Genomic DNA, 72,089 nt, shown 5'->3' on the forward strand with positions numbered 1-72,089 from the left:
CCACAATGATTAATTGTGCTAGAGACGTAGGGGAAAGCCACACGCCCTCTCATGACATTTAATAAACAGTTTTCAGTTGCAATGGAAAGAATTTTGTATTTACTTACAGCTGGGGAGGAGAAAGCAGCCCAGCCCAAGGTCTCTGTGTCTCCCAGACCGTAGGATATTCATGGGTGATTTCTAGTGGCTTTGAGAAAGTGTCTTTAAACCACAGCGAAGTGCCGTGGGGCAAAGAGCATTTCTGCTCTTGTGAACTCTCGTGTGTGCAGCCTGAACGTGCTGATAGCTCTCTGCAGAACTCAAATTGCCATTTTTTAATCAGAAGAGTTTGGTGAGGAGACCGTGAGCCAGTAAACCATAGTTCATTTGACGTGGTGTTTATCTACCTTTTTTGAGTACAACTTACAGCCATAAAGTATGTTTTCCTGGTAACTCTTCTGACTGCAGCACTTTGGTTATCTCAGCTTCCCACTGAAGGCCAAGGGCCACGTAGGCTTTGCAGGACAATGTGATTCAGCGCTGGCACCGTGTTGCAGTGCCCTCATGATATAAAATGACAAACATCCTTATTCCTTTGTGCATGGGACATAGTCCTACAAAGACTCTCTTAGGCAAACAAGTCAAATCCCACATACTTCTAAGCAGGAATTTTTTCTACTACCCTAGGCCCTTGCTGGAAGGGCCCCAGTATTGCTGGATTCCAGAAACTTTCACAGCTTGCATTGCAAGCATGGCATTGAGATGCTAAGGAATTTGAGGGGAAATAGTGATTCAATATCATTAGAGGGGCAGGTCCCCCAGGAGCCCTGAGTGCACAGGGTAATCCTGTCACTAAAAGAGCAGCACCAAACAATGATAGGAGCAACCAAACGTCAAGGAACAGTTCTGCTTAGAGGAAGCAGGGGATATGAAAGAAATATGTAAAATAATGGACGCTGCACAGAAAGCAGATGGAGAGTTTATGTTCTCCTTGTCTTCAGTGATGTGAAAGGATTTTAAGGCTGAATTTTTCATAGCAATAGCAGGGAAAACATTTCCATGCCTTGTGTAAGTGGAGCATGGTGTGCACTGCCACAAGAAACAAGGCAGGGGCTTAACAAGATTCAGAATGGTACAGCAGTTCTATAGGGCAACTTCAGTGGCTTTCAAAAATCCCACCTATGGTGATTTTGCAGATGATTTTTATCATGTCAGCCAAATGCTAACTACTGTAGCTGAGGATCACGTCCATGTAGAGAGGTCATGATGGCCCATCTCATATGCTATAGCATGTTGCATCCTTGTTTGAATCAAGATGCTGGTCTAACCTTGGTGGACAATATCCATATTTTCTCACAGGGATGGGGATGATCTGCATGGCAGAGTGCACAGAGTGTGACAAGAAGTGGTTGCTCTTATAGCCTGCCCCAAGAAAAAGTGGCTGGATGAAGGTAGTTTCTCCTCCATCTAGGACAGGAAAGGTGTTCTTAATAGTCTCAAGATGCTCTTACAACATAAAGACAGCTAATAACAGGGATGTAAAATCAATCTCATTCCCCCTAAATGATACAGCATTTATTCCTCCACATCTACAATGGTATCAGAGATCCTCCTGGCTTCAAGGCATTCCTTGGCATACTAGACATGCTGCAAACATATCCACGTTCAACCCAGTTTCTTCTTTGTACTGTCAGCCTCTGGTACTGAGGCTGTATAAAATTAAAAGCTTGTGCTTTTGTATCACATTTTATCAGATATCAGCTTATTCTGGTGGAGTACATGAATACCAAAATAAGCAGTGGCTGTAGTATGTTGTTCTGTTGGCTTTTTTTTGTGCATGTCAGATTTCCAGGCTAGTTTGTTATGCACAACACTCCCTTTGAAATGGGTCACCACCACCCCTCCATTACAAATAGAGGGATTCTAGCAGGATGCTTTCAGGGAAGTATAATGGAAAACTGTGTGGTCTGAGTGGTACCTCTGATATCATCAGCCTGAGTTCAAATGGGGCTTTGCTTCTGAATTAAATAGCAACATGGAAGTTACTGAAAAATACAACAGGAGATTCTCATGTTTGGGAACAAGGCATCATGGTGTAAAGGCCATGCATGCCTGATATATGGAATTCATGGGAATTAAGGTGCCTTATCAGGGCCCTCCAGCTTTGCCAGGTGTAAATAAGACTTCTGTAGGCAGAAGACTCTTTTTCAATTCTCCTGCTCTTTGAGATGCTCCTACAGAATCATACATACAATACTCTGACTTGGAAGGAGCCCACAGGGATCACTGAGTCCACACTGCACTTATTCTCATGCCATCTTGCTTATTTGGTACAATTCCTTCTGGCCTCATAGTCTTTCTTTGCCCAAGCAAACTAAAGCTGTTTGTTTGCGAGAACACCCGTGAGCCAAAGCATGCGGTTTTGAAGAAGCAAGCAAGCTGGCACCAAGCAAGCAGGGCTGGAATGGTTCAGAGATACTCATTTTATTTTAGTTTTATCACAGGTTTCAGCACAGAAGTTTGTTTGTTTGTTTTAATAAGAACAAAGATAAGGGCCCTGAGTTGTAGATGCCTTTAGACTTCGGTCCTTTCCAAGCTGCAAGGTCCACAGGTAGATGGTACAACCACGGTTCCTAACAGAGTCATGCAGAAGTGGCTATCCTAGTGATCACACACACCACTGCAAGGAGAAACACGTGCTGTTATGCATTTTAGGAGCTGGGAAGCTGTGCAAGCCCCATTGGCACCTAGATTAAATTGAGGACAGCTAGGGAAGCAGCACACTGCCTGTCTCCCAGCAGCAGCTTCATGAGAAGTGCTATAGGCTTTGATGCCTCAAGACTCCTCTACTTATCTCCAAACTCAACTGGAAATATCATGGGCTAGAGCAGGTAGGAACAACAAGGATAACTCTTGCACTGAGGGCATGATTTTGTAGGAACAGGTAATAGCTGTTATTAGGAGAGTGATTTGTTTGGAAAACACCAAGGCATCTTTAAATGTGCATTTTACCTTTGGTTATCATACCTTGCCTGAGCTCTGCACAGCTTCAACAGGACTTACGATTTGATTTAGGTCAGTTCTATTTCTAGCAAACACTTTCTATTACAGCAGATGGCAGCCTTTCCCCACTTATCAAAAAAAAAAAAAAAAAAGTAGCAGGATTCCAGACAATAATTGTCTTTTGTTGTTTCCTGATGCTTGCTTGCTACCAGCAGAAGCCTCCACAGCAATGGGATCAAGAAGCTAGAGGTAGAAACGAGACAGAAACAATCTCCTTGCATTTGCAGGGCCTGCATCCTCACCTGATGTCCGATCAGCCACTGTACCACCCCAATTTGTCTAGGGTGACACTTTCCTTCCAACTGACATCACAGTTCAAGATCAAAGGAAAAAATCCACCAATTCATTTTTTCACCTTGACAACACCACCAAAGGGAAAACATCGTATTTTATGGGTAGTATGTCAAAACCAAAGCGACACTTTTCACTGCTTGATTTAATAAGGTGCTAGTGCCATATTAAAAAGCACCTCTGCTAAAAGACCTACGGCAGCTGGCTCAATCAACTGCCGTATGGGCAAGGCCTCAAATCACTTCATCTGTTGGTGACTGTTCAAAAGAGCCTCAGATATGCTCTGTAGATTTTCCCAGCCCTGAAAAGCAGTGAAAGAACTGATCTGCACTTTTGTCTCCGGCCTCCTTTTGATCCTTGCTCTAAGAGCCTGAGAAGGAATGCTTATTGGGACAGGTGCGTTTTCCAGACAAGACCGCCAGCAGTTTTCCACCACAAGCTCTTTCTGATATCCTGTGGAAGCATTTCTTGTTACTGAGTGGAAGCTCCCCCATCCCCACTGTTTCACAAGGAGAAGAAAGAGGTGCAGAGAGGTCTTGTTCTGAGGTAGCTCCTAACTCAAACATGAGAGAACATTAGATTCACTTCTACTTACACTCTGCCTTCAGTTTCTACCATTATTCTGCTTCTGTCCTCACAAAATATGTTAATGGCATCCAGATGCTTATTAACACATTTCATGCTAACAACCAGAGACAGGAAATACAGGCCAGATGAGGAAAAGAACTGCTCAAACAATAGTTAAGAGAGATTAGAGGAATTCCGAGTCAGCAGGGCCAAGTAAAATGTATTCTGGAGCCTTCAAGAAACTACTCCAATGGCAGCTTTATATAAATGTAAATGACTTTATAAACACAGAGGGACAGGAGAGGTCCCACAGGATCAGAGAAGCTACTATCAAAATCTAGGAGGACATCCAGACTGCAGCAGCCACCTTGGGCTTACAAAAACCAGCTGTGTCTAACCGACCCCATTTGTCTCTTTGATAAGACAACTGGCCTGGCAGCTAGGAAAGTGAAGTCACACATGTGCCATATCTTCACTTGAATAATGCTGGCTCATGCAGCCACCAAAGGAAATGGTCTAGACATCATCACTGCAAGGCAAACGGATGGGTGAGTTGCTTATGCTTAAGGTGTAGCATCACGTCATCCTGTCCTGGCTCTGTATTCCCCTGACGGCCACCACAGTGGGAGCACTGTAGCCCAAAGAGGCAGAAGGCTGTGCTTCTGCATGTGTGTTGTGAGAGCTGGGAGATGCAGCGGGAAAGAGTTAATTTCACACAGGAAATCTCTGTCAGTGAGGAAATGACCCCAATTCCATGTTGTACTCAAGGTCTCTGTGTTCACAATCATTTTTTCCTCAGAAGACCCGCACGCTAACCCCCTCAGCTCAGCTTTCAATGAAAGAAACACTTAAAATACTCTTCCACCAACCTACCCAGGCTGCAGAGACTGTTTCAGGCTGCTTCTAATACCTGTCCCTCAGAGGAGTCTTTTCATCCCTTTGAAAGCTGCCCTCTTCTTTTGTAGCTCTGTAGAGAAATCTGACTAAATAGAAATCTTGAGGCCATTATACTGCAGTTCTCCCATCTTCCGGCCAGCATTCATTATTAATGGCTTATCATTAATTTTTAATAAATTGAGTACCAGAAGTTTAAGGCTGGTTTGGTACCTTTCCTTCCCTCCTTCTTCCAGGTGCATTTGCGGATGAGTTCATTCAGCATCATGTAGGGGAAGCTGTCCATTAATGACAGGCATACATCACACAGAAAGCTGTAACGTCCTTGTTTTCAGACTCTTCACAAGTGCTTACAGTACAAAAGGCATTGCTTTGGATTGCTTTTCTTCTAATAACAAAATACAAGAAAAACCCCAAACAGCAAGTAATTTTTGGTCTCAACTTGCTCTTCACTCTACCTTATTAGAGCAGGAGCTGTCCTGACAAGTCCTAGCTTCCTTCTGTAATGGGTTGGTTTCACAGGAAACAGAAAGACTGAAGCAGCCTGGCTATGTAAGACTGCTGATCTGCAGATCCTAATGCAGGACCACCTCCTGAAACATGGTGAATTGTGCATGCTCCAGGAGCAGCACAGGCAACAAATACAGTAGAAGCCCACATCGGGAGAAAGCTTCTCCAGTGTTCTTCAGGATAGAAGCTGTTCTGCCCCCATCCTTAGCACTGCCTTAGTTTCACGTGCAGCACAAACGTGGAAGAAAATGGCACTGATATTTGTTACACAGAGTTGTTTTGGCACGCGTAATCCTGTCACCTTGTCATAAAAACCCAGGAGGAGGATGCTGTAACAGATTCAAATTGCTCAGCATTTGGGGCTCAGGCAAGCAAAACCGAAATGCTTCTCAGTGGTCAGAAACATACTGAAACAGAATTGGGATCTTCTTCCCCACAGGAGAAGGTGGGTAAGTTTTTGGAAGGACGTGCAGTGTGCAGGACATGGGGAGGGCCCTTCTCATTACACTCAGCACATCAAGGGCCTCAGGGAGGACGTGATGAAGCTGAAGACAGAGATCAGGAAACAGAAACGAGAACCAGGGCAGTTTGGCAAGCATAACCTACTAGTGAAGATCAAAAGGACTCCTTTAGTAGAGAAGAAAAGGCTGAGAAGAGACATGCTAACAGCTTCCAACTGCGTAAAAGGCTGCCAGAAGCAGGGAGAACAGAATGATTGCTTCCGCATCCTCTGGGGAGGGAGCAAGCATAATGTGCTAAATCTTTCCTTCTGGGGAGATTTAGGTTCAAGATGAGGAGCAATTTCTCTCTGCAAGGATAGCTGAACTGAGGAACAGACCGCCTGCAGAGGTCACTGAGACTGAATGCTGGTGAGCAGCATGTGAGTAGAGCTGACCCTGCCCCAGGGCTGATTAATACAGAGAGGATTTCCACAGATCCATGATTACACTGTGAACAAAACTTTAAAATCAGCTGATGCAAAGAAGCTTGCATCTGAAATTCTAGAAAGTGGTGGTTGATGCAATTTGGGAACCCGTGCTGGTTTTCTTTTCTTTTTTTTTTTCTTCCCCTTTCTGCTTGAAGTCTTAGGGAAATTCCAGAGATTGTAAGAGCTAGCACCCAGGAGAGAGGCAGAACCATCACTGCTCATCTGACATCCATACCGAGCAAAATGAAGCTGATAAGAGCTTCATGTCCTGTAAAGGACATCAACTGAATAACTGAATGTCAGTCAGCTTTTTGTTTTCCTTTTTTTTCTTTACCAAAAACACGCGTTTATCAAACCTGCTTCCCTTCTTTGAATTTGGCAGCTGTGGTGGAATTCTGTAAGACGTTTGACTCAGTACAGGCGACGTTACGATTAAAAGATTAGCACTCTCCCTTCTCAGCAAAGCCCACATTAAATGGATCAGCTGGCAGCTCCTCGCCGGGGCTCTGCCAGGATCAGGATGGAATCACCTCAGAGGCACTGGGGCCTGACACAGCTTTGTGCTGCCATGCAGGACCTGGGAGCAAACACAGTGATTGCTGACAGTGTCTGTACAGGACGTAAGGTAGCAAGCTGAACTGAGGGCAAGAAAATCATTTAGAAGCCACCACCACACAGCATGTACTGTGCGTGTTGCCATTTATTAGGCTATCAAAAGCTAAAGTGAGTTAAATACCCCCAGCATGGGGACTCCCACAGTTACTCACCTCTTCACACAAGCTTGCCCTGCTCCACCTGCATCCTGGGGAAGCGAATTTCTGACATCCCATATGTATATGTCTGCAATCTGAATCAGATTACAGTCTGAAAGATCGTTGAGGGTCAGCAAAACCAAAGCCTATTGCGTGATTCTGTTCAACACACTTTCAGCGTAGAAACATACATACAGCCTGGCTTTATTAACCGTGAGCTTAATAAGATGAAAACATAGCAAAATACAAATATATTTATGGGCTGTATGTGCCTGTAAGACTTTTGTCACAAGCCCTGTGGTATGAAAAACACTACTGTCTAAAGACGGTGCATTTGGCAATATAGTGTTAGGGACAGAGATGTGGTGGTTTGCTGCCTGATGCTGGCATAGTCTCTTGTCAAGCCTTTTTACAGAGTGCTTTGCCCCAGCGATGGCTTTCCCAGGCAGGCAGATGCCAGGAGCTGTGACAGGAGCACTGAGTCAGAGGTGCCTGAAGGCACTGTGCACACCTTCTGCTCCTCCTGCTTGAGAACAGGCGGAGTGAGATTTCCAAGTGATAAAGAGTGACGCTGGCAGAAGTGCTGAGTAACACTGAAAGCACAAGGAGCGATGGTGGAGCTGAGGACTTCGGTCACCCTGCTCCTCTCAGGAAAGCTGCTCTGAACCCACTTTTAACACCAATAAGTCAAAAAGCATTATATACACATACTTGGTGCTGTTATTCAGCATTTAGGTGATCTGCTTGATTTTGCTCCTCCTTAGAAACAAAACTTCATTAAAAGAATGCGGGGCCTGGGCAGCTTTGCTCTGCAGAACCCACAGCTACCCTGTGGTGGGATCCCCAGACACAGCTCCCTGCAGAAAGGCTGGACAGGTGAGACTCTCAGCTGTCCACCCCTTTAAAACCTGTTTGAAGTGATTGCCCAGGCACGATGGAAGGAGGCATGTCTTCATCTCCATCCTACGAAGGCTTTTGAAAATGTCAGCCACCATGCCAACTGGAAGCGTGGACCAGAAAAAAAAAGAAGCCAATTAAAAGCCAGGTTGTGTCTGTGTTGCTCAGGGCTAACAGAACAGATGATGGCATCACTGGAAGCTGCGTTTGCTTTTAATTGTCCTTGTTCCACTGAATAACTAATTCTCTCCTCCTCCCACACAACAGAAAAAAAAAAAAGCCTGTTTTTTGGAAAAGATGAGTTGACTCGATTCCTCCTCTACCACGCATGACAGCAAGCTGCAGTTTTTAGCTTTGCATCTAGGCAAGTTTATAATATTGCTGCATGCATTTGTTTTGTTCCAAATCTTCTGGGATCAGCTAAAAATATTATTCTGGAGAGATGAGAGAATGCAAGAACTACATGCTTCGTGTGCATTCAGCTCCTCAGTTGCAGCCAAGCAAATGGAATAGCACAGGTGGATCCCAGTTGTGAGGTAGTCATACAAAGAGCTATTTTTGCAAGTGTCAGAAGACTGCGATGTGGGAGGTGCTGGGACAGACTTGGTGAGATCTGAGCATTACCCAGGGAAAGCAGCAAACCCCTCAGCCCTAGATGAAGCAAGGGCTACCAACAAGATGTCCCTCAGATGGCTTTGTCCCAGCAGCACAGGGAAGCAATTGCACTTACCTTATTCTTTGCCAGCTCGTATTTTCAGCATTAATCCAGGAGAGACTGAAGGGAAACCCTATCTAGACTGAAGAATAGATAGAAAAAGTAAACAAACAAACAAACAAACAAAACAAAAAACAAAAACATTTTGCAGAACCCAAGCCTGGGCATCATGGTTTGGTGCATAAAAAAATAATCACATATTTCAATAGAAACACTTAAAACAGAAGTCATTATCATAGTAACTGAGAAACCATCTGAAAAAACAGCTACAGAAAAATGTTGAACATTTTTGCTGTTGAAGCAGAAACAAATGAAAGGATAAGGACAATGAGCTGTAAATAAAAGCAGAGAAGATGATCCTTGGGAATGATTAGTAAAGAATATAAGGAAGCTTTTCCCAAGTGATTTAACTTGGTTCTCTACTTTCATCTACTGTCTGAATAAGTGAATTATCATTTCCTGTCTACCCTCCCCATGCTGCTCATGCTTAATGCAAGCATTCTCACAGGGAGTCCCTAGGAGCGAGCTGTGTGCTATGAGAGCGATTTGCAGGGGAAGTCTTTTAATGAGACTTTTCCATGAGGAAGAGGGAAAACAGAAAGCTTGGTATGCGTACCAGCTATAACTCCAAAGGATTCTACTCTTCTACTCTACATTTCAGAAGGCAGCAGCTTTCCAGGTGTGATCTCTGTGAAGAACTGTTATATACATAGACATGGTAGAGGAAGGGAATCAGAGCAGATTAATAATTTACTCCCACCTCAGAGCTGTTTAGTTTCCACAGAAGTGACACTATATCAGCAAAAGCATTCAAAATAAGAACACTGCAATCTTGCAGGTGTTGCCACATACAAAGGAGCTGCCTCTCCCAGCAGCAAAGTGCCTCACTGCTCTATCTGTAAGGTATATACATCTGTAATGTGTATCTTTCACACCCACACAGAGGCTGTGAGATTCCTCACCTCTGCCTTCCCCTCTGTGTGGCTGCATGGGCCCCTCAGCAGCAATGGCAGGAGGCTCTACAGGTGCTTCTGCTCACAGCTCAGCATCTTGCCAGCAGTCAGGCAAATAGGCCAGGCCAGAAATGTGGGTGACTGCAGTGCTGGTATTCATTCATTCACTGTAGGACAGGCAAGGAGAGGTGGGCACGCTTGCAGCAAAATTAAGAGTGGCATATAAAAGGTAAAGAAGAAATGGTTATTTGCTGCCTCCTGTGATACAATAGATTGGATTTTCAGCAAAGTTATCAGGCGACAAGGCTCAAAGCAAATAGAAGGAACTTCATGATGTGCAGCTGAGCCGTGGGACTCATTGCCAAATGTTTTTGCGGGCACTGGAAGCCTCTTTGAACTGAAATGCGTTTGTGTTAAAGGAAGAAGAATCCAAGAATGCCACCTTTTATTCTAAAAACCTCTGAGCCACAGTTTGTACAAGACTCAGGCAGCTCTGCATCTCTTTGCCCTGCTCATATTCCTCCCATACACACACATACACTTGCCCCTGGAAACCAAATTGCGGGCTGGCTGGAGCTTGCTTCTCCGAGTGGCTATTTTGGATCCAGATGGCGTTCATTCAGGAGACTCAGAGAACCACTGACAGGTACTGAGGCCTTCTGAGGCAAAGGATCACTGCCTATGTTTCCAAGCACTGAAGCCCTTCTCTGACTGCTCGCTTGTGGATATTTCTGCCCTGTTATTCCTTCCCCTACGTGCTGCTACCGTTCCCCTGTTGTGGCCAAGATGCACTGTGCTCACAGGTGCGGCTTGGAGCCAGGGAGTGGGCAGGGAGCTCCTGGCTGCCAGAGCTGGCACTTTGCCTCCGGTTACTCATCTTCCCCACAGCTCAGCTTCAGGTGATGCAGCCTGAGCTGGTGCCTATGCTGATCCCACACAAGCCAGCATGAACAGGGCCAGCTGCAGGCTTTGCAGTCACCTGCTTGCTGAGGCCACAAAAGGACTGCATCTACCGAGGCTGAAAGGGGAAAGGAGAGTGGGCAGCTGCTCCTGAGAGACCAAGGGAGGGCCACAAAGATTCACACACAGGGACTTCTGGTACCAATGCCGCACTGATGCATGGCCCCAGCCACCCCTCATGTGGCAGCTTTGCAGGCACAGTGCTGAGGCAGCTCTGTCAGAGGTAGCCTAGGCTTGAGGAACAAAACCATGGGTCTCTGCTCCCTGCAGCTGCCATCTTATTGCTTTCAGAAAGCAGAGACTTGCAACCAGCAGCACCCAGCTCAGCTGAAGCTCCAGGTTGTTTCACGTGCAACAGCACAGGCAGTATTTCTCTGACTTAAAGTACATTTCCATGCGATACGACATCAAAAGTATGACACGCTGCCACTATTCATGGCCAGTCAATAAGGTCCTGAGCTGTTGCTGCTGCATGGGAGCAGCACCTGGGAAGGGACAGGTGCAGTACTGCCTGGCTTCAGCAGCAGCAGCTTGCCAAAAGGCCCCAGCAGAAGTTACAGGAGCCCAAGCAGCTCCTGTTTTGCCATATCTCTTTCATAGGATGCAGGACAGCATGTATAAGTGATCTCCTACAGCCATAAGAAGAGCCTTAGAAGTTGCATTTCTAGGATGATCACAGCCCTTATGTTGAAGCCAAATACTACACTTAAAAGCAGAGCAGCTTTGTCAGTGTTTTCAGAGAATGAAGCAAGTCTTGCACAAGCTGAGACAAAGAGCAAAAAATCTCCACTAATTCAACAGCAGCCAGGCTTAATCCATTTTGAAATACGGTGTGCAGGCAGTAATTGTAGCCGTCCCAGTAACTTTACATTGCAGAACTATTCCTAGAATCAGACCTGGAAGTTGCCTCTGTTCAGACAGGGGTAACACGTGCTACAGCAGGGTCATTATGCGATTCCACACAGTGCAGAGCAGGAGGACACCAGGGCCATGCCATCACAATCATGTCATTAAACCCTTCTGGAGACAGGCCTCATTTTTGCAGATGTAACAAAGCCTAGCACAGATGGGATTAGAAAACCTCATCCCCAGCCTACATCTCAGATACACTCCATGTGCCCGGTGTGCTGCTTGAAACCAATGGCTGAGTCAGCCCAGGGAATGGTGCTCTGTTGGTGCCAGCTACCCACTGCCTCCCCAGGGAAAGTCCCAGCAACATCCTAGCCTCCAATTCTTCTGCTGTGAGTCAATGCATCAAGAGCTGCCCTGCTTCTGCTCTGGAAACAAAAGGGCTTCATTAGCCAGCTGCTTTATCAACCTGCTCCCTTTTACCGGTATTAAATCCTTGCAATTTCCTACAGTTGAAGAGTAAATTAGCTCATTAGACAACCTGCATTACACAGCACACAAAGAACTGCACAGAGCACAGCCGTGATGCACAAACCAAGTGCAAAAAGCTACATGCTGATTTCCAGTTGCATTTTTGCAGATGATCACAAAAAGGCTAGAAAAAGGCCTATGTTTACTTTACATCCATGAGCATTCCTCCATCAGTTCCACACACCTGTGGTGATCTCCCCACAGGGAATAGTCACATCTCATTTGCCAGTTGCATAAATGCCTCCTTCCTTTTGAATAAACCTTTGAAAGTGGGCCAGAGATTTCATTTGGGGCTGGTTTTGGCTAAGCAAGCTGTCATCTCACCGCCAGCAGGGCGCTTCCTCCTGCACTTCTCCCAACTCCCACATCTGTACAGAAGCAAAGGCCTTGAAGTTCAGGGAGTTTTAGTCAGCTGTTTGTGTTAAAGGGATGATTTTACTTTTAATCTCCCGTTTGTTTTACAGTTTATAGAGTACGAGACCTTCTGTTTAAATTGTTTATTGAAGAAAAGAAGCCTGGGGGAACTCAAATAGGGAACCACAGTCAAAGCCACTGCTTTCAGTTAGCTTGAACGGCTTATGGAAATTGCTCCTCAGCCTTCTTAACCACTGCTATCCTACTTTTGACAGTGGGATTTCCACGTCTCAGACTTTTGAAGGCCCATTTGAAAAACAAGATTAAATATACTACAGGCAGCGTGCAGCAGAGTGCGGGGCAATAAAGATTATCTTAACATAATGCTACCCAGAGAAATAGCCAGTTCCTCAGCAACTACACATTAGTCTGTAACATTTCTGTTTTAGAGGGGGAGGAGGCTAGAACTGTAACAGAAGCATAAAGAATCATCTCAATAAGGTAGAGGTTCAGCAATGGTTGTGCACTGGGCCCCTCTTCTGCTCTGCAGTCAGACGGTTGCATACCCAGTTGCAACAGCACTGCTGGCTCCATGCTGTACCACCAACGTGGGGTGAGTATGCTGCGTGCAGTTACTTGCACTCCAATTCTCAATCTGTTTTCACAATTTGCCTCTGTATTACTCATCCTGCTTTAGTAGCTTCTGTTATTTCCTTTTCTGATTTTTCTGAATCCCGCATTCAACAAGATCATGACCAGAGAAGATGTGTCGATCCAATCTGTGGACAATGAAATCAAGAGCTCCTGAAGTTTTCCGAGAGTCCAGCCACTTGCTTGGCATTTTTGCTTGCATTTTGTTAATTTCAAGTCACTCAGAGTAAGAGATCATTTACCTGCCTTTTGAACAATGACCTTGCCTTTGTTAATGTAGGGTTAAATATAAAGCTGAAAGGTGAGATCTGAAGGGAGCCTTTCCAAACCGTGACGAACATTTAAACTCTTCAGTTGTTTTTTTTCAGTCTTAACCTACACGTGCAGAACACAATAGAAGTCATCTCTAGACACCCTCCCCATTTCTTGGAAGCAAAGCAACAGATAATCCCAAAATCTCTATTTTTGAAAAGAGTTTACTCACATAGTTTGAATAAATTAATTTGCAAATAAAAATTAAACTACAGTATAACATAGTTTGAATAAGATGATTAGAACAACTACAATACAGGGGGTTTCTTGCTGCATAAGTTTCATTACTTAATGCATATAATCTGGAGAATGTCAAAATCAGTTATATTTCTATGAAAAGGGAGTAACAGCAGTTACATGTACATGACAACTAACTGAACTTATAATACAAGTTTCCTGACACATGCATTTCCTGAGTGAACCAAACAATATATATAATTTCTTTTTTTAAAAAATGAAGAAACAATTGACAGTCGAAAGCAAATATTTCATGACATCTAAGCAACATACACCTCTTTTTAAACCAAAAAGTTTAGAACAGCTTTGAAAGGGAAAATTAAAGCAAGGTATAAAGTATGGAGATTTGCTACCGTCAATTATACAGTACATATGAAAAAAAACAACAAAAGGTTGGCCTAAAAAAAAAAGTCAGTTTGTGTATTTGCCATTAAACATGGTGGGTTAGCAGCAAAGCTGGATGTAGTGCACTGGCCTTTCCTGGCGAATACAGAATGGAAATGAGGGTTAGGGTAAGGAGAGCACAGAGACCACGACCTAGAGCCCACCACAGTGTGAACAGATCTTATGCAGATCCACAGCAAAGCCTATGAGGCCAGTCCCAGTGCAAGCTCTTCCCTAACAGATTGCCAACTGGGTCAAATGCACGAAGACGCCAGGATGCAGCACACATCCAGCAGGTACCAGGCTTCTCTTTTGTTCCACGTGTGGCCTAGATGAGTACCTGCACCCAGCTCCTCAGAGCAGCATATAGGCAAGCACACGATACCGGTGGCTCCCACATGCACAGCTGCAAGGAGCCAGACAAAAGGCAGAATGTGTGACTGACAGACCCTTTCTCGAGCAAAGACTGTGGCCCACTCACAAACTGCTCCCCACATCACACGTGGCATGGGCACATGCACTTTTCACCTCCCCAAACAGCAAGAAACAAAATGAGCCTGATCTTTCAGGTTTGTTAAAGTTCAACATTGGAAAAACCCCTCAGAAATGTCACTAATGCTAAATAAAGACATGTTAGCATGAAGGGAGGAAAAATCCTTAATCTAGACTAAGTTGCATATTCAAAGAGTCTGGTAAATATCTTTCTCATAACCAGATCTTAAGTACAGTCCTACCAAAAAGACGCTTTAAGAAGTCCTTCTTAGCTACCTTTCACGTGGTTAAAGCACATCTTGACGCCATCATAAATTGCATTAGCTTTGTTCGAAAAGTATTTTAACTATTCTAAGAACTCAGTACTGCAGATTAAAAAAGATTTTTCTACCATTTCCATCTCACCTCCTTCTCCATCCAGAACTATTCTACACATCCAATTGCTGGATGTAACTCACTATGACCACGCTACTCTACACATTCTATGCATTTTCAATAATAAAGATAAATAGAAAAGAGTTAATATACACGTTATATTTTACAATGTTTGCATCCAAGCTGTAAACTACTGCTCTTTGAACTATTTACCCTCCATATACAAAAAGAATGGAAACAAATTTCAAATACTGTGGGGGCATTTGATTCAAAACCATTAAACGAAAGGCATTTCAATTCACTCCGCAATACTTCCTTCACCTCCTCAGGAAGCAGTTAACTAAACAAGCAGGACTTCTCTCTTACCCCTGTTTCTTCCATTTGCAGACCTTTCTCAATAGAGAGGGATTTAGCTGTCATAACAGAAAAAAAAACCAAAATTCTTCATCTTAATGCAAACCAGCAAAGCCCAGAGAATACGAAAAACGGTTGATTTAAAAATCAGAATCGCTTAGCTTATCAGTTTACTGCAGTCCTCGGATATACGTGTGTTAGTCAAGAGGTCCTTGGAAAATGAGTCTGATGTAACCTTGCTCACCAGCCAGCTGATGCGCACAGAAGGGACAGGCTGCATGAAAAGTGTGAGTACCATGAGGAAGAGGGATTTGGGACCAATAAGCAGTTGTCTTTTCTGAGCACACGTGGCCGCACGGGCTGAACGCGTGAGTTGGAGGTCCCGCATCCACATAAAATCCCGCTTCACATCCGAGCCACAGAGGCACGTAAGGGCCCACAGAGCGGCACATGGGACACTCCCGATCCTTGCCGTCTCTCTCCTCCTTGTTTCCCCAGTTGTGATAGCCGTGCACGTGGCCGCAGTTCAGGTACACCCACGGCTGCTTCTCATCTACAACATCTTTTCTCTTCATGCTGGGAAATGCCAAGGTGTTAAAGCCCACCGGACACTGGGGCCTCGCCGCATTGATCTCCTGCCTCAGCGCCTCCAGGTGCTTGACGGTGGGAGTGCGCGAAAGCCCTTCTGCAGTGCGCCACAGCAACGTTGCTCCACACAGGTCGATCAGAGAGCCATCCTGCAGCTGGTTTGTCTCATTTTCAACCTTGTGATGGACAGAGGAAGAGAAAGGTGCCACCTAGCATTATCTGAAGAGTAACAAGGCACTTTCATTACACTGGTTTACCTGGAAGATCCAGATAAAGTTTCAAGCAACTAATAAGAGCCCTATGCAAGACTTCCACAGAACCCAGTGCCACTTCCTCCTCTTTCTAAGGAAAACTTCTTAAGAGATTAAGGTGTACGTTAAAAAATTACGTGGAGTCCTCCATTGTATTTTAGACTGCTTCATTCACACATGGTGAAGTGGCTTGTGCTATCAAGGGGAATGGAAGGCCAGTTGGACTAGGTGATCTCGTAGGTCCTTTCCAACACTGTGATTCTGTACCTTTACACAAGGCTTTGCTCTCCCCAAGAAAAATAAGCTGCCAGCATTCCTAGTTAAATGCACCAGTAAAGTATTCATGCACATTTATTTTTGCTAAGAGACTCAAGTCATACCAAAATTAATCACCTCCTAAAAGTGTCACCACCAGTGCTTTGGAAGCAAAGAGGAAGGTAAAAAATGCAAACAAAGAAATGAATATCCAGGTACAGAGAACATGTGTCAATAAATATTCTTTTCTATTCTTTAAGAAGGGAAACATACGAAACTTCAAAGCGTGAACACAAAAGGAAGAATCAGGAAAATGCTCTTTAAAACACGAACACGATTATCACATCTTGCAGAAGGGCACACTAGAGTGCCAACTCATCTGGGGAGAGTAGTCTCGATCTGTAGTTTAGTACTATTTCTGAGACAGATTTAGTTTTCCAGGTCAAGCAAGAACCTTTCATGTGTGAACAGAGGAAGATATAAGTCAATGCAGCTTATTGCACAGGTGACAAATGCACTGAATTAGGCAGATTCTGGCTTCTATTTAGGCCCAAACTGTATCACTTGTGTCTGTGCCCATCTTAAACATGCTACATTAAACGCTGGTCTCCGCTCTTACCATTTTCCCCCTCTGCTGAGCTGATCTGGTTTCACGGAGGCTGAACACATTCCCACACACAGATATCTCTCTCCATACTCCTGGCTTGGAGTCTTCTGTAAATCCATTACGTGGATGCATAACAAGAACTCCATTTGTGGTTAGTCCATCCATTTGCCCATCTGAAGTCTTCCACTTCGCAGCCTTCTCCTAAGAGAAACAACCTCAATGAGAACTTCTAATTTGGCTGAAGTAGAGGCTCAAATTAGATCAAAAATAAGCCTGCACTGATTTGGGAGAACAAAAAGAATTCCCTTACCCCAAGAAAGATGTTCTTCGAGGAGTCAAATCCTGCAGCATATATTCTTGCTGTAAAAGGAGGGTTACGTTCACATATGATTCTGCAGGCAAATCTTGATATAGTGCTTTGCACAGACTGCGTATCTGAATTACTCTGACTTCCAGGAACCGTATCTGTCACAACAAAGTCTATAGGGCTCTCTGTTGATCTACCAATCTGCAAAAAGGGATAAAAAAAAAAAAAAAAAAAGCTGTTTAGATGTTTGCCTTTAGACCTACTAATGTTCAAGCCCAAAACAATCTAGAAATGATTTTAAAAAATCATAGCATTCCAATTTGAAGCACTTAGGTCCATCAATTTGAGATTAGTTTTCTGAAGCCTAATCTGAATTATTTTCTCTATCTTCATGTGATCAAAGTTATTCCAAAGGTTGAGTACAGCCAAATGAAGGAAGGAGGAAAAAAAAAGATGTAATTAAGCTAATACTGAGATAATTTCCCATTGAAAGTCTCCTCAGAGAAGTTAAAACTCAGGTCACCTGGATCAGCTGCAGCAGCAGCTGAACAGCTGGGACAAAGCAGTCAAATGGAAAAGTGGTATTCAGACACTTTGCATGCCCAGAGTATTCTGAGCAATGCCATACTAGGTGGAGGTACAGGTGTAAGAAAAATGTCTGGAGATTACATGAGCTGAAACTGCAGCTCCAGTGAGGTACTAAGCAGCAGCACATCTGTCAGGAAAGACCAAGTACAAGATGGTTGTGGCTGGAGCAGCGTGATGCTACATTAATATTAACACAACAGGGATACAACATCTGACCGCAGCCTGATTTCTAAGACAAGCCTGATTCTAAGACAATGGTCTTAGAAACAGCAGGCTGCAGAGTAGTTGTGCCCTCTTTTCTAGTTGTATGGAAGAAAAATACATTTGCAGTCTCACACACTTTACCAATTTTGATACAGTTGCATGTTTTTGACTGCTTTTTCGTCCTTTCCTCTTTACAAAACAGAGGAGTTATATCCCAACCCCAAACATCCCCATAGCCAGGTTTTAAGCCCACTTGTACATTATTACCTTTCACTCACTTTCAGAGCTCTCAAGCCTCTTAAAACATAGCTGGTTATATTAAGACTGATTAACTGCTAGGCAGCAGACAAAGAGCCTGAGGTAGTTTTTGGTGAAGGCTAGAGAGCTTTCATGAGACTGAAACTGCTCTGTCAGAATATGTTTTTCTTTTTTTTCTTTCCCTTAGACAGGATAACCCAACAGCACACAAAGATCACCACTGGCAATTTAAGAGCAGAATACATGCCATAGCATGCCTGAACAGAGAACATTTAAACTACAGCTTATGCTGCAGTTAGTTTGTTACAGCCCTTTTGCTGTTGGAGATACTTGCAGTTGCACACAGCTTCCTCACCACATACCAACACCTCCTACCTTCTTAGATTCTGCAATGTCGTCACAGTTAAATGCTGTGACAGCAGAACCCCTTGCCTTACATTAAGTACAACGAAAATCAATGCGCTATCAGTCCAGGAATTAGAAGAAACAAAACAAAATCTGAAACAAAACCCTTTTGAGAAAAACAGGAAATAATAAGATATGAGTGAACACAGCTGCAAACGTGTTTGTGGTTCAATGTCATACACACAGGAAACTCCTACAAAGTTATTCTAAACTAATAGTACACTAGAAGTGGGCCTTTCTCAACATTTCCCACCATTTATGCTTTTTTCTGGGGTTGTGTTAGAAGTTTCTCCTGTATTTTTACACTGCATTTCTTCTACCCTCTTACTGGCTGATCCCAAATCCATTCATGAATGCTGGAAGCAAAGTTCCAAGTGCTTCAGAGAACTGTGCACTTTACTCTTAAGCTGTGTCTCATCCCTCCTCACAAAATTATGTGACTGAGTGGCAGTCAACAGCAAAACCATAATTCTGTGCATTAGTTGCAAAAACAGATTTGGCCTCTGACCAAGTAAACCTAAAAGAGATGCACAGATGCACAGCCTTGTATATGTGATGGCCTTGGGAATGAACAGAATTAAACATCTCTGAAGAATAAAGCGCCAAAAGTAACAGTTTCACATCTGAGAGGAAAAGCATATTGAGATAATGTCTCACTGGAACCAACACAGGTGAGAATACGTGCTGGTATCACTTAATTCACGTACCTGGAACATATCTGTGTTGCTGTCATGGGTATATTCAACTACTACTGTCTGGGCCCGAGACAAAGTGTAAGATATGCTGTGTTGGTCCTTATTGCTTATTGCCTGTGGAAAGAAAAGACAAGTTACTGCGCTAGTGAACAATAAATCTACTACATACAGCAGCAACATAGCCAGGCTCTTTTCTGCTCAATGAACACATTAAGTGCGATGCTCATTAGTGACACACCTGTAGTTAGACTTGACAAAAACCAGTCCTCACCATTAAAAAAAGCTGTAGGATTGATTCAGCAACAGACCAAACTGGTCTCTTTACCACACGCTGCCACAAAATAAATGTAATCAGGACAGATTATTAGTCATGCTTAATATTAAAGCACAGCTGGCTTTAGCACAAAGAACAGAACTGAGTGCAAAGGCTGAAACTGGATTCAGCCGGAACTTCTCAACAGCAAAGTGATAAAAACTTACAGAATTCATTATAAAAAAATATATATATATATATATATATATATATCTGAGTTCATATTAAAATCACTGATGATTAATAAGCCACATGGACAAAGAAGTTACAAGCAGTGCTATCAATTCTTACCCAGTTTACACATGCTGTAGCAAAGTAACCTAGGCTTCAGTGAGTTTAGATTTTCATTCTAGAGATTTATGCAGTGCTTCATAAGCAAAACTAAAACTATCTGAACAAACAAACTTCTGTGAAGTGCTTCCAGATAGCACTTATTACTTGAAGACCGTAAACAATCAGCATAGTATTAAACTAGGAATCAATATTTCTAAGCACTGAATTATTTTCAGAATCAAATATTTAACTGTACTGAATTTGTCCAAGGGCCTGATTTTGAACATACTGAATATCTCTAAATAACTTAGAATGTTTATGCATTCTTGAATTCCACTGGTATTAGTGGAAGCAATCTGCTTCTTACTGAACATAATTGCAATACACTTGAAATACCACAATAAAGTAGTATTTCATGGTAAATACCTTACCTATAATAGCCTGAGTTTTGACATGAAGTACAACTCAACTTCAGGACTTAGGCTATTTCTTCACTGCTTCTTAAAGGGAACTCTGAACTTGGTTACCAGCCACAAAAAATGTGCCCTGCCAAACCACCTCATCTCAGGGAACTCCTACCCACTGGACTGAGTAGGAAGTACAGACAGAGCTTTGATCAAGGATCATTTCAAAATCAGCTTCATACAAAGCAAGCTTAGCCCTAAAGCATGAATGAGTGCAAACACAGGAAATTTGAAACAAATGTCTGTAGCAAATTTGGAGGGAAAACAAAATAAAAGGTTTTACATGACAGGACTGGGCCTTGAGTGTTCGTGTTTCAAAAACAAGCATTTTTCATTCTGGGTATGTCAAAGACTGTGAATGGCTTCTTGCTAAACCTGACAGGTACCAAAAATCCTTGAATAAACATGAATCATTCTTTTCACAGTCAGAACTTCATGCTTTTTTTATTTCATCTCAGCATGGATTTCACTTGGAATTCTTTAGACAGCACCAGCAGAAACAAGACTTAATCACACAAATCCTAGAATCTTTTCAAGTGGAAAGGACCCTTAGAGGCCATCTAGTCCAACACCTCTGCAATGAACAGGGACTCTTATAGCTCAGATGCTCAGAGACCTGTCCAGCCTGACCTCAAAGGTCTCCAGGGACAGGACACCACCACCTCCCTGGGCAACCCATGTCAGTGCCTCACTATCCTTACTGTAAAAAACTTCCTTACATCTAATCTGTATCTTCCCTCTTTTAGTTTGAAATCATTTCCCCTTGTCCTGCTTAAGAGTCTGTTGCCTGTTGACCAATACAAAAGTGTTGTTGGATATCTCAGCTTTCTTCTTGTCCACTGTTAATAGCCTGCCTCTGTTGCCCATCAGAGAGGGTATACCCTCCTGAACTTCCCTTTTCCAGATTATATACCTACAGAAGCCTTTCTTATCCTTTGTTGCACCCCTTGCCAAGTCCAGTTCCAGTTGCACTTTGGTGTTCCTGACACCAACCCTATACATACAACCTAGCAGTATCCCTATACTCCTCCTAGGTTACCTGTCCTGCCTCCACTGCTAGTGCGTTTTCTTCTTGCTCTCCAGTTTGATCACATCACAGTTCAGTTATGTCAGCCTATTGCCTTCCTTTTCTGCCTTCCTACACCCAGTGATAGAAAGCTCTTATGCATACAGGAAAGCTTCCTTTAAGATCTGACTGGTCTGTTTCACTCTCTTACCCTTAAGAACTGATTCCCAGGGAGTTTTGTTAACTAAATCCTTGAAGAAATAGAATTTGGCTTTCCTAAAATTAAGCATCCTGATTTTACTCTTTGCCTGCCTGATATCCCTCGAGAATAAATTTCACCACTGCATGGTCACTACAGTCCAGGCAGCCCCCTGTCCTGATGTCACCAATCAGCTCACTTGCATTGGTGAGCAACTGGTCCAGCACTGCATCCCCCTGGTGGGGCTATTACTTGGCTAATCAAGCTTACCTTTGCTGCTTGAGGGGTACAGGCAATATGCACAGTGCTAGGTTTCACCCCGTTTGCTTTGGGCCTTTTAAATAAAGCAAATCTACTTTTTCTTCTTCCTCTATCTCCATTTGGGAGTGACCCATTGTACCTATAAAAGAAAGGACAGAAAAATAATGAAGTCCATATTTCCGTACAACTTCAAGAGGTGCAGACCTACATAAAATTTCATTCTAAACACAAAGTCTTCTTAACTAGTACAATATTAAAAAGGTACAGATCTCCAATTAGTTACATGTATTTAAATCTGATAATAGGCAACTGAAGTACTGAAACATGCCTACAGAACTACAGCACATGCACCCAAAGACTACAGAGCAAGGAATACTCTCTAGGATTCATCTCAGAGCTACTATCAACAAGTAGAAAGGATTCATTTCAATGCTTGCTAGATAAAATATGAAAGGAGTTCAAGACACAGTATGAAAGTGAGAGGTAGCATGATAACATCACCTCTCTCAGCAACCTGCAGATAACTGCTTTAAGCATGCTCTGAAATTCTACCTTCATTCTCACTTCCAGCAAACATAAACACTTACCCCAAAACGATCAATTCACCATACTTCACCGGTGCTTTTGATGGATGATTTTCTTGATCAGGAGAAAACATGAGCTTAGCTAGTGACTTCTTCTCAAACTTCAGGTCACTGATCAAGAGTTGTGGCACACTTTTTTCATTATTTCCTGTAAAAATAAAGAAAATGAAGTGTAAGAGACTCAAATCCATCAATTACACCAACCCTGCACACTTATTTTTGGTCCTCCTGATACAGTAGGTACATTATTTTGCACCTGGTGTTTTCCCATGTTTTGGCTTTGCTTGAAATAACTTCAAAAAGATCACACGCAGATACATCAATTCAGGCTGTGCTGCCTGCAACAATTACATGAGCAGATGAGTGTTTTTAGAAAATTCCCATTCAGCCTTGATAAAACATTGTTTCCATTTACGCTTTATTCTAGTAAAATTTTAGTATAAATTGTATATAGCTTCACTGAGCATGTTTCGTTCAGCTATCAAGAAGCAGAATCTGACAAGGATCAAATTGAAAGGAAAAACAAGACTGGTGCATTAACCAAAGAGCTTCAAGTCCTCATGGAAAGTATCTGATTCAGAGCTTTCCAAAAAAGTTCTGGGTAGGCAGATTGGAGAAAGTTGTCATACAACTACATATCGAGTCTACCATATGAATTTGGGGTGTGCAATGTGACCTGTGCCTGAGCAGAGAAAGAAGTGATGCAAACAGCTGTTTGAAACAAATCTCCAGTAAAAATTATGAGCAATTCTTTATGAGAGTGGTTTCCTGGAGTGCACTTTTTGGTCCTATTTTGTTTTCAGGATCACTGCATACCACCATTCTTTACACCTTCTCACTAGTAACGTTTCCAGACACTGACCCAACTCCTACAAAGAGGAGGATGCTCCAGAGGAAGCGTACCCATCACAGCACTTGTTTCATATCAAATAAAGCCGACAGCAGCCCGTTTGAAGCTTTCACTTAAAAGAAACAAGACTATTCCCTTGGTTCTTCCAGACCAAGCTTTCCTACGGACTCATAAAACCATTAAGCTTTTTAGTTCTGCACTTTTGGTTATGAACTGATTGTTAATATTCTGCCTTCCATTCAAGCAAACATTTTTGGCCCACACAACATTTCTCATATCCTGTCATCCACTTTAATCGTGACAATGATGTTGTATTTCTGCTTTCTTCTGCCTGGAAGTAGATGTCATGCAGAAAAGACACCACTGTGTCATTCTACCCTCCACCATATGCCCTAATAGAGAAGAAAACGTGACCATCGTGCTCACATTTGTTCAGCACCTGGAACAAAGACACCTTCACTGACCCATCTCTACCCTCAGTTCTCTTTGCTCCACCGTGCAGGAGCCTGGCCTTCAGTGGCCCTTCTCGAGCTAGCACCTCCTCATTCAGCACAGACAGACCGACCCCCTACTTGCAACCAGCCACAATGTTATCTCAGAAATCAGTATGTTCCTTAATGCCCCCTTGAATGCTATCCCATGTACTCAGGAGGGCTACACACATCTTACTGTTCTCCCAACTTCTGGCTGTGTTCTGCAGTCATTGCAGCAGAAGACTAAACCGAAACCTTTCATCTACCTTTATTCTTTTTTCCTCCATCTTTTTTCTCCTTGCTCTCAGCCTGGGTACTCTGGACTATGCAGTACTTGAAACTATAAGTTAAATAAAGCCTTCGTTTAGCACACATGTAACGTTAGCACAATCCTGACCCACTGCTAGATGTACAAGTGCATCCTACTAAACCTGATCTGTACTGCACTACCACACAGCATGTCTCCTGCCTGCTCTCCCGTATTTTCATTTTGTAATAAGCAGCATGTATTTTCATCAAATATTTCTACTTAAGTCAGTAGAAATCTATATCCTTATGTTCATATACAGATAATTTTTTGTGAAGTATTTGTACCATCAAATTCAGTATTTCAGCATTTGTTTTGCTTTAAAGTTTCCTTGCATTAGAGTTACTCACGTTGTCTTCAAAACCCAGTTTCTAATGATTTCATCTCCTCCCTAAACAATTAACCTGTTTTCCTCTTGAATCTCCACACCAGTCTTTTGCACTCACTTCAATCTTCTCCACATAGGAGTAATTTCAACTTGGTCATCACATATTCACATGCAGCACTTCACATCTCTTTGCTAAAGCACGCAGTGTCTGTCCTTTGAATTAACATTTAACAACTGAGAAGAACCACTATGAAATCTGTAATGCCATCTACTAGCAAGCAGCACAGTAAATGCCACAAAAAAAGACAGAAAAGAACTTGAGTAGTACCCATCCTACTCTACATTCAGGAAAAAGAGCTCATCAATTCACACAGAGAAAGGGAGGAGGCAAGCAGTAAAAATAATGTTAAGCTCTAACACTAGTGCAAAAAACTTCCCCAGCTGAGTGAACAACTTCATGGAAGGCTAAAGAAACAAAAGGCATCTCCAAGTCAGGCAGCTTCTGAGTCTTGGTAAAAGTAATTGCACATGAACAATTAAGGGAGACTCTACTTGAAAGCACCACCCAAATTGGTGGCCAGTGACCTCTTCTTAAGAGCTGACAGAGCAGAAACCAAAAAGGGAGAGAAGCTCACGTGCCTGCTTTAGCTGTGCAACAAGTCTTAATACAAGAAAGCGTCAAGCATCTGACACTCAGCTCCCACTAATGCTCCTTCCTTTGTTGTTTCACGTTTAAATAAACCCAAGCAGGTTTATTCCAGGAGCAGCACAGACAGCAGAAACCCACTTCTTATTTGACCCAATGAAGGTCCCAGAAATGTAATTCCAGAGCTCCAAATGATACAACAGCTTGCTTCCACATTTTTCAAAAACATGGCTTGAATGCTAGAACTTGATTTTTTTCTCAAGTACGTCAGAACCTCCACAGGCTGCACAAGCCACTCTTCTAACTACTAACACAGTAACTTCAGTTCAGGCACCTACCAAATTCAGAACCCCTTAGCAATTCCATGCAATGCAAAAGCTACTTCTCACACTGTATGATCTGCTCAATGCACTGTGCTCACAACAAAGACATTTTTTCCTCCTGGAAATAATAAATGCTGATCAAGTTCTTCCTATGAGGTTCACAAGACTACTCCAGTTGCAACTCATTTGTTATGAGTCGATTGGGCCACAGGATAACCACCCCACTCCTGAAACAGAGAAGGCCTGTGGATCTTTTAAAGCTGGATACAGCATACAGGAACTTACAGAACAGAATGCTCTTGAGCTGCCTGGAAGAAATCACTAAGTTTTACAGTAATGGGTCTTTTGTTCTTACAGAATGACCTGCCTGGCTTTTATTTCTAGAATACTATATCAGACTTCATGGAAGTGCTATGAAAAGCTAATTAAATACATCAAAAAGTCAACCTGGTGCTGTAGTATCCAAGAACAACTGAGCAACTGGCTGCTTGAACTGAAGACAAGCAAGTTAGCTTTTTGCCATGACCTTTAATTTGGAAGTGGTGTATCTGCCCATCAGTGGATTTGTCATTGTTGGGATAGTCCCAGAACAAGAGACTACTTTAAAACTCCTTCAACATCCTTGAACACAGTCCTCCACCATAAAATTAAAGAGAATTTGTGAGTAAAGTAACTTCCACACACACACACACACACACACACACACACACAAATAATCAGAAAAGGCACTACTTGAATTGGTAAGAGGTGCTGCTCAGCAAGCACATCTTTGCTGTTAGCACAAAAATATGATGAGTACCAGTTAGCATCTTTCAGTCTTAAAGCAGGAAAACAGAATAGGAAGAACTCATAAACAACACTTTGTTGTTCTTAAAACTGGTTTCTCTGCAGCCAGGAGAAAGACTGTGGAAGGTAACTTGCACAATACTGCCATGCATGGCATGAGGCATTGGAACAGCTTGCCCAGAGAAGCTGTGGATGCCCCCTCCCTGCAGCTGCTAAAGGCCATGTTAGATGGCTGGCAACCCTGCCCACAGCAGGGAGTTAGAACTAGATGATCTTTACGGGCCGCTCCAACCCAAGCCATTCTATGATTGTCATCCTACAGGTAGTTGTTTTGAGGCAGTGGAAAGAGTTGACATCTAAACTGAAAACATACTTTGAATTTGGTTTAGGAACGGAAACCCAGTTTCCTACCAACCTTTTTGTTCTTAAATACTCACTTGAGTCACACAGGGCAAAGGCTGCTATTGCAGAAAGCAAGCCACATACTTCGGACAACATTTGTATAGAAGGAAAAGCCTTATCATTGTCCTCTGTCCTGTAACATTCAAAAACCAGTCTCTGAATCTGGAGACAGACCTAGCAAGCCATGTGCTGCTGCAGCATGTAATAATGAACAGGCTCAGACTCACTAAGCACTGCCAATCTAACATGCCTTCAGCCACTTAGAGACATACATACATCAGTTCAAGTCCAACTGAACATCAGGATCTGTGCCAGGAATGTCAGGGTTGTGGTCAACAGCTCTTTGTCCAGGTGTCGGGGCACAAGTCCTTCAGCAATCCATCTTGGGACTGGCACTCTTTAACTTCCTTATCACTGACAGACGATGGGATTGAGTGCATCCTCAGCAAGTTTGCTGATGACACCAAGCTGAGCAGTGCAGTTGACACAACAGAAGGAAGGGATGCCACAGACTTGAGAAGTGGGCCCATGTGAACCTAATAATGTTCAACAAGGCCAAGTGCAAGGTGTTGTACTTGGGTTGGGGCAGTGCATACAGACTGGGAAAAGAACTCACTGAGAAGAGTCCTACAGAGAAGGACTTGAGGGTCCTGGCCAATGAAAAGTTGGATATGAACAGCAGTGTGAACCTGAACTTGAGAACCAGAAGGCCAACAGCGTCCTGGGCTGCATCAACGGAGGGTGGCAGCAAGGTGAGGGAGGGGGACTGCCCCCCTCTGCTCCATCCTTGTGAGGACCCACCTGCAGTACTGCATCCAAGCCTGAGGCCCTGAGTAAAGGAAAGATGTAGAGTTGTGGGAGCAGGACCAGAGGAGGGCCACAAAGTTGCTCAGAGGGCTGGAGAACCACTCCTAAGAAGACAGGCTGAGGGAGCTGAACTTATTCATCCCAGAGGAGGCTTTGGAGAGACCTCACTGCATTCTTCAAGTACTTGAAAAGAGCTTATAAGCAGGAGGGAAACTGATTTGTTACATGGTCTGATAGCAATAGGAAAAGTGGGGAACGGCTTTAAAGTAAGAGGAGAAACGTAGGTTAGATGTTCGGAAGAAATTCCCTACACAGAATGTGGTGAGGCATATCATGCAGAGAAGCTGTGGATGCCCCCCCGACCCCTGAAGGTGTTTGAGGCCACGTTGGATGGGACCATGGGCAGCTTGATCTGCCTCAGCAGGTGGGCTGGAGCTTGGTGATCTTTAAGATCCCTTCCAACCTAAGCCACTCTATGATCTGACATTTGTCTTCACTTACTACCTCAAGGTTTAAGCCTTTGGGCACATGAAAACAGAATGAAAACAGAGGCAAGTTACAAGAATCTACGCTCTCAGAACAAACCATTTCCAGTGGGGAATCCAGAGATGTAATGAATTTTGGTTGAACTACCAGCTTTAACTTACCAGCTACGTTCAACCATTCCTCTGTCTTTCCTGATCATGAGACTACATTCATAATTAGTCTGTACTGGCTTCTATAGAAAGCCTTCCAATCCTGTTTGCACTGGGGCACAGCACCTTGTGAATAAGCTTGCTATTTAGTAGACCAAGAACGGTTTTTAAAACTGCAGCAAGCATACTAGTATATTAATGGTTAAAACGGGGTAGGGGGAAGGGAGAACATAAATTCAATGAGTCCAAGCAGAGATTCATTAAACACTCTGCTGTGAGCTAAAAATACTAGAATAAAAGTCTCTTTGTAATAAATTACCATCATTTTCTAAACACAGAGCCAGCATTATAGGCTGTTAGCAACTGTAGCTAGTGCCAGACTAGCCCTTTTCTAAAATACTGCATTAAAAAAAAAAAAAAAATTGCATAAAAAGTCCTCTGTCAATGAGGAAATTAAAAATATGCTGATTCAGATGCAAAAGATGAATATTTTTCCATTTTTATATTATCATTATGTTCTGTATCTACATATTCTAGGGTTTGGGGTTTTTTTTTCCTTACAGAAATAAAGCACAAGACAGCTTAGCTACTCATTTTTTATACAGTTTGCTATTTGTAGTTCTCCATTTACAACCCTTGCAACTGTCATATGCAGCTCTTCACTCAGCAGTTCTGCTTTAAGTCAGAGAGGATACGGACAAAACATAACCCAACTCTTCTCACAGGTATGCAGTGATGGAAATAGGAGGCAACAAATAAGCTGCAAACACAGGAAATTATGATGAGCAATTAGGGGTAAAACAAAAAGTCCTGAGCAGCTGAAAGATCTCCATTGAGGAATTGGAAATATTGAAAGCTCAGCAGCACACAGCCCTGAATAACCTGATCTAGGGCTGCCCCACATAGACAGCAGAGAGACTGGAGCACACAACCTCCCAACCTAATTCTAGTTCTAGAACCCCATTTTAGGAAACCCAGCACCATCTCAAGAGCCAACTAAAGCACAAGTGCTCCTTAACCCTTCAAAGATAAACCCTGACTTGTACGTTCAAAGGACTGGAACATCAAAGTTAAGGTAACCATGACACAAGAGGTCTGGTGCATAATGCTTGTCCCTCAAGATGAAGACGTTTGCAAGCGCAAAAGAACAGAGAGGCAAGAAGCAACTGGAGAGATGTAAAAGAAGCAATCTCCAGCAGACCAGCTTCTTGCTTGATTAGAAGTTCTATGAAGTCGAGGCTGCTGGATTTGGAAACATGGCTGTTAGCGCAGTAGTTTACAGCACTACACACAAAATAACAGGAGTAGCAGCACATTTTGGATCATCACATAGAATCACTCTGTGTGAGTGGCTTGTAACTCAGTCTTGAAACATCAGTACCTTCACAGGTCGTCACATTTCAAAGTGACCGCCTGTTTTCTGAAACAGATGTTCTTGTCTTTGGAATTAGTGTCACTTTCCTGATACTGATAATGCCCCTACTCTTCTATGTGAGCAGCAAGGAATCAGTTCCTTGCACCACGATGGCTCTGAGGGCAGGCAGAGAGTGGGAAATCACTTTCTTGTATGAGATGGTTAAATCATCACTGTGAAGTTACTCTCCTTCAATTGACTTCTTTTTAAAAGCTTCTATTTATTTATTTTTTACCCAGGCAGTCAATCCAGTAAAAAGAGCACATAAGTCACAGGAGAGTGTTTCATGTTTATAAGCTATAGTTTCCACTCTTCACCCAGTTCCCAGTTGAAAACAAGCTCATGCTTCCTTCACACACATACCTGGAACTTTAGGTTCAGCAAGTTTAATTAAATTTCACTTTCTAGATCAGTCAGATTCTTTCTACAGCACTGCAGATGCATAGGAAAGGTACAGCAAAACAGCTGTTAAGTATTCAAGTTGCACTGTCACTTCAGATCAGTAGTGCTATTTTTCCTTTCTACAGTAGGGTCATTAAATTTCCCCTCCTTTCTAGGAAAAGAAATGCTTAAGCACCTAAAAAAAGGTGCAGAAAAAGCCTCAGGAGCGTGGAAATTTAGCCCAGACCTGCTTTTGAATGGCTTCCTTTCCTTACTCTATATTGTCTGCTTTTTCTAACCTCTGAATAAGCTTAGTCATCCACTATATACACAAGAGCACTTTATGATATAAAAGCACTGAAAAGACAACAAGGCCAAATCCTGAAACCAGGAAGCAGCCTCTCCCACTTAGGATACCAAGCACAAAACAGTGCAAACAACTGTCTGCTGCTCTGTCTTGAAAACATCAGTGAAGTCTCAATGCAGGGATTTTTCATTCTCCTAAACAGAATGCAAGCATCTTTTTATCACCAGCATCTGCTGTTGGTAGACTGGTAATCCTGGAAACATGTCATACAAGAGTCTTAGCACGCGGGAAAAAAACCATATTGCCTATAGACAACTCCAAAAGGGCATTAATTTGACACACAAGAGCATATCTACCACTGTGCACCAAGACTACAGCCAACCTTTTCCAGTGAGAGAAACAGCAATTTAGTTAGGTTGCCATACAGCATGCTGCCTCAAGTGCTGCTTCCATCACAGAGGCAAACCAAAGCAGCTCTTAGCAATTTTATGAAGCTCAGAAACAATACTGAGAGTACAAGCACTTGTTCAGGCAAACATTTTAGAACAAGGCTTCTATTATAAGTGCCTATATGAAAACCTGTACTTCACGATGGTGCTCAAAAATCATATTCTTCTTCAGAAGATGGAAAATCTAAGTACAGAGGCCTGATTTCAATCAGACCTCTGCTACCTTCAGTTGCGTTATTCTGAATTGCCACTGATGGGATCAGAGCAGGGTCAGGCATATTAAAACTGAAGGAGTTATGTAACAGCTAATGATCCAACTTAACAGTTTGACAAAAATCAATTCTGAAAATATTCTCAAAAAAAAAAATCCAGCATTTTTTTCAGTTACGAAAAGTAACAGCTGATCCTCCCTTGAGGAAACCATGATATCCTCCTACAGATTATAGCTGATGTAATTCAGACTGCATGTGGGAAGCTGAAAACATTTGTCTTTTAGCACAGGGTGGCTATTTTAAAGCTGTCACTGCAATATTATCCATAACCTTAATTAGCAAGAAAAGGCTCTTTACCAGTGAAATTGGTGCCTTTCCAACGCACCCTTATCACCCATGTGCACCAAGTCAGCTGTCAGAAACCAGTGACAAAGCATAAAAGCTCAGTGTTAACTTACTGGTTACTATTAAGAAAGCTTTCCTTTCTTAATACTCTGAGCACTAGAGTAACTAACTGCAGGATGCACTGGCTGTGTTGGCTGAGCCACCAGACAAAAGTTATTTGTACAAGCTACTTACAGAGATCAGCTTGCAGATTGGTTGCACTTGCACTGTGACAGTTACTACACACTCTGTATAATTTCAAAAAGGGAGTTTTTTATTTGAAAATCTGGGTATGAAATCATTTATACAAGCCATAAAACAGTATAACAGGCATGCTGATAAAACAATGTTATGTGCTCATTAACCACGGCACTGTCTATTTATATCTTCAGAGTGCTTGGTCAAAGTAGAAGCAGGAAATGAAAAACTTTGTACAGTGCCAGTATGAAGTGGGAGAAGTAAAGTCTAATGGTTTGACATGGAGCTCTGCACTCAGGATCCCTTAGAATCCCCGCTCCTCATTGCCCTCAGACAAATTACACACTATTACCTCAAAAATAAGTAGTCTCAACACTCGCAGCAATTCAACTTCCCTGTACAGATTAAGAGTTTGTACCAAAATATAGGTGTTCCATTTTTAAAAGGGCCACTACACAAACAGATGGAGCTTGTTACGCTTTGATGGTTGAGCACAGGACACCTACTGTACAGAGCACCTGAAGTAGCTGAGAACCCTGCACTTGCACAAAACCACAATGACATCTTGCTCCACAGACCTGAACATTACTGTTTTGCTTTCTGAGCTTCTGACTTCCTGACGAAGCAGTTTGTGCACCAAAACAGCAGCTACACAGATGCTTGTATTACGCTAAAGCTTTTCCACACAGCCTATCATTTCACCTTGCAAACATTAGAGTTACAATTGCACCGAAGCCTCTTTCGGTTTAGGCAACAGTGACATTTAACAGCTCTGTGAGAAATCCCCCTTGGTACAATTTCATAATAGGCATCTTGCTTTGCACCTGCAAATGAGAAGCAACTGACTCCTGAACAAGCAGCACTTTGAGCATCTCTTCCTATTTGAGGTGGGGAAGCAGCTCACAAACGTTGCCTGCTCTCAGATTTCCCCTCAGCCACATCACCAAACTGACTTTCAGGTGCCTTCTGGAGAACCATGCAACTGAGGAGGCTATTACAAAAGACTGAAACACAACGTTAGAACATACAAGAGATGGCACAGAGGGAACTTACCAGTATTCTTCTGTTCTTTCAAGATTTCTACTCCGTGGAGAAGAAAAAAAAATCTTGTATCTTCTTTAAAAGACAGACAAAATCCACCAACTTAAATCCCAGCAACTGTCAGACTGAGTGCCTCTGCTGTGTGCTTTTACTTCGGCAGTGGGTAAGCATTCTGACTAAACAGGGGCTGGCCCTGCCTTACGTCAGCTAGGTAAACACCACCGCGCTGCGCACCATTGGCTGAAGTCACAGCCTGCATCCTGCTTGTCATGCCATAAATTCATCACTCTCCAGCCCCAAAAAGGAAAAAAGGAACTAGAGGGTGTGTTGAAAGCTATCCTGCAGCCCAGTTCCTCAGCAGTTCTTCAGTTTAGGCTCTCTGAGAATCACTGTTCTATTTCCTTCTCAGCTCCTCTTACATAACTGTACCCGTGCATGCTATACCTTTCTTTTTCATTTAAATCATCACTTATTAGCCCAGCTAGCTTTTCTCACCTCCTACACAAAGCAATTTCTTAATACACTAAGAATTAAAACAGAAGAAAGTCTTCAGGTATTGCCAGCCTGGTTTTAGCCACTGGAGTCCTAGATGCACAACATACCTGCACACAGCTGCTTTTGGATATTGGACTCATCTGGCCAATGCTGCTGCAACAGCTTGTTCCTACAGGATGCACATCCAGAAAGGTAAATCTGCATGCACCAGATCAGGTTCTGAAATCACTGCAGCAAGCCAGTGGGTTGGATCATTTAAATGCCTGAAGCGTAAAATGGTGACTGAGTTACAACAGCTTCCAAGTCATCACCTCACAGAACTGATCAAGCCAACCTTCTTCCTCTGCTGTAAGATCCAGCACAGCAGTTAAACATTTACATCATTTTACAATGTAGTTGTGATGAAGTAAGCAGTTACACAGTTACCCTGGCTCAAATGAGGTGCACTCAGGCTGATGACTGGCATAACCAAATCTGTCTGTGCTATAGAATCACCGCATTGGGCAGGACAGGAAGGGACCTCAAGGATCACAAATCTACAACCCCCCTGCCACATACAGGGCCACCAACCTCCCCATTTAATACTAGACCATGCAGCTCAGGGCCCCATCCAACACCTCTAGGGATGGGGCATCCACAGCCTCTCTGGGCAGCTGCTCCAGCACCTTACCAATCTCTCTGTAAAGAACTTCCCCCTGACATCCAACCTAAATCTTCCCTCCCTCAACTTCAAACCACTTCCCCTTGTCCTGCAGTTATCTACCCTTTCAAAGAGTTGATTCCCCTCCTGTTTGTAGGCTCCCTTTAGGTACTGAAAGGCTGCAATGAGGTCACCCTGTAGCCTTATCTTCCCCAGGCTGAACAAGCCCAGCTCCTCAGCCTGTCTTCGTAGGGGAGGTGCTCCAGCCCCCTGATCATCTCTGTGGCTCTTTTCTGCACCCTCTCCAACAGCTCCCTGTCTTTCTTGTACGAGGGGCTCCAGACCTGGATACAGCACTGCAGATGAGGCCTCACAAGAGCAGAGTAGGGAGGGACAATCACCTCCCTGTCCCTGCTGGCCACCCCCTTCTGATGGAGCCCAGGATTCCATTTGCTTTCTTTCCAAGCTGCAAGAGCACACTGCTGGTTCATGTTAAGTTTTTCATCCATCAGGCCCCCCAGGCTGCTGATATTTTTGTTTAAAAGAGTTGGTGGATTTTGTCTGTTTTTCAAACAAGTTTGTTGATGATATTTCTGCTGCTTTTTCCAATAGCACAGCTCACCACTGCAATTTTGCAAGCACAGCTTCGTGGATTGGTTTACTTGATCTGCTTCACAGCAAAGCTGTCTGCATTTTCAAAAGTTCCTTTACCCGCTTTATTGTTTTTCAGCTGGATCTGTTTCCCAATTCAGCTCACAGCACGGCTGTGCAAACAGCTGTAGCAGCAGAACTGAAGGCCTGATGGGGAAGTGCATTAGATGGGAGCACCTAGAGCTAAGCACTGCCAAACTACCTTTTGGTTCATAATGCCATAATGCAGCACAAGTTGCAACTCCATATATGCAAGCTTCACTGCTGAGAATGAAGTCAATGCTTAGGATTTTTTCCTCTCTCCTCCACCTGTACTCCACAGCTAACCTTCCTCAAAGTAATACTGTAAGGCTGTGCTGGTACGTGGTCTTGTCACTTGAAAAACTAAACTTCAGAACTCCCTGCCACAGAGATATTCTGGATAATAAAGCTGTTTGGAGGCTCAATGATGCTCCCTCCCACCCCATCACGGATTACTAAGCACAGCAGAAGTGACTGAGTCATAATCACCAAACACAGAGGAGCACTTTGAAGAAGCACCAATGTGCAAATTCTATCATTCCCACTTTGCTCTCGGCTTCTGGCCACCAAAGAGCACATGCTGCTCAATACTGCTCTCAGATGGCATGGCCATCATCACAGCTATCAGATTACCAAACTGATAAAGCAATTAAAAAAAAATAAATCAACACAGACTCCAACTACTTTAACTCAAATTATTTCTTAAATCCATTTGTGAGTTAACTCTACAAACAAGCTGCACAATGCCAGTGACAAGATCAGAACCCTCCAAGTGAATCTCATCAGTAAATGCCTGGCAGCGACTCATTGAGCCACATCCTGAGGTTCAAACTTGGTCCCTCTCCCATTCCGCTGCCAAAATCAGTGCTCTCACTCTTGTGGTGCACAAGCCTAGCCTTTTCAGTGATAAGAAATGAAGTAAAGCCTTCAAATGGCACCTTGCATTACGGTGGAAGAGCTGTCTAATCCCAATCATCTTCAAGTATTTTACACTTTGCCCTGGCCCGCATAAGGCTAAGAGCTTTAATATTAACGATGGCTGTTCAAAAAACAAACAAGCAATCCCTAAAACATCGTAACTGCATTGGCATCACTACACATACAGGCATGGCAACAAAAGATACTAAAGGTGCTCTGTAGCAGTGCATTCATTTAACTGCAGTGATCAGTTACATTGACACAAACATTTCTAGATTGGATTACTTTTCTCACAAAGGTCACAAGGCTCGAGTAGCACTGTTTCAAAAGAGTTCAGTCTGAAAAGCAGAACTTAATGTTAATTGGCTTCCAAGAGCTTTATTTTCTTTCTTCATTTAACAGAGCCCAGGTTAATAAACCTGTGGATTACCTCATGCTGCAGCCATAAAAGTTGGAGAATGAGCAACTGCAGGTTTGGATGTATCTTTTACTTGGTCAACCCAGCATCCCACAGGTAACAATCCCCATTAACATCCCTACATCCCATCTACCCCCCGTTATCTATGACCTGTTTCTGAGGATAGTCTTCTAGCAGCCATACGCTTCACAATTCCATTTCACAGCTCATCATGCTCTAACTTAAAGCAGGGGGCTATCTGGGTTTATTTTACTCCAGCACACTTAAGTGGCTGGACAAAAACCTCACCCTGAGTTCTAAAATACCATTTCCTTGCCTGTGTTTATTCATTAGCCATGCTCTTCTCTCCTCTGTTCTTGACTCCTATTAAGAGAAGGTCTAATGACTTCTACTTCAAATAAGAACTGTGCTCTGCTTCGAGGACTGGAAGCAAATGCCTTGTGTGCTCTCACCAGGCACACTCTGACTTCCCCCAAAAAAGAGATGCTGCCAACCATGCTAGATCAAAACAATGAAATCTGCAGCCCAAGATATCATTGCTAATTTCATGAAGTGATGCTTAAATGCAGGGGAGGTTCTTTTCTTGAAGTTGTTAAAGAAAAAGGGCTGTAATCGTCATGTTCTTCTATCTGACTCACAAGCAGATGCTGTACAGTTTGATATGATTACGTGATTCCACATGACATTCAAAATGAGCTTTTAAGAGGAATGTACTTCTACCTGTACGTTAAAAAAGACAGACTTGCAGTCATGGATAAAGGGCAATGCTATGTCCACTAACATGTGGACAGCTGAGAAAGCAGAGTAGAAAATGTCTCATCCTAGAGTTCACCTGATCCTAATGCTTCAAAAAAGACATTTTAAACACATGACTGTCGATAATTTTATTTAAGTAAATAGACAGGGAGTGAAACTAAAGCCCAACAGAGGATAAATGCTCAAAATCATTGCACATAAGATAATGAGGAAAAAGGGACTACAGGAAACAGTAAGAGCAAAAACTTGGAAGAACAAGGTCTGTAGCAGCCCCAAGGGGAAATACATTCAACACTGAATGCCAAACATGCACTATCCACCACCTTACCTCTGTTTCCCATGGAGTCAGAGACTGAGCTATGATCAGAGCTGATGATACTCCAAAAAAGACAATTCCCATGCACTGGAAAGTATTGGCTCCATTACGGGTATACAGGGTAAAAAGAAAGGATGGAAGATTACTGGCTTACCAGTCCCATTAATCTTTCATTGTGTTACACCACGCGTAATCTCTGCGCAAGGAATTCCCATGTTATATAGTTAATAAAGTCATACTACAGTGTTTTAAGGAGATTAAGGGGTGAAAGCAGCCCGAAGCCAAGAACATGCTAATTAAGAGTATACAATAGAAACGTTAATCGAGTAATCTGCAGGAAGAGGAGGAGGGAAGGAAATGACCTAATTCCCTGCACTACTGAGTGGTGCCTAATGGCAAGAAGAAAATTATTTCAAGGGCCAAGCAAACAAAGGTCCATTGTTAGAGTGTTCAGAGAACTCTTTGCTCTATCTCATGCTGTTTTAACGTGAAGGGTAGATGGTGCAGCTTTATGAACCATACTGATCACTTCTGGAAGGGGTCAGGAGAGGATAATTAGATTTGCAGGACAGCAAGTAAAAGAGCCCCAAATAGAATCTTGAGCTAAACTCTCCTTCCAAAAAGATCTGCCGTATCTACAACGGTGGTCATCCAACAGCCATGGTGTGGCTTAGGCAACTGTGGAGCAATCCATTGCTGAAGCTGCAAGAACCTAGTCACAGAAGCTATAAATCACACTGCAAGAAGCATTTCCCATGGCTTGAGTCATCCTTAGCTATTGGATGAGCATAGCACGCACCTCTTATGAAGTCCTGTTCCACTCTTAGAAATTTGTGTGCCTCCTCCTGAGGTGAACCAGGAACGCCCTTCGTTGATTTAAGTACAGCACGTTACCATCAATGCATATTCTATCTTGCAGAGCAGAAGCATAACTGGCCCTCTCTGTCAAGACTGGTTTCTGTTTTAGCAGGCACATGTGGCCCTCCGGCACTCTATCTGTTCAGTACTTCCAAATTCCTGCTGGGGAGAGACCCCACCAAAAAGAGTGCTTCTAGATTACTCACCATTGGACTGACAACGTATTTCAGTTACTCTTACTGTAAGCTGAAGGAACCTCCAGCAGCACTGAAGAAACATCTGCAGGTTGCAGGACTACTGACAGAACAGTCAGTCAAGAATTAATCCTAGTTCTAATTCTAAGCTGATTCTAGATGGAATGACATGATGTAAAATATAAAAACAAAAGCTAACTCCAAAAGTCTCCAATGATATTAAAAACATTTTCTGTCTGAGGTTCAAAACAACAGAATCCTAAGAGATTTTAAATTCAGGTCTCCCTCAAATAAGCCATCTGGTATTACAGGTTTGTCACCTTTCCCCTTCTTCACTATGCACCAAAAATCAGAACAATGCTTATATGTTCCCAAAAGGTTGAGTCTATCTCTTTCTTATGAGGAACAGAATCACGGAATAATCCAGGACTTCAGGATGCCATTTAGTCCAACCTCCTGCTCAGAGCAGAAGCTCATTTCCCCGATGTCAAGTTATTACAGCAAGAGACTGTGAGCTTTAAGCATGAAATGGCCCCTCAAGACATGCCTTCCCTTGGGAAATAGGAAAAACATATTGAATGGCAGAGAACTGCAGATGAAAGACGACTTCCAAACCAATCTGGAGCTTCATCTTTGTTGACAGCCTTCCTATGCCAGTTTGTTTCACCATTTGCCTGAAGCAAAATGTTTAGCAAGAACTACTGCAGAGAGCTCACTGTAGACACACCAAAGATTGTGTGGGCTAATTATGCATTTGAAAGGATAATAGCCACAACATCCTGTGTTTTACAGTCACTTCAAGAAAAGTGTGTTCCATGTAACTGTGCAAGCACCGGCATCACAGAACTTTATTCACAGCAATCATTGCTCAAGTAAGACATTTTGGATTTGACCTGCTCTTGAGACTGCCCTTCATCTGGCCTCTCAAGAACAGTCTGAAATACCTGAAGTGCTGGATTCCCAAAATCCAAGGCAGAAAAGTTAATAGAGAAGAGAACATCACTTTCCCAAAAGGTCATGTAAGCAGTTTGCTAAGTCAGAAGCATACAGATGCAGTTGCACTGGGCTTCTATCCAAGAAAGTAACCTCGAGGGGTCTTTGGTTTTTTGTTGTGTTTTTTAATTCTCCAGGAACGTTTCTGGATGTTGAAAACCTTGCAAATTAAATGCCATATCTGCAAATTCAATTAACATCGGGTATGGACAAGTACTTCCTCAAAGAACTTTGTAGTAGTTCTGAGTTCTTTGAAGAGCAGAACTTCGATTCACTGAGCTTCAGGTATTAGTTTCTCTAGATTAAGAAACAGAGTTCCAATTCAAATTCATTTCCACGACGTATTTTTCCTGCTTGCAAAACTTAAAGGTACCTGCTAGCAGGACTAGTTGAACCTGCAATACCTGAAAGTTTTCATTCCCACCAAGTGAGATTGTTTGATCAGAGACTTCTTCAGAGAAAGTTCAGAGAGCGTGTTGCTAAAAGCGTTCACACATCTTTGCTTCACTTTTAGCATGAAAAAAACATTTCATATAGACCAAAAAAAAGATAAAAGTATTCAGTTATAGAAATTCAGCTATGAGATGTTGACTCTTCAAACCCACTTTCCAGCCAATCTTTGGATGGACAGAGTTTAAAAACTATTCAGTACAGTTTCTATTCAACTCCCACATTACACAAATGACTATCTTAAAACAAGGCATATAATTTTTCACTTTGAGAAGCTGTGAAGTATGAAAGTCAAGTTCTTCCAACAGTTTCCCTCTGCTTTATTCTTAATTTCTCATCACCCTGTTATTACACTCCTGACACAGTTTCAACTGTAAGTTCATTTGTTGTTCCAGTAAAACAAACAACAAACAGACATGTTGGATAATCTCCATTCTTGCACAAGAACATTCCAAGTTTGTAGTTCATGCATGAATATTTGGTAACTTACAGCTAATTAATGTACCATCTTACTCTATTCCTCCTTCTCTTCAAGCTTCAAACAGCCTTCATTTAAGGTACAAAACACATCTCTTCCTAAACATATCACCTCCAGCATTTACATATAAAAGCGTGTGACCTACATACCTCTGGATGGATGTCAGAGGTCTGCCTACCCCCTGCAAGCCCAGCATCAATGTTCCACAGTGGCCTGACAGCACATACTGCAGCCCCATGCACAAGTTAAATGGCTGGTTGGGCTGCAGTTTCCCATATTTCTGACATTCAAGTATGCCTTTCTAGGAATATTTTAAATCAGGTCATATGAGATCAGGTGCAGAAGAAAGGATACATTAAGCAAGGATCTGAGAGAAAAGAATTGGTTTCTTCACGCATAGAAGTTCCTAATAAAGCTATATTTCAGTATTTCTAAATACATTAAAAGCTGTATCTCGACAAATAAGGTTAGAAAGCTTCTATGCTAATACTTGTAGCTTTACATAAGCACAAAACTAATTTCATGAACTTCTTTTCATGTTACTATCCTTCTACAGCCAGCAGTGCAAACAGACCACATTTCCAGTTTCTCCACCTCCTCATGTTTCTTTGGATCACTTACCAGTTCCCACTTTGTAATGGCTCAGAGGAAAAAAAAAAAAAACCTCATGCTATTTGATAATACATTTTTTTCCTCCTTATCTATATTTAAGGAGGAGCAATACTTTACTTCCTACACTTCTAATCCAATTTGGCTAAGAGGTTTGCTGCTTATAAAAATAGGCAGTTGCACTTGAGAGGATGCAACAGCCATTCGTTCACCTCTACAGGGGCACCAACAGCAATATACAGGTCATTCTCCAGTACTGGTAAGAAGTCAGTGCTAGGGATTCCCTCCCTAAATTTTACCCTTAAGTTGATATAGGAATCCAGAGTACTGACCACATGTACAAAGCAAGAGCTGGTAGGTGCTCTTGATTCTTCTCCACCACTCTCCGTGCAGCAACAATTCAAGCACAACTTTGCAGAGGGACAGAGCACAGAGAGGAACAAAACCTTCAAGCTTTTCCCTGAAATTTCAACAAGAAAGAAAGAAAATACTATTACAGCACTGCTGGTATGGTGGGAATAACTGTGGCCTCACAAACACAACCACTGAAGTATTATGGATAGTCTTCTCAGATAGAACTTCTGGTACTAATGTGCATACTCACAAAAAAAAAAAAAAAAAAAAGCCAAACAATGACTAAACCAAAGAGATTAAGAGTAGAAATCATACTTCTACAAACACTTAAGTGCCTTTGACCTGACAGTATAGCTCTTAGTTGTGTTTAACACTTGAATGTGAAGGTACCTTGAAACTTTCAACTATAACTCAAGTTTACAACTGGCTATCTACAAAGAAAAATGTGACCTTCAAATAAAAGAGACTATCCAGCTGAATAAGGCAAGTGCTTTCCTTTGAGTTAGCACACTCACCAGTAAGTCCTCAAAAGGCAAAATATTTTCAAGTGTTTGGGTCACACAGGACCTGTTTTTCAGAAGCACCCAGAACGCTTTCCAGCAGCAGTCAGCGTGCACTCATAGCTACACAGCATCTAACCATTCAGCAGGCAGCCTCGTGGCCTGCCCTTGCATTTACCAGGATGGCCAGTCACATCACTCACTCTAACAAAATTACATTAGCGAGACAGCAATTTGACTCTTCTTAATTCTACCAGTGAGGAAGGCGCTCCTGAAGACAAACAAGTTCTTCTTTGATCACCTGAAGACAGTGGAATTCTGTCTGAAAGCAAACATACAACAAATGGCCTAGAAACTGGACATATTTGTAGAACTGAGATCTGGGGACACAAGCTCAGTATATTTCTCATCATCCAATGCAGGTTTACCTATCTCCCACAAAATATTTTCAAGCAACACAACTCAAGAAAGTCTTCTGGAAAAACAAAACAAAACAAAAGCAAACAACCAAACCACCACCATCACAAGAAATGCATGTTAAAGCTGCATTCTAGCTAAGACTCTGGATACTTCAGATTTGCCTGAAGAAGCCTCACACCAGTTGCAGTTGAGCAGTTACAGATTAGGCTACAGGTCTGAATAAGATCATCCATGAAAGAAAACTCACATCTCTACCTTTTCGTGCATTACTCAGACACACAGAGACAAATGCAAAATACCTTACATTGGCAAATTCACTTCTAGCAATGGCTTTGGTTTTACAAGATGCATGCATGCTTTGAGAGGAGGACTGTAAGCAGTGCAGAATTACTCATTCTCTCTCACAGAAAAGCCTTTGCATTCAGGCAAAACTGCAGAGCAAATGCACCAGAAAGGGCCACAACGAGCTGCAGTTTTGGCAGAAATCTGACCAGGTCATTTATAACTGGTAACAGTTGACACAGCAGTACTTTACAGAGTTTGGAAACAATTTCATATGGCTTACAGCAACCAGCCATTTATGAACCAAAATGATTTGTTAATATACTACAGACTCCTTCCTTCCTGAACCTTGAGAATCAGCTTGAGAGAAGACTCAACTTTGACCCTGTGTGCACCTCAGAAATTCATATCAGCATCTGATACGTTATTGCTTGGGCATCTGTCCTCAAGTATACCAAAGAAACGTTAAGTCCTGCTTTTGAAGCATTATCTTTTTTTAGTATGGAAGGGCTATTTCACTTGTCCTTTAATAGCCAGCTGTTTAAGTACAGACTGATTAATTGCCAGAAATCTGGCTCTTCAGAAATAACTCTTTGCAAGTTCTTCAGGACAGACCAGCCCCCTCAGGACTGACATTGTTCATGAATTTCTCTTCAAATCTCTAACAGCTGTTCACATGGAGCACATCAGTGCTTCAGTCACGTGCACTCGTAAAGGTTTGCAGAAGTCCTGCTCACAGTTTGCAAGCTTTATTAGTTACTCTGCTACTTAGGGGATGCCGTGTCAGCCATGCACAGAGAAGCAGAATGCTGTAAGGCAGAGGTACAAACAGCCACAGCAGCCACATCACACGCGTTAGGAAGTCACTACTCAGACTTAGCAGGCTTTGGCAACCTTAAAGCCAGTTGTAAAAGTAACATATCTTCTCTAAACAAAGCAAAGATGACTTTCTCTGGCTTCACAGTCACTGTTGTAGTTGAAAGTCTGAAGTCATTCTGCACCTTCAGCATTTTACTGAAGGAAGCGCGTGAATTACGTGTCCCAGGCACAAAGTCTAAACTACACAAATAAATACAGTGCTGTCACAAGTTAACCCTCCTATAGCCTTGTTCATACTGTGCAGTTCTTGCCTGTACACAGCACTGCTGGAACAAAAAGATGCCAGATGAGCAGGGCACCAACATGGAAATAATACCCATCCTACGGAACACTACAAAACCAACGCATCAGCTCCAATCATTAGTTTATTTATTTGCAGCCCTGTTCAAGTCTTTTTTTTTCTGTTTGTAAGGGAGAAATTTCATTTTAATTGTAAAAAAAAAAAAAAAAAAAAAAAAAAAAAGCCAATAGAAAGGGGTAAATAGAGGAAAATTCTATATTCATGTAAGTCTTTGCCCTAAAACCAATCTGCAACTCTACACTTTCATCTTGAAATTATGCTTTAATAGCAGTGAGAAAGAGCTTAGAGACATCATGTATATAGCTGTACCATTGTTATCACATTTAAAATTAAACTAAGTGCCTATCTCATATTACAAATGAGAAACAAATACTTACATAGAAGTCTACCTGTAGAGCAGAAGAACTGGATAAAAAAGGCTGCAAACTGCATCCCCAAAGCTATATGACTTTGCCCACATATGCTGAAGACTGACAGATTTATATTTATTTGCAAGAATAAAAATTAAAAACATAAAGATTAATAAAATGCAGTAGAGAACTCATGTCCTCTACTACAGGTTGGAATCATTCCAGCCAGAAATGCACAGAACAACCTGAAACTACTCCAACATACAGAAGATGCTAGAAGATCCCTTGGCAAAGCTTCAGCCCTGTGAATAACTACTTGCAAACTCAACACACTTTGGATGGCTTTCACTGTGGCACACATGAAGACTTGCCCATTAAATTTTTATAAATGTTTGCAGTCCTTAAGTTTAGCCAAAGCAGAATATTGCAGCAAGATCCCCTAAAGGATAAGTGTTTTCTTGCTTTCTTTTTTTGAAGCATGCCAAAACCATTGGTTAAAAGGATAACCTAAACAAAGCCATCAATAAAAAAGTAAAGCTACATCACGCCATGGCTGGAGCAGCTACACAACTGGTCAGAGAAGAAAGACCATTTCCTGGCACAGTAATGTAGCAACAGACTGAGTTCTTTCTCTCTTTTTGTTATTACATTAAGCCTTCACAATGTTTCACGAAAATAAAACCAAGGTTTGCAGCTCATCTGCAAACAATCAATTGAACTGAGCAGCAGGACTTTGTTTCTCAGTATATTATGCCAAAAAAAAAAAAAAAAAAAAAAAAAAAAAAAACAAAGTAAAAGCATACTTAGCAAGGAAAAGGAATTAGACTCCTACTTCTGCTCTTGTTCACCTGCCTGGTCACCTCACCAAACCTGATATCCAAGTCATATTTATTACCTGCAACTAAGTATTGCAAGTAAGTATTCAGCTCCATTGGAGCCAACCGAATTAACCGGCTTAAGCAAGATGACTATCAGCCTGCCCAAGCAAGACTGCACTAGAGCAGATCTGGGCTGAACACGTAATTTAATTCACCACTCTGATTTTGGATAACCCCCAGACGTTCAGGACGGCTACGGAGCAGAGACAGCTCTCAGTGCCAGCTACAGTACTTCAGTCGTGCACTGTTTGACTGAAGAGATGAAGCACTCAGAAGCCAGGAACCTTTGAGATTCTCCAGCACTCAGCTTCACTAACAACTGTATTCCACAGCTCTTATGGAAGCAGAGTCTTGCTAAGTTTGTTGCAAGTACACTGGCTTATAGGCACTGTGCATGTTCTCTGACCCATTCTGTCTTGTTAGAGACTATTCCTTTACTAATAGATGAGGCTTTTGAACTGATAAAACAAAGTTCCACTAGCTACAGTGCTTTTAAAGCTCTAGATCACACCGCATTATCTGACAAGCTCCACTTTCAAATACAGCAGCACTGTCAAGTATTGTGAAATAAAAGTTTCCTTGGAAGAGAAACTTGACAGAAAACAGAGGCATGGTGGAATCTACAGCTGATCTGAAACTGGAAGTGCTACGCAGCATTAATCAAGTCCAGCCCATTTGAAAAAAGTCATGACATTGAGTTTTCTACACTTAAAGTGTTCCAGCTTGTTCACCACCTATACTGACTGCTCACAACCAGCTTCAGGAATTAGGCAGTTTAAATAAAAATAGCAGCCACTGATGTCATGATACCTTTGATCGTGAAAAACATCATTATGATTACCATCTCATGCCTACCGGCTCTGATCCCCCAACATGTAAGGTAAAACTGTAAACATTTTCAAAGTCATATGCCAAGTCGTCTTGTTATTAATCACACCCATTGGATTTGAGCTTGCATTCTCACTTTCACTAGACTTAGTTTTGCTATCAAAGCTGGTCTAAGCAAGCAAAAGATGATGTTCTCATAACACTCCTCTATCGCTTTTGTGCAAACAAGGTGGCAGCAGTCATCCAAAAGACAAGAGATTGAAAAGAAAAAAAAGAGTGAGCCACATACATATAGTGACAGAGCTACTAAAAGCAAAATAAACATTTTAGGTCTACCACATCAAAAGAGTATATTGTCAGACTAATGACAAAGCTCAACATTCAGCTCCCTGAACCTCTGAGAAAGGAATTTGATCACAGGAGTCTTCCATGAGGTTGGTGAGAAATGTCTCCTCCTTGCTGGAAGGTTGTGGTCAGCAGATCCAGAGCAAAGAAGCATGCAGGGCTGCACAACTCAGAGCCCAGGAGTGGGGCTGCATGCAAACAGGCCAGGGAGACAAGAGGGAGAAGCAAGCCAGCAGGCACTGTGATATTATACCAACTCAGAGCCCCTGGAAACAGTCTTCAGTAGAAATTCAATGTTAGGGAATGAGGGAATATGGCTTGGTAGAGCTTAACAATCAGATCTCTTGTCAGCAGTTTTATAAAAGCTGGGGCAGTCAGTGTAAGGAGACAGTCATGAATAACTTAAGGCACTTCTCCATCCAGTTTAAAAAGGCAGCGTTTAGGGAACAAATATAGTTATGGTCAGTAACAGCAAGACAGCACTAATAGTTTGTATTGTTCTGCACTTGCAGTTCTAGCAAGTAACCTTAAAATCTGAAGAGCTAAATAAAAGGGACATCTTCAGGGAATGTAGATGATAGTTAGCTGTAGTTACCTTTCTCTTCAAGATTTTCATGTATGGAAGTTCAGATGCAAGAAGAAACGTTTGCTCTCTTATGGTAACTGTACAGATGTAAACTCACCGTGTCCAAGAACCGCAAGATCGTAACCGCACTTCCACTTGGATTTACGATACATAACCAAAAGCCAGGCTCGCAGAGGGAAAATGACCTGTTGATGATGGTGGCTGTCAACAATGGGTGCAGATCAGTTAGCTGCTAGTGTAGACAGGACAAGATTTTTCAACACTGCGAGAGAAAGTGAGAGCGAGACCATATGGTTAAGCCCCATCCACATTAGCACCAAACAGCATCACCATTTGAGAACAGTCGGCTGGAGGAGGCAGACCCAGAAAATCTACCTGTTGCTCCAGCCACTGTAAAGAAGAATGGGTATGCAGAGACTTATTGGTTGGCTCAATGTCTGAACAAATAGACATTTTGAGAAAAGGAATTCTTCTGTTCATAGCATTTCTTTGAATATGGCATATGTTACACCCAATCGATATTCCTAGCGCACAGCAGCTCAAACATTCAGTTGTCCAAAATTTTTCAGTGAATTCAGATACCAGTCTGTTCAAGCATGCTCAAGACTTACAAAAAAAAAAAAAAAAAGCACAAAATTCTGGAGTGATACTGAGTAATTCCAAGTTATACATTGACAGGAGATTGGTAGTAATGCCAGTGGACAACGTATGCTGTTTGTATGCTGCTCAAGACTATTCAGAATGAAAAGATTAAAGTGCTGGCTTCAACTTCAAACTGCTTTGAGCGCGGGGAGCAGAAGGGGCTGGACTAGATGATCTCCAAAGATCCCTTCCCAAACCGCTCCTACTCATTGGGAACCTGGTCACTAGTACAGAGATACAAGCCCTGTGTGCAAGGACAGGAGCACTGCATCACAGAACTATTATTTACCACCTATCCTCCTCACCTATTCTGTAGGAATGCCCGCACCAGGTTACAGCTGACCTACAGCAGGATTTCAACCTGTGGTTAATTAATTTCAAGACAGCATAAAGTACACTGCCTTGCATTTAGGCAACATTTTTGCACAGCCACGTTATGGTGTTCACAGATTGAAGCCCAGACCTATTATTCCTCAATTGGATTCACTACATTTCACGTACGTGTTTGTAAACAGACAGGAACAGAGAACTCAATGTAGCTGACCGTACATTTGTTTCCAAAAAAGAACAAAATTAGTGCCTGGGTTTTGTTAAATGAATGCACTACTTAATAATGAGACGACAGGAAGCAGTTTGTTCTTCAGCAGCATTTAAAAGCTACTTTTAATCTTGAAAAAGCAAGGAAACATAGCCACTCCTATTCTTCACCTTGAAGTTGATTCTTGTTTTCTTTACACGCACCCTTTTATTTACATTGTTTTGCTCTTTTGTGTAACAAAAGCTAGCAAAAAGATGACTTGGTACAACAAAAAACCAACACAAAATACTCTCTTTATACAAAGAACATTTGAAAATTAGTTTGAAAATAAGCACAGTAACTGCAATAAACTAAAAACTTTCAATTTGGTCTTGGATACAAAAGCAGGTTTGCAACAGTTTTTTGATTCTGTCCTTAGTCATTTTTTGTGCTTTGACTGTTTAGTCATGTCTTGTACTTTCTTTCTACAGGACAATTTTTCTGTTTGTCTTTGCTACACTCCTATCTGGGAGCAGGCACTGAACTACAAGCTGTGCGTGAACACCAAACAACTTAAACTAGGCAAAGAAGTCAGGCCTAACAAAAACCACTGGGTGCCAGGAGGACTAACGAGTAATTCCCACATATGTCAAGTATTAATGAGGAACACAGAACTGCTTGGGATTTCAAATCCCTCTGCAACAAGAGACCCCTCCCCCTCTTCCCAGTTTCAGGCATCTTTGAAGAACTAAGCAAACTCTGCTCTAGCAGCACTAACAGAGGGTGCAGTTGCAAACCAGAACAGATCGGCATTTAATAATAAGAGGCACAGGAAAACTATAAGAGGGGGAGGGGGAAACACCAGGCTCTGTTGAGTGCCACACTCTTCCACATCAGCATAATAGAAGGGAATCCTGCTTTGCTCTGAGGGCGATGAGCCACCTGGCCAGAAGCCATGCTTATGCGCAGCTACTTGGCCCTGAGGGTTGAAAATAAAAGATGAACAGCCAAAATATGAAGCCAACAGACACAGCTGTCAGGCAGGGATCAGCAGACCTGATGACTGTGGTACTATGAACAAACCAAGCCATGCTGGTTGGCCGTTTTGCACCGTGCCCCATTCCTTCTCCCAGTTATTTCCTTCCTCTCCTTGTCTACTACCACAGCTTCTACTTGCTCTGTTTCTCTCCCTTACCTCATTTCTTTTGTCTCTTCAGGGTCTGGCATTTTACAGGCTTGGATCTGTACAGCATAGGAGCACTGCGAAATAGAAACCCGCAATTTTTGGTACTGCGTGGACTAAGGTTAGCTGACAGTAAGTCCTTTCTCATCTCAGATTTTTACCAAATTCAAGTTCCTTGAAGAACAGCTGAAGGACTTGGCTTATAACGTTATTCTTGCTCACAGTGTGCCCATCACTGTGAAAGTCAGGAGCTCAAGAACATTTCAGTGTGCGGATTTAGCTCCCATAAACGGAGAGTTTGGCCTCTGCAGAGATGCCTGATCCACGGCACTCACTCACATCAGTAGTCCCCAGACAGGCAAATAAACACTGTCAAGATCCTCCCACAAATTCCCAGAGGGAAAAGAAATTAAAATGATAGGCTGGATGGAACAGATCTAAGAAATATCAATAATGGTAGCTGGAAAATCTAAAATTGAAGTCACTCTGGTTTTGCTGCTTTCAGTACACACAGTACATTAAATCTGGCATAAGCCCAGTGGAACATGAAGTACTTGTGGACAGTGTCTGCCAAGAGCTAGAAATATAGCAGTCTTTAAAGGACAAACAGAAAGCTTCAGACCATTTCTACTTTACGCATCTGAAAAAGAATTAAATCAAGGTGATCCTTCTGAGGGAATGTTTGTATTGAATCTAACTGGCACGCTTTGTGAAATTGAGCATGTGCCAACTGGCAGAGTAACTGCGTTTACCATTTTATAATTTGTTCCACTTGTGACAAAGGTTACAAACAGATGTTGTGATTCCTCATACTAGAAATCATTGTGCTTTCCTCCTAAGCACCGTGGCTCAGGCAAGTTCTGTACCTGCTCCTTGGTCACACGCTTCAACACCCAACAGTCAAAGCAGAAGAAAGAAATGAGAACTGTGAACTTCGGGAACTCACAGTGTGCTATCAGTTTATTCACCCAGCTTCACGTGTGTTGGCACTTCATTAGTTTGCATACCTCAGAGCTGAGCAAGATTTGATTAGGAACCAAATGCTGATTTTCATTTCTGTAGCAGCCTCCAAACATCAGCAAATCAAGCATCAACACCTGTGAGTTTCTTAACTTTTATCAAAATGAAGGCAAGGATATGAGCTTAGCATCCATCTGGGGCTTCACAGACACCATCCTCACAAACAGATCCCTCCCCCCAACGTTGCAGTACCTAATGCAAGAACAGAACACTGAGCTCCCAGTTGGATAGCACAGCAGAGCACAACTCCTCATGATGTTTGCTCTTGTTATGTTAGGGACAGCTTACATGTCCCCCCCCACACCTCCCTGGGATCTGGAAGGGAATGTATCCCTTCCATGCTTTCAGAGGGGACCCATTCCTATCTCTGGCTGGGGAGCAGGAGACAAACACACCACCCTATGTCTGACATCTGATCAGAGCAAGGCAGGGAGAAAAACCTTGGCCATCTCTACACATAAGCCAAGTACTGCCTGGATCGTTAAAGTTGCTATTTATTAACAGCTGATGTTCTGAAGTTCAGAACAAAAGGGCCAGGTAAACCTGATTGTTACTGCTGTTCATACTACCAGTAAAAGAGCAGCAGGCCTACGCCACTTGTTATTGTGGACTCTAAGAGACTGAAAAACACCAGATGTTCACCACACATCCCTAATTGACACAATAAGCAAGCTCTTCACTTCTTCCTTTGACTGGCCCCTCAGAGCTTTAAGGTAAAAGTTTACCTTCCCCTTATCTTTTGGATCACGCTCATATCTCTGCTCCTGTTCAGACAGTGCCAACTTCAATACGCTCCTTTTTGTGGAGCTTTACATTATCGAGTGCAGGAAAAATGCTCCTAATGCTTTTCCTGTACAGGTAGGAGTTTCATTGCCTGCTACACATAGTTCATCAACAAATGGCATAGTAAATGGTTATGAAAATGAGGAAAAAAAATCAAGAAGCACACACACACAGCTTGGCAGAGGAATTGAAAAGCAGCTGCTATCCCTAAGCCCCCACATTCCAGCACCGCATCATGGCCTTCCTCAGCCAAGAGCAACAAGCACAAGGACCTACTCTACATTCACATCTGCTACTCACACAGCCCCTGGGCAAAGCTAACAAAACTAGCCTGTGACCAGAAAGATGTGCACACACGCACAAAAAAAATAAAGCTACCTATGTGATTATCTGCTTGCAAGATCAGTTGAGCTCTTCAGCTTCTGCAGGTGATCACCTCAACAAAATACTGTGTTGTTTCTTGTTCCAAAAGGAAGGAAGAAATCCCAGCTGCTGCCCTTAGCACTGTATGCTCCAGCCCTCTGCAATAACCTTGAACAGTGCTCAGAAACCTTCACCAGGAGTCAGCAGCTCCTGTGGCACCAATTCAGTGTCTTTACAGTCGAAAGCTCTACTGTACAGCTATTTCTCATACAGCACCAAATGAATGCTCTAAGAATTTATGTGGGCTATCATCAGCATAGTAATTACCTTATTAACAGAAGATCAAAGAACAAAGATTGTAGAGTGATGGATCCACCTACCACAGGGATCAAGAAGGGGTGACTTTGCGGGGAAAGTCATCTATGCACAAAGGAGAGATCAGCTGTCTACAGTCAGTAACGTGCACTGCAGTACAACTTGTATTGGCTTGGTCTGCCATTCCAGGGATGAGGTGCACAGTTACATGGTCATTTAACTCGAGGAGATGTGGGCACAGCAGACAGGACCAGAAGAGCAGTCCTTATCTAACGCAGCAGCATTATCAGCACAAATTTGCCTAAGCATCGTCACACAATTAAGAAAAAAGACCAAATGGAACACCTAAGGGCCTACTTTGGGGCCTCCTGATTCTCAGCACTGCCTATCTGGAGAAGTGAGGAAAAAGGTTCAGATCTTTTCCCTCTTAAGAAAGTCTTTCCTGATTGCCCATATAACTTCCAGGGAATTTGAACTGGATCTCTCCCATCTCTGTAAACAAGGCACATTAAACAAATATCACCCAACACGCTGGTAGGCGTTAAGAGTCAAGCGGTAAAACATGCCATCTCTATCTTCTTCCCTCCAACTACTCGGCTTTCGATCACCACTACTAGTGCAGTGTGGAAGCCATTCATGGACAGCCAATGCACTCCCACCATGGGTGAGCAGCTCTGGATCTCAGAATACAGTATTCCCAAATACAAAATGGATTTACCGTACAATTTTGATTATGGAAATGGCTCAATGGATAATCAGTGGCTCCAGTTTCCCATAGGTGAGGAACTCCTGTTTCTCAGAAGATTTGGACATCATTAGTGACATCTTTTTCAATCTCTAAACTCAAAACAGAGCACTAGCCCAGCAGAAAGGAGCCAGCCCAAAGGGCAAGTACATAACCTACCTGACTAACTAAGGCCCCTGTACTCTTACTTAAGAAATGAAGTTTACAGTCATCTTCCGCTAGCCTTGAAATAGAGCAGTGAACAAAATGCAGTGAGGTGCAGTATTTATTAAACACCTAGTTGGGTTTATTTTCTTACATGTTAAACATGCCTCTGAGTACTTAAGTGGCTTGGGGAAAAAGCAAACAAAGAAAGAAATACGTTACTGGGAAATGGTAGAACTGACATTTTTAGAATTAGCAGCTTATCCCAAGAGGTGCATTACAAAAGGAAAATGAGCAACAAGTTCTTTAAAAGGAAGTTAATTACTTGATAGTAAGACTCCACGTGTGATGCATTTTGGATTTTTTTCCCCTAACCATATAGCAAATAAATAGTTTGGGCTATATGATATGACAGAAGAACCATTACTCACCTCCCAGCCAAATCTTGTTAAGCCATGATTAAGACAATATTTATTCTTATAAAAGCACTGAATTACAACTGCTTCATAAAGTAGAAAGAATATCAGGATGGCATCGAAAGAAAAAAAAAAAAATCAGAAAAAAATCAATACACATTAACATTTAAGAGAAAAGGAGCCTTGAGACTTCTTAAATAGGAGCTCTTCAGAGACAGCTTTTATTATTCTACATGATAAATTTTCTTAGGACAAATAAAACATAGTTGAAGTACTCCAGTCTGTATGTCTCTAACACCAAGTCCCATCTATTCAATACAGCTCAGTGACTGACAACAGAAGGAACTGATGGTAGATGTAACCCAGAGGTGCCAGTCGGACCCTCTGACCTAAAGAACAACTAAAACATTAATGCTGTTAACCAGGTTACGGGGCTGCCCTCCTAGAGGAGGAACTGGCAGAAGGCAGCAGAAACTCTCAGCAGTTGCTACTTCCCAATCCCTGCCTGCTCCATTCAGACAAACAACTGGGCAGCAGCAGCGACAAACAGACCGCTCAGGGTGAGATACTTGAATCAGATCCAGGTTTGCTCTTACTCTGCCTCCAGAAATCTCTCACAAGCTTGAACTCCACCAATTTTAATGCAAATCTTCCAGAATGTTACAGAATATTCCTTACAGAAGTTTTGTTCTCTTATCACCCACCTTGCCTGTGAAAAAAATTGCTACCCCAGCTCAAGAAAGAGTACTTTAAACTGTTTGTAATGAAGTCCAAATGGTCATATAATACATATTTGAAATAGACGTAGCTGAGTACATACAAGCAAGTAAATCAAGAGGCAGCAGACGCAATAATCCATTGATAGCAGTCTACTTAAAAACAGCTTTGGCTAGGCAGTTTTTCCTTTTTTCCTCCTGGAGTCCTACCCCTGCATCACCCAGCAAATCTTACTCAACAAACTTGCACCAATTCCATACCTTGCAAACACCTACAAAACATTTTTGATGTATCCAATTTACTTGCAACCTCAACACACAAGAAGGCATTCTCTAGTAGCTACTCCAATTATCCTGCTTAAGAAAAATAATCCACAGATCTCTTCTGGTCCGAGTCTAACTTCATCTTTTTATTACCGTGCTTGCTTTTCATTTCTGTACTACTCTATAGATTAGCCCACAACAGAGCCTCAGCCGCTATAGCAAACGCTAAAGAAACAAACACAGAAACACAGCATTTAGCAACAAAAGCTTTTCTGCCAAAACAGTCATGATTATCTGCCCAAGTATTTTACTTGCAAGCAAGCTTTTGTCAGCCTGTTAGCTTACAGACTTTGATTAACTTTTGTCAATTAGAAGGCACATTTTCCCCCACTGACACATACCCAAGCCCACTGTTATCTAATACAGCCAGATCAGCACCTCTCAGCCCCAAATCTCTCTACTACTAAAAGCCTCCCCAAAAGAATGCTTTTGGCCCTTCTGAAAACACATTTATGCAATTAAACTGCTGCAAACAGTGTTGGCATAGGAAAACATCTGGCTGACATCGCCATATAGCTGATATCAAGGAAGATCAAGAACACTTTGAGCTGCATGACAAAGTCTTCTGCAACATATTCTGCTGGCGAGGAAGGAAAAGTACTGCAATCTGAGCATGAATTGAGTAAATCCTTTCTCCAACGGGAATGCAGCAATGGGGCCAGGGGCTTCTCCTCTGCCAAGTGCCATACACCTCAGAACAGTAACAGAGAATACTCCCAAAATGGCAGCCTGAAATGCACTGCAGGGGTTGATCCACTCTGCTCTTGAGTACAAGAGCTTTGAGCCTAAAATTTAGGCATTTATGTAAGTACATACCATCCATGGCAGGCAAGTAACTACGACTGACTGCAGCACCATGGATTAAGAAACAAGGTCAACAGATTAACTTTTATTACCTATTCATGAACCAAACCACGTTCCTACATAGCGAGGACCTGAGGATACCATTAATCTTTAACCAAATGCTTCCAACCAGTCCAAATCAAACAAATCTGCTGACTAGCTCACACTTGAGCTCACATCTTTTAGAAGCACCTCACAGCTTTTACTGAAATTAGATGACCACCTACCTTCAGCATGGTGAAGGGAGGCCAACAAAATCAACAGAATCATCCTGCAGAGACATTCTGAAGGTGGCTTCAACAGCTTTCCAGGGCACACACTGCTCAACTTTTTGTATTCCCTCATGACTACCAGGTTACTGCAGAAAGGTCATTTCAATATCTAAGTGCATTTGCCGCTCCAAGTAGTGTGACAAGGGTCAGCAGAAGAAGGCCATGACAGAAGGCTGACACAGGCAGCCATTAAGCCATGCACTTACCTGGGCCAAGCACTGAAGCACCACCTCGACATACGAGTAATACCTGCCTTCAAAACAGTGTAAATACAGGACACTTGGATCAGAACACTTTCATAGTGCAGGATGGTAATTTTCCTGCAGATCACGTTGTCGGCAGCCACGAGGCAGCTTGCTTTTTTGTAACTTAAGGGTAACTTGCAGCATGCCAAAGATTTTGATTTTTTTCTTAAACTCACAGGTTTTTGAGTACTTGTTATATTCAAACAACATCCCAAACAAGAAATATTACAGATACTTGCAACAATTTTAACTTCCACTGGCAAACAGCATGGCCACAAAGAACACTCCACAACACTACCATATTGCTCCAGACTGCCCCCAGCAGAACCTCAGCAGCACAGTGAAGGAGCCGGAATGGAAATCCACCCACCAAACTGCCTCAGGCCTCCAGGAAAACAAAGGACCACTACAGCTTTGCTCAGCTGGCAATTTGTGGGCACCCAGCACTGCACAGAACCAGATCGAAACTGCTGTTTTGTCTTCCTCACCACCAGGCCTTCCATCCAGGCAGCCTAAATGCACCTGATTAGGGACACAATGTTCATTTCAGTAGGACCTGGAGACCGCTGTAGGAGGGTAAGGTTCACTGGCAACTCCTGTAACCAGTAGATAGAAAGGAAACAGAAACTAGATCAGATGGAGACATGCTTGTTTTTTTTCCACTGAAACTATCTCAGCAGTATTCAGCAGAGCTTGACCTACTTCCTACACCATCTCTTTGCTGTCACTTCCTTTGACAGTCTGTCAGCACACTTGTGAATCTGAAGATTAAGGAACGAATGTCTGGAAGGAAAAGAGCTGAGGACTTCTTCCTTTTAATGCCACCTACAGTCAAAACTTCTATGGCCTAATCAGCAAGACATGCAGTGACCAGCCTAGCAACAAGTACTTTCAATTATTAGCATCCTTCAAGAGCTCCAAACCAACTGCCCAACTTAGCTTACAAGCATGCCCTTAAAGACGACTTCGTTTTTCATGAAATACCCTTTTTCTTCTTCCTTTAGCTCACAGCACAGATCAGGATCTATAAACATTTCAGGTTCTCAGTTCTCCTGTGTTCCATAGATCCTGTCTAAGAAGACATTATATACAAAAATACACTTCTAATTCGTTCCTTACAAATTAATAACAATTTAATAATCACCAGCTACAAGCAGATGATGTTCTACTTGGCACCTACAACCACGCAGTCACTAGCCATAAATCCCAAAGTGAAATAATGCTGTTTTCTCTACTTGGTTTATTAATATAAACCAATACCAAAACACAAAATGGTTATAACACAAATTTTACACTAACACAAATATTTATACTTATATATATTATTTTATATACATATATTTATATATAAATATATTTTTAATTGAAATACTAGCAGTTGAAATTTCAATTTCAGACAAAAACAACAGTATGACGGCTTGCCACACCAAGAAACACATTTCATTGTTTAGTAAGAACAGAAACATTAAGTACAAGACTGCACTCAGCATAACAGAGGTGCTCCTACAAGTCCAGTTCATTAGAAACAGAAGATACTTAAGCTTAAGGCAAGCTGCATGTGCCTAAACATAACAAAGATGTGCTCGGAAAGCTTCCTGCCCGGCCATCCACAACAAATAGAGCTTAAGAAGCAGTTAGGATACTTCGTGCCTCCTAAGGGAAAAGGGCACAAAAAGGGCCTAACTTTTCCAGCTAGCTGGCTCAGTTTCCTACCACCCAGGCTTTTCCTGCAGGCGGGAGGTTGGGGAGAGCAGGAGGGGATGTCCGGTGCAGACTTGTGAACTTTGCCACCATACCACTCGCTTTGAAAGCGCTGGCCTAAGACACAAAGCCGCACAGACCGCACCGCCCATGCAAATGGAAACCCAGCCGGGAAAGCCCTTGTCTCCACTAACCCAGCTTCGCTTCTCAGCACAAAAAGCAACGAAAGATGCATCATCAACAGGTCACCCGGCTTCTCCTTTGTGCAATATGAAATGCTGCCCAACAGAAACCGGAAACAGCCCTCTGCCCCCAGCAGATTCCAAATGGAACAAATAAAGCCATTCCTGCCTGGATGTGGAACCGAGGCTGTCCGATGCCTCCACTCACCGAGAAGCACGTTCTGAAGGCTTGGCAGTCCCGACGAAAACAAACGAGCGGCCTTTAAAAGGCACGGCTCAACTACGAAGCAGCGTTTCGCAGAGCTCAGACAACAGCAGCTTTTGAGGAGAGGGAACGAAAACGCAACGAACAAGCAAGCCACGGGTACAAAACACAACAGCCGCCTTTCCAACGCCCTCCGCTGCTCCCGGAGGCGGCACGCGAGCTCTTAGCTCCGTCCGAAACCGCATTCGGTGAAAGTTGCGCCGCTCACAAAGAGCCGACGGGGGAGGAGGGCAGGAGCCAGGGCTCTCAGAGCGAGCTTTCAGCCCGGCAGCTCAACGAGAGCCCGCAGCGGGGTGGGTGCAGCGCCGGGCCGGGGGGCAGCCCGCACAGCTCCTTTGTGCCGCGCGCCTCGCCGCCAACTCCCTTTGCTCCCCTCGGGGAAAAGGGGATTACCCCAAACCCCCGAGTCCATAAAGCATCCGGAGTCTAAAGATAGCGTGATGTCGTAAAATTATTTTTAATATCTCCCCCTCCATTCCCTACCACCCCTCCCACTCTCCACCCCACATCGAGGATGGCTGGCTGCCGCTCCGTCACAAAGACAAGGCGATCCGTTCGGAGACGGCGAGCGGGGAGGAAACAAAACCGCACGGGAAGCCAAGCGACCGGCACAAAGGCACGAGGGGGGGGGGGGGAAGAGGGGAAGGGGGGGAGGGGGGAAGGGAAAAAAAAAAAAGAATTGAAGAGGGAAAGAAAAAACAACAACACAAACAAAACAAAAAGGCCAAGGAGGTTGCAGCCGGCCGCCCGGAGCACAAAGCGGGGCTGGGGGCAGGCCCCGAGCGGCTCCCTACGGCCGTACGGCCGCGCGGAGGCGGGCTGCGTCGCAGCGGGCGCGGGACTTACCGCAGGAAGGCGGCAGCAGGCGGGAGAGGAGCCCGCGGCTCCCTGAGGCGGCGGGGGGGACCGCAGCGACGCGCCGAGCAGCGACGGACGGACGGACGGACGGACTGACGAACGGACTGCCTTCTGCAGGCGGAGAGCAACGAACAGCCGAGCGACACCGCCTTCACCACGCACCTCCCAGCCGCCGCTCCGCTCACCCAGACCTCTGGGTCGGCTGCCGCCGCGCGCCCGCGCACCCAACCGTCTGTGGGCGGAGCTAAAGGGGGGCGGGGTCAGGGGGCGGGGTGACGGCCCTGGAGCCCGGGGCATGCTGGGAGTTGTAGTGCCATCGTCTGGCGGTGTAAAGGGGGGTTGTGTGTAGGTGTAACATACGAATATATATAACCTTAGGTTTACAGAATCATCAAGGTTGGAAAAGGCCTCTGAGATCATCCCATCAACCCATCACCACGTCCCCCAGTTCCACATCTCCACTGTTCTTGAACACCTCCAGCAATGGTGACTCCACCACCTCCCTGGGCAGCTGTGCCACTGCATCACTCACTGCTCCTTTGGAGAAGAATTGTTTCCAAATACCGAACCTGAACCTCCCCTGGTGCAGATTGAGGCCACTACATTGCTGTTACACGGGAGAAAAGGCCAACACCTATCTCCCTACACCCTCTTCTCAGGGATTTAGAGAGAGCCATAAGGTCTCCCCTGAGCCTCCCCTTCTCCAAACTGAACAATCACAGTTCCCTCAGCCACTTCCCACAACACTTGTGCTCCAAATCCTAAACACAAACCCTGTGTCTGAGAGTGCTGCCCCAATGCTCCCTGAGCTCTAGCACTGGGGCTGTGCCCAATGGAGGCAGCCCATCACCCTCTGCAGCAAAGCCTTTCCCCAACCCCCAAACCTTCCCCTGACCCAGCCCCACACCATCACCTCAAGCCCTGTCACCGTCCCCAGAGTGCAGAGCTCAGCGCTGCCCCTCCACTCCCTGTGAGGAGCTCTAGGCTTCCATTAGACCCACAGCAGTGTCAGCTCATCTACAACACACCAGCAAAGGAGGAGGTCCTGGATGCCCTCTGTGTGCTTTGCAGCCCCTTGTCCTCCTGTGAGAGAAACTGGAGGGGCGGTGATGAGAACAGGATGAAAGAGAACCCCGTGGAGAAGGCCAGCTGACAGCTCTGAGGGCTGCTTGGCTGATCCTGAGCGGAGGTGCAAGGTGACTCAGGCCTGAATGACAGTCACTGGGCACCGTGAGCACAACACACGGTGAGCACCGTGCTGCCATGATCTGTCCTCCACTAGTGAGTCAGCCCACAGGCGGGTGGAAATGCTTTCAACCGTGAGTCAAAGCTGAGCTCTTCGCTGGAAGGATTGAGCAAATCAATACACTGATGGGTCAGGTGTGTGGGCTGTGAGGTGCCCAGTGATGAGCAGCATGGGACCGCTTCAGAGGGAACCTTCACAGCCCCTTTGATGCACACGGAAACCAAGGCAGGCTAAAACTAAGCCTCTGTGCCACAAAGCCCATCTGCAAGCAGCAGACCACGGCACTACAAAGACTAGTCCCCACTTACTGCTGTTGGACCTCAGATGCATCAGTTTGTGCCATGTGCAACCACAGGTTAGCTGAAGAAACAAAGCAGCTTTTGAGATCTGTGATCCCATGAAAACACACAAAACCACAGATGTCTGTATGTTTTTGTTTACATTCAGTTTAAGCAGCCAGAGCACTTTTTTTCCCCTGCCTTTCCCCCTGCCCCCCCCTCCCCGCCCCTCCTGCCGTATGTTATAGAAAACAACGTCATGCTTTCTGCTTGGGAGCTCTGTGCCAGAAGACCCATGGCAGCTTTCATTTAAGACACATGAACTGTGTGGTAACATGGTAATACTCCTTTCTTGGCTCTCCCTCAACATAGTGTCTCAGGCTGACATCCACAGTAAGAAGATAAATGGAAGGAGGCCACCATGGGCTCTGTCTAAATGTTTGTTTAGTGGTTGCTGCAGGGGGATTTTCACCTGGGCCCTCCCCAGCCACTTGTGTTGACCTCTTCCCTGAGGTCTGTTTCTGGATGCTACCAATGGTTTTTGTTTTGCTTTTGCTTTTTGGAATCCAGTTCATGGCCGTGTCTTGTTCCCAAATAATTGCAGCCAACATCAAATCCTGCTGCTTCCACCTGAAAGATGAAAGCACCTCCTACTGTTGCATGTTATTGTGTGTTTTTCATCCCTGAATTTGATTTATTGCATTCTTGTGCTCCCAACCTGCAAAACTCCTCCTGCAGCCCCTTGGTTTTTGCACCTTCCTCTGAAGTAAGTACCCATGACACTGGCGAGGAGAAGAAAAAGCCTTTCTTTGAATATTACCCAATGGAGAACATTCTGTCCTAGGCTGATGCCTGCAGACTTGAGTTACAGCAGCTTATTGCAGCGTATAATGAATCAGAGAGCTGTGAAAGCACAGACTTGCTACCAGGAGCCAGCAACCCACCTTCCTAGCAAATGCTTTGCCCTGACCGTGCACCATCTGGGGATCTGGTGGTTCCGTTGATTCCTGCATGGCCCCAAGGGAGACGCAGTGTTCCTCCATGGAAGGACAAATGTCTAATGGCCTGGTGATAGATGGTCATAGGGCATGTTGGCTGCTTCCATGACAATAAAATGACAGCTGCTAGGAACTCAGCATCATTTTGTTCCAGGCCAGTTATTGCCTGGGAATGGTTAGGAGAATGTCTGAGCTGGGGACCTCTTGAAGGAAGCAGCTTTGATAGGTCACAGAAAACTTTGACAGCACTGGTACATCACCAGCTGGCCTCAGGACCAGAAAACCACTCAGGACATGCTTAATTAGTCCACGTCTCCATTGTCTTTGAGGCTTGATGATGGACCACAAAGTCCACTGATGGAACCCAATTCATCTCTCTTCCTCTGTGCAATGACCAAATTGACGCACACTACAGCAGTGCTCTCAGCCATGGAAAATGAGACATTCCCAGCAGGGAAACTAGGAGAAAACACGTTGTTTTTTTTTTTAAAAAAGCTTGTTGCCTAGTTGCAAGAAAAGAGGAGGAGAATTTAAACTGCCTCTTGGTTGAGCGCCCTGTGAGTCACTCGGATGCTGAGGTGTGGTATCCAGGCCTGCCAAGCGTGGCAGACCCACCCTTGCTCCCTACTTCTGCCGTAGGAGACAAACAGCTCTGCATGGCAGGCTGTTGGCCCTGCTTTGGGTACTGCTGGTTGCCCAGGGAAGATGAGCTGCCCACCAAAAACGCCACCTGGGATGCTTTGGAATGGGGCACACGGATACATCCGATGGGGCACTTCAAAAAGCTGCAGAAATGGCACAAGTGAAGTGTTGAGGAAGCCAAAACGGGGATTTTTCTGGCTCTGTGCTCATAGCAAAGCCAGGCTGTGACCTCGGCAAGGGCAGGAAACATAGGTGCGGTGTCCACGCCTGGATCTGGCTGCAGGAATTTTCCCTGCGTAGCAACAGTTGTTATGTAGCAATAACACTCAGCAATTTTTGAGGCACTTCAGAAATATTAATTAATCTGCATATCAGCCTCCTCAGGTAGGCAGCTAGATATTTTCACCCGTGCTTTATGGCTTGGGAAGGGGAGACGATGAACTGAAGTGATGTCATGGCAGGAGGCTTGAATGAGGAGAAGAGGTGCAATAGAGAGGCAGTAAGGACAAATCAACAGAAGCTCCACTGGAACTTCTGCTGGGGAACTCTTTTGCCCTCTAGAAAATACATGGGCCTGGTAGGCTTTTCTTTGCAGGGACAGAATTTGGAGGTGCAAGCTCCAGGGCTTATGATCCAGCAAGGAAAATACTCACTGTTTGCCTCATCATAAGGAAAACACAAAGAAATATAGCAAGCACGGCAGGAGAGCTTCAAAGGGCAACCAGGAGTAAGCCAGCAGCAGTGCACCCAGATGTGTAGGATGTGCCTGGATTTCCGCCCAGTGAGGCAAACTTCCTATCAGAGGGACTTGCTGCTGCTCCTGCTGGCATTTTGCAGCTCAGCTTAATTACACTAATCACTGTGATGATGACTTCTGACATTCACCTTCATTAGCCATCGATGGCTGCGCTCAGCTGCCTCGGAGCAGAGCTATCGATGCCTGCTTTAAATAACCCATGAGTAAAATCAGCAGGGAGACAGAATGTCTGGGCTCTCCCCTGGCACAGCCTGCATGGGACTGGCTGGGAATGCACGGCCAAAGCCAAAAGTGCCATTTAGCCCTGACAGGAGGTGGGCATGACTTTTTGTGGGCATCTCAGAGATGAGAAGGCTTTTCTATTGGGTGGGCATCCTCAAATGCAACGTTTCTTTTTGATGGCATCGGTTTGCAAATTAATGCCTGTGATAAATCCCCTCGTGCAGAATGAATTAGCAGAGACCTGTCATTCATTAACATTATGGCATGTGATACTTGTTTAAAATGAAAGAGAACACCTGCTTATAGCAAGGAATAAGTAAAAATCATCAGGCTTTTATGTTGTGAAAGTGGAATAACCTTAGGATGAGAAAAGCTGGCCAAGATCTCCTGCTTTGGTGCTATGACCGGGCAGGCACCGATGCTGGCTGTGTTTGGGTAACTCTCACTGCATCTTTTGGATGCTGCGAGCTGATGGCTGCTGCTGTAAATGAAGTAGCAACTTAAGGAAGAAGTAAAATGCTTCCTTTACGAATGATATGATTTATGTATTCCTGCATTTTATTTGACTTTGTATTTAGGGTTTTCCTAAATACTGAGCTGTTCTGTGAGAGTGCACGGAAATAGCCTAGCGTAACCGTGCTCTGCGTGCAAGTTATAGCCAACAGCAGGTTCTGAGTGCTTATCTCTGCATTGAAACCCATTGCTTTGCATCAAGTTAAATTTCTTGGTGTTGGTTTTGACATGCTGTACCTACTGCATGCATTGGCCAGCTTCTCTGCTGTGCATCTTTGTGCTGGATGTGCAGTATACTCTCAGCGATGCAATGCATTTTTGCACTCCTGCCGAGGAGAATGCTGTCACTTCAAAGCCACTGTGTGTGGTCAAGAGGTGGGAAGATTCTGAAGGATGCTTCTTCCCAGGAAAGGCATTCCCTGCCTCTTTCCTACTTTGAAACCATAGGAACACAGATCTCTGCTTTGGAGATTACGTTGGGTTGCACTGGGACACTGCTGATGACAGCACAGGAGAGCAAAAGCCACCCAGAAATGGAACTGGGACCCATCACGGTGAAGCAAGGAAAGACTTCTGCCCTGCCTTGATGAGCAGCCAGCTCCTGACCTGGTTAAATGCCGATTCAAAGGCAAGAGAAAACTTCCACAACCCCCCACCATGCCCTGCATCCCATTGCCAGTGCCTTTCCTACACTGCTGCAGATGCGGGCATCCCAATCTGCACCCATCCCTGCTGCAGGAAGGCAGGTGCACCACACATACCCCATGAACCCAAGATTTAGGTAAAAATCAATAAAACCCAATGGTCATACAGGTCTTGTGGCTGCAGCAGAGCTGGTAGCAAGCAATGAGCACTCACAGCGTCACTCCATCCTGGGCTCTGGTCCAGCATACTCTCCAGCTCCCTGTCAGAAATGAGGGAAAAAGAGGATGGAGGCTCACATACCCCTGGTTTCTGTATGTCTGCCCGAATATGTATACAGATTTTGATACAACGAATACACTATTTTTAGTTTCCTTTGGGGTATGTTTGGGAGCAAGCCCTTAACTGTTGCTGTGCTGCTATAGAAACCGTATCCATGTACATGGACATGTTTACAATGGTTTTAAACGCCATAAACTTTCAAGGGCAAAGTCGAGCAGCTTATTTCCATTAAAGTCACTGCCCTGCTGTGGCTTTATCTTACTATTACATTTAGTAATTTAGGACCCTTCTCAGCGTTAGCTGGCCCTGTAAATTTTTCATTGGGAGAACGGCTCACCGGCAGCAACCTAACAGAATAAAACAATAATAAAGACAAAGCCAGCTTCTAGTTTAAGTTTCAGGAAGAGGGAAAGCTATTCTTTTTGTTTATTCTAAGACTTCCTAACTTCAGCCCTCCCCATCCCTGATTAGCACCACATCTCCAGAAGCACGTGGTGGGGTTGGATGGACTTTTTCTTAGAGCTCCAGCCCCGTGCTGGGACTGTGCTGCTCCCTCTACAGCAGCACAAAGCTCTGCTCACTCTTCCTTAGGCTTAAGCTGGTTTTCCTCACATTAGCCGAGATCTATAGGAAGCAAGTCTACTCCAAAGCAAAGGGAACAAATGGGGCTTTACACTCAGCAGAGCTTGCTCCTAGCCTGTTTTAGTGCCTCAAACATAGGCACCTCCTTTCCTTCTTTCTTGTGCAAATCTGCTTGTACTTACCTGGTTATTACTTGTAATTTTGTCCCAGCCAGCACTGTTTATTAATGTTTACTAGGTCATGCAACATGGAACAAAGCTGACAACAAACAAGCAGCAGCTGCAGTTAAACCCAAACAGGTGAGTGGAGGCAGGTGTTTGTGGCTGTGCCAGCAGGTGGCTCTGGTTGTCATCCCTGCTCACAGATGGAGGTGGTTCTGGTCCGGGTGCACTGGTTCAAACAACCAGCAGCCAAAATGCGGATCTTACTGCCAGTGAGCAGCTTCTGCATCACCCGTTTGGACCCAGAGCAATTCAAGTGCTCCAGCATGAGGTCATAGGGTGCTCCTGCTTACACTGGTTCTGTGCTCATGCATGAATTGGCTGGGTGCCTAGGTATGAGCTGAAGAAGTCTCTCGAGTAAATTAATCAGGCCCTTGTGCTGACTTTAATCATGGCTCACTTGGGGATGAGTTGGGTGCTCATGCAGGCACTATCTGGGTGCTCCAGCGTGAGATAACTGGGTACTCATGCATGCTTGAGCATGGCACTCATGCATCTGCTGATGGCTCGCTGGGCTTTCATGTGTGAGCTAATTAGCAAGTGCAGTAATCCCTGCAGCTTCTGCCTGATCCGCTCCTTTCTGTGCTGAAGCTACTTGAACACAACCCGCTTATAAAATCTGCTTTCACCGTCATTGCAATCCAAATGCACACCCGACACAAGCTCTGCACTCCCTCCCCATGCCCCAGGCAGAGGAGTTTGCACTGAAGGAAGGCTTACATGTGTTCACTGTAATCCCCTTCCTCACCCCACGAACACAGGCACAGGCATTATCAGCATTGCAGCCTGTGCTTTTAGCTGCTGCCAGCTCCACCCCATGCACCGTGGACCAGATTATCAGGATCTACATGATCACAGTCCAAATATATGGACTTTTCATGACTTCATCCCTCATCCCCACAGACCAGGCTGTGAGGTTAATGTGATAACAACTGAATGCAATGTTTATTATGAACTCTGTACCTTCTTCCTGCAAAAAACATAGCCAGGAAGGCCACAGCTATCTGAATGTCTCTCCATTGCAAACACCCTGCAGTGTGCACTGTAGGTCACGCTGCTGGTGTCTCCCAAGGCCCTGTGCTTCCTGTATCCCCCACAGGCAGGTGGGGGAGGAACAAGAGCCATCAGGCCTCGAGTGAGGTTTTCCATGGGCACATGGCTTTAATAAAAATGATACATTTTTAGTCAGATACGGAGACTTTGCAATCCCAGGGCCAGCTCTGGATCCTGCTAGTCACGCTCGCTAGCACCTTGTTTGGCAGATGGCAGTGCAGACGCTTGCAGAGTCAGGTCACAGCTCCTCACTGGGAATGCAGAAGTGCTGAAGCCATAAGTGGAATCTGGAAGGGGACAGGAGCAGAATGTGCTCACTTAGGACAGCACTGCAAAGGCATCTCTTCCTTCTGTAGCTTGTGGCTCAAGATTGGTCCATAGCCAACATGCCATCCGAGGGACCTGACACCTAAGCTGCCATCAGCGTGGCCTAAGGACACTGGCTTTCAGTGGCCTCTACTGGGAGAAGCTGTGGGTCCACCCCAGAACCTTGGGGCCAACGCATGCTGAGCTCAAGTCACTGCTTGGCTTCAAATCCCCATAGTCAAAGGTCAGAAGCTGTCCTGCTGCGCCAGAGACATCTCTGATCCACTCCTGTTTATTCAGGAGGCCAAGGGACCTAGAAACTTGGCTTGTTAGCAAAACCTGGTGTTCTTCCAGAAAGCTGAGTGGGATGGGTTAAGGAAGGCTGACACTGGTGCCACACAAAATGGTGGCTTTTGGGTGGGAACTCCTCAAGAACTGCATCTACTGACAGCACAATGAGGAGAGTACCAAGCCGCCACCCTGCATATACAGACATGGGGCCTGCATCTGAAAGCCAGCATTATTTCAAAGCCAGAATCACAGAGCAGAGCAGGCACATGAAATTGTCACCATGGAGAAGTCGCCTTCAGCACAGAGCATCCCAAAATAACTTGTTCTGTGGCTCTGAAAATGGTTTACTGAAGCTGTAAACATGTCTCATGCATAAGCTGTCGTGGCGGAGCTGCTCTGTATGACGGCTGAGGGATGAATTCTTCAATTCACATTCAGGTGTGCTCCTAAGTGATGCCACTGGGACTGTGTCCTCAGACTCACACATTTCAACCTGATGGGATCTCTGGGCAGCTTGCAAGAGCCACCCCATGGCCCCATGGCAGAGAGTCATCAACCAGCTTCAGACAGTCTCTGAGGATGACCTGGTGTAGGATACAACTCATCCTGTGTCCTGGCCACATGCTGAAGCAATTGGCCTGATATTGGCTGCTATGGCTGGAAGTGGGCAGGAGAGGTGCTCCAAACACTTGCATAAAAAGATTTCCACTCCCATTCTCCTCAACTCTACCCACTATTTCACTGCAGAGGGGCCAAGCTTGATTTTCAGCCTCTGCCTTAGACAGGGAATGAAGATGCCTTTTGCAGTTACTCTTGAATCTTGATAGACCTGAAAAGATTCCCCCAGTTTCTGAGGGGTCAGCTGAGGTCTTTGATTTGGCTTGAAACTAAAGTTGCCTCACTCTCCCTCCAAGTCACTGAACCCTTGAAAAGCAGCACTTTCCCCCTTATTGTTCATGATTGGAGTCATTTGTAAAAGGAAAGCTCATTTTAAAAGCAAAGATACTTTGAAGCAAAACAAAACACAACAAACAAATAAGTTTTCTTATGGAAACCTCAACATCAGTCATGTAGCATAAAAAAAAAGGCAAAACATCACAGTTGAATGGATCACTGGGGATACCTCACTCTTCGTATGGGAACCATTTGCAAGCTGCAACCTTGTTCATTATGCAATTATTTTCTCCTATATACTTTGTCCATGTGCTGATCTGAGGTGATCGTGCACACAGTGAGAAAAACTTGTTGCTACAATCACCGTGTCCCTCTGGTATCAGATCAACACCCAAAGGGAGCAGTGTAGAGATCCCTTATATGCCACAAGCATTGCTAAGTTCTTGGCCATCTGCCACCTAAGATCAGACCACAACTGGTTGTATGCTACATTATTTATTAGAGCAAGCTACTGATATTAAGGGCAAGGTCAAGAGTAAGGGGAAGCAGAAGGAAAAGAAGGTAAAAATACGACATTTCTAATGAAAAGGGAGCAGACAGACCTTGCAGAGAACATATGCTTGTAGGAAAGTCATCAGCCATATGGTTTTTAAGTTCTTTCTTCCTGATGAAGGATGGGGTCCCCTCAGCACACTGCATTATGCAGTGATTTATTTAGGGTGTCAGAGCAAACCTAACCCATGTTTCCTCACCACCAACCTTCAGCACCCCAAGGACCAAAGTTGCTATATTATAGAACAGCCACAGTAGCCAATACATTAAGAAGTAGTAATAACACATCATTATTGCTATGGCTGTCTAACCTACATGAGCAGGGGAGTTTTCTTCTTGCGTGCAGCACCTGCCATCCTATTCCACCCAGTTGTGTATTCCTTGTTTTGGTAACTTTTGGGGGCTGTTTATTTTTAGTGTAATAGCTCATTTACTCATGTGTTCCTCATACATTTATTAATGACTAAGAAATCAGTTGTGCCATCCGCCGTAATTAAATACATCAAGTCAAATCTCACCTGCTATTACAGATGAGGCAGGCAAACTTTTTTTTTTCCCTGCATTGAAGAAATTAACTATATTAAGATGTACACCCAACAGGATGCAAGCGGAGCACTCCTAGAACTGAAAGCTGTGCTGCACAAAGCCTCGGGAGATCAAAGGTTTTCTGCATTCCTTGAAGCCGTGCTTGAAGCAAACAGCAATTTCTTTTTTCTTCTCAAAATCCTGCATTTTATTTTGAGATCAGTGGGAGCTGATGCCATGTGTGTTTGTTCTCAGTTGTTAGTGGTTTGCCAGAAACCATAAAGTGTTGTGAGCTCATCCTGACATCCTGAGGTCTCAGTGGAATGCAGGACCCAGTCTCAGTTAAGGCAGCACCCATTAAAATCGTTACATGTGAAACCCCACCAGCTCCAGACTCCTAATGTCTTCATGGACACAGGAAAAAGGAAAGGTTGTTCCTTGGCCCAATCTGCCCAGGGTCCTCCCAAGGGCAGCTGTCCACAAAACAAGCTGGAGGATTTGGAATTGTGGTTTGGCATTCTTCATTTTATGTGAAGAAGGTGTGAGAGAGGGGAGCAATAAATGAGTTTTCCTCCTGTGCAAGCAAGTGTGGTGAGTCACATCACACTTGTGCTTTCATCAGGACACCTAAAAGAGTGGAGAAGTGGTGGTGTGGGTCCCAGCCCTGTCTAGACTCCATAACACCTCCACAGAAGGAGAACAGGCAAAGGAATAGGCTCCTCTCCATACAGGGGAGGAATGGTGACCCAGTAATTAAAACCTAAGCAGAGACATCGTCAAGCCACAGTGCCCCAGCACTGCATGCTGACCTGCCTGGGTGGGGAGCAGCACTCTCATTTGATCTGCATGGCCAAAAATGTTCTGTGTGTTCTCCTAAAAGCAGAAGTCACCTAATAACCTATCAGGGTCAAGAGAGGGCCAAGATCCCATGAATTTCCATTTTGCAACATTGCTTAAAATCAAGGAAATTGCAGAGAACAGCTTGGTGTGGCCCAGTGAGAGCAGCAGCTATTCCCACTCATTGCAGCAAAGCCTGGGGCACAGGGATGCCCAGGGCATCCACCTCTCACCTGCACCCAACCTTTCTGTACCGTGTACAGTTTCTCTGATTTTGGGTTTCCTGAATTTCCTCTTCTCATCTTGTTTTTATCAGAAGTCTTTAGAATTGTGAAATCATTAAAGTTGGAAAAACCATTAAGATCATCGTGTCCAACCATCAACCCATCACCACCGTACCACTGAACCATGTCACTCAAGCTGCCCAAAGTCTCCATGCTACTCCAAAATAAAGTATTTCTTGGGAAGAAAGCCAGCTCAAACCTTCGCTCTGCTTTTTGTTGTACTGCACAGAGAAAGGGCAAGCCCCAAAGATGCACATCCTCCAGTTGCTGCTTCAGTTCATAAGTTCACACACCAATCATTTAGGTACAGCAACCAGTCCAGGCGGGATGCTGGGGCTGCCTATTTCCCCTGCGTCAAGCAGGCAGCCCTTTCGACCTGAGGGACTTGGCTTCCTATGGCGGAAACCCAAAAGGGACAGAGTTCACTCAACCCCAAACAAACCTCTGCTTGAGCTGTGTTGTTTGGGTGCCTTCATTGTGGAAAGCAACGAGTGCCCTGCCCTGCAGGTCGATGGGATGCGCTCTCCTTCCCCCTGCAAGAGGAAAGGGCACTTGCAAACCAAACACACGAGCAAATTTGCACGGGGGGATGCCCTGATAGCAAATGGGTGTTTTGGTGCAAAGGCATGGCCAAAGCCTACTGCTGAGGGATCAGAGGGCTCGGTTGCTGAAGTGCTTAGTCATTTCAGATGGGTTCTGCATCATCTGGGCTGTGTGCTCTGGTGACTCATCTGAGCAAGGGCTGAAGGGATGCTAAGGAGCACAGCAAGGCTACAAGCAAAGCTCCATTTCTGTGGCTAAATGAATTTAACACCCAAGTAGCAACTCTTTGTACTTCATAATTGCATTGTATGTTAAGAGCTCAGATATAGCAATGCACCAGCATGGCAAATGACAGAGGAAATGTCAGCAGATGCTCATGCTGTGACCTCTCCACTCAAACCTCTGCATGTTGGGTATGACTTTTTTCCTCTCCGAGCATGGTACAAGGACGCAAAGGAAATTTCAGACTCAGGAAACAAGCACCAAGAAGACTTAACTCTTCTCTTCCTCTTCCTATGGAGCCAGGAGGAGGTGATGGTAGAGGCACAGTGCAGGAACAGGCTGTCCCCATCCCTGGAAGCACTTCATCATCCCACAGCGTGCCATGACGCAGGGACATTGAAGTGCTGGGAGCTGGAAATATTTTCCTTTACTTCCTTTAAAGGGTGAGAAGGGGACAGAGCAGGGGAGAGGATGACTCGGTCTATAAAAGAAAAAAATGAAGAAAGTTAAAGATGTGGAGCACTTGGCAGAGACCCAAGGCACAAGAGCACAGAGACCGTGAGAAAAATGTCAGTTTATTGCCCAAGCGGATGGAAATCAGATGTCACAGTAGGGTTTCACAGGGCTGGTAAATGAGTAAGGGAGAGGGGGAGAAGGAAGGGAAGATGGAGGAGGGAAGGAGGGAAGGAAGGAGGGAAGGAGGAAAGGAAAGAGAGAAGGAAGGAGGGAAGGAAGAAGGGAGGAAGGGAGGAAGGAATACAAAGAAAGACTAAGAAAGAAAGAGAGACAAAGAAAGAAAAAAAAAAGAAAGAAAAAACCCACAAACCCTCCATCTCGACACCCACGCAGCACCTCTGCGGGCTTTCAAGCCCTCTGCAGGCGATGTCTGGGATCAGGGCTCCCTCTAGAGGGTTTTGAAGACCCAACGAAAGGCCATGACGTGGCCTTCAGTTACGGGGCCGAAGTTATCACGCGTCTCAGGCACGACCAGCTCCATAAAGCCAAAGGAGCAGCTCCACTATCCCATCCTGTAGGGCAAGGACACAGGCCTCCCTGCCCCAGAGGTCCTGCTGGCATGGGTTGGCATAAAGAGCCTTCTCCATTTGCCAAAATGAGCATCTTCAGCTCCTTGGAGGCTCGTCCGGCCAACCAAAGGGCTGGGAAGCTGTGGGTCCACCGTTTGGGAAGGTGCTGCTGGACTGGAGGATTGGAGATGTCCCCAGCAAAGGCATGTTGCAGCCTTTGCAGCTGAACACAGTGGTGGCATGGAAGAAGAGGAAATTTCCCCTGAGCATGAACTGTGCCATGCTATCAACCAGGCTGGCTCACTGAAGCAGGACTTTGGGGCCACGATGAAGCGACCTTGGAGGATGACCCAGCTGGACTGAGTCCCCATGGCTCACTGAGGGCCTGTCTGCTGCCAGCTGAGGGTGGTGGCAGTGACTTACTGTTACAGGCCTGTCCCCAGCCATTTCCAACAAGCATTCCCCTTTCCTAACAAACCTGCTCAACACCCCTCTGAGATGTTTGGCCATAAAGAGTAGCTGTGAAGCTCAAATATTGCTGCTGAAAACTTCATTACAGTGCAGACTACCCAAAGCAATGGGAGACTTCAAACACATCCATAAAAAAGCAAAGAGATGTGAACTCATCCTAGAGGTTTTAATTAGAGTGACTGCAGGTGGCAGGTCGCTGGGCTGCGGCCTCTCCCAGGCTCTGCAAGGGGATTGCAGCTCTCCAGCTGCTCGGGCTCAAGTTGCAAGTAGAGAGAGGTCATGCATCTTAAGAAAAAAAAAGAGAAAAAAAAAACAGTAGTAATGTTGATTTAGCTGCCTGGTTCACCTGGAGCCTCTCGGGGTTTGCAGCAATGGTTTCCTCACCAACATTCACTAGATGGTGCTCTGCACCCTTGGTAACGATGCGATGCCTGGGAGTGGAGCTCTGTCATTGCAGGCCAGTGGGGCAGTGAGCACCAACAGCGGAAGTTGCAACCTCGTTCATTCCTGCACGAGTGCCAAAATAATCCATGCATGAACACCTGATTAATTTGTGCATGAGCACCCATGTAATTCATGCATGAGAGCTCAATTAGTGTATGCACAAGAGCTCAAACAGCTTGTGCATAAGCACCAAATTAATTCATGCAAGAACAATCAATTCATTCATTCACGGGAACCCAATTAGCTGATGCATGAGCACCGAATTAATTGATGTTTAGAGCTCAAGTATGAGCAATCAATGAATTCCTGCATGGGCACAAGAGGAATCCACAGAGCTCAAGTACAAGCAACCAATGAATTCCTGCATGGGCACAAGAGGAATCCACACCTTAACACCAAACTCACGTGCATCCATGCTCCCTCTTTGCTTTTGCATGAGCACTCAGTGAATTCACCACACACGGGTGCTGGTTAGTCCATGCACAGTGCCTGAACAGCTTGGGCATGGGCTGCACAGGGCCACCCTTCTTTGGAGACCTTGCAAAGCCCACACTAGATTTGGGATCTCTGAGTATCACCCTAAGGCCCACAGCCCCACCAGCTACATGGTGGGTCCCTTCTGCAAGGCCGTTCTTGGGCACAGGCACAAACATGAGCTATTTATCCTCTCTAATTCATGTCTTGGGTCTCTTAAGTTGAATTATTTCCAATCCTGTCTGGTTTTTTTAAGCTGTTAGAACAATATCAAGAGAAATCACTAGATCACGCCACCATCACTTCCTGCACTCCAAATTGGACCCATCCCGAACAAAAGAAGTCTTTTCTCAATGTGTACCAGGCAAGCATCCTCAAACTCATTTCTTCCTGAAGAGGCAAGAAAAAACACAGCTTTCCTGTGTGGATATTCAGGGCTTGGAGGTGAAGAGTGAAGGGTAGCCTATGGCACACTCATGGCG

The 72,089-nt window shown here is 44.1% G+C and overlaps 1 protein-coding gene across 3 annotated transcripts; it reads right to left on the bottom strand.

Moving 5' to 3' along the window:
- Window positions 1-13,352: 13,352 nt before the first annotated feature.
- Window positions 13,353-57,375, bottom strand: PELI1 (pellino E3 ubiquitin protein ligase 1). 3 transcript variants are annotated; one of them, XM_042892188.1, is made up of 8 exons: window positions 57,292-57,374; window positions 45,867-46,031; window positions 22,310-22,454; window positions 21,732-21,861; window positions 19,219-19,320; window positions 17,060-17,257; window positions 16,762-16,950; window positions 13,353-15,812 (listed from the first exon to the last, which is right to left on the bottom strand). In XM_042892188.1, exons 2-8 carry the CDS (start codon window positions 45,919-45,921, stop codon window positions 15,246-15,248), a joined length of 1,386 nt encoding a protein of 461 aa, XP_042748122.1. In that variant the 5' UTR covers window positions 45,922-46,031; window positions 57,292-57,374; the 3' UTR covers window positions 13,353-15,245. The 3 variants fall into 3 exon arrangements, with proteins under 3 accessions (XP_042748122.1, XP_042748138.1, XP_042748130.1); XM_042892204.1 differs by lacking the exon at window positions 45,867-46,031 and having other exon boundaries at window positions 57,292-57,375; XM_042892196.1 differs by lacking the exons at window positions 45,867-46,031; window positions 57,292-57,374 and adding an exon at window positions 36,477-36,539.
- Between the last annotated feature and the right edge of the window lie 14,714 nt (window positions 57,376-72,089).

This window comes from Lagopus leucura, unplaced genomic scaffold (genome assembly GCF_019238085.1).
Source record: "Lagopus leucura isolate 7727_CA_CO unplaced genomic scaffold, USGS_WTPT01 Super-Scaffold_73, whole genome shotgun sequence".
Lineage (NCBI taxonomy): Eukaryota > Metazoa > Chordata > Aves > Galliformes > Phasianidae > Lagopus > Lagopus leucura.

Coding starts and splice junctions, on each gene's coding strand:
- PELI1 (XM_042892188.1), bottom strand. CDS start 45,921: ATGTATCGTAAATCCAAGTGGAAGTGCGGTTACGATCTTGCGGTTCTT. Junction 19,321..21,731: donor GTACCCCTCAAGCAGCAAAG/GTAAGCTTGATT, acceptor TTCTTTCCACAG/GCAATAAGCAATAAGGACCA. Junction 15,813..16,761: donor CTCAGCAGAGGGGGAAAATG/GTAAGAGCGGAG, acceptor GTCCATCACAAG/GTTGAAAATGAGACAAACCA.